This window comes from Eptesicus fuscus, chromosome 12, assembly GCF_027574615.1.
Source record: "Eptesicus fuscus isolate TK198812 chromosome 12, DD_ASM_mEF_20220401, whole genome shotgun sequence".
Classification (NCBI taxonomy): Eukaryota; Metazoa; Chordata; class Mammalia; order Chiroptera; family Vespertilionidae; genus Eptesicus; species Eptesicus fuscus.
The window spans coordinates 30,902,104-30,971,547 of NC_072484.1; the positions used below are offsets into that span (position 1 = coordinate 30,902,104).

At 54.4% G+C, this 69,444-nt stretch overlaps 2 protein-coding genes and 1 long non-coding RNA gene across 6 annotated transcripts; 1 reads left to right on the top strand and 2 right to left on the bottom strand.

Moving 5' to 3' along the window:
- Positions 1 to 8,681: 8,681 nt before the first annotated feature.
- Positions 8,682 to 23,190, bottom strand: LOC129150975 (uncharacterized). The gene is made up of 3 exons (XR_008557769.1): positions 23,056 to 23,190; positions 16,751 to 16,935; positions 8,682 to 8,698 (listed from the first exon to the last, which is right to left on the bottom strand). It is a non-coding gene; the product is annotated as an uncharacterized LOC129150975 (long non-coding RNA).
- A 1,990-nt stretch (positions 23,191 to 25,180) lies between these two features.
- Positions 25,181 to 42,291, top strand: SDCBP2 (syndecan binding protein 2). Of its 4 annotated transcripts, XM_054724220.1 has the most exons (10): positions 25,181 to 25,292; positions 28,721 to 29,174; positions 32,728 to 32,800; positions 33,432 to 33,501; positions 34,220 to 34,320; positions 38,516 to 38,674; positions 39,261 to 39,436; positions 39,512 to 39,683; positions 41,530 to 41,621; positions 41,840 to 42,291. In XM_054724220.1, exons 2-10 carry the CDS (start codon positions 29,002 to 29,004, stop codon positions 41,892 to 41,894), a joined length of 1,071 nt encoding a protein of 356 aa, XP_054580195.1. In that variant the 5' UTR covers positions 25,181 to 25,292; positions 28,721 to 29,001; the 3' UTR covers positions 41,895 to 42,291. The 4 variants fall into 4 exon arrangements, with proteins under 4 accessions (XP_054580195.1, XP_008139217.1, XP_054580196.1 ...); XM_008140995.3 differs by lacking the exon at positions 28,721 to 29,174; XM_054724221.1 differs by lacking the exons at positions 25,181 to 25,292; positions 28,721 to 29,174 and adding an exon at positions 28,263 to 28,285.
- A 4,125-nt stretch (positions 42,292 to 46,416) lies between these two features.
- On the bottom strand, positions 46,417 to 54,205 carry SNPH (syntaphilin). The gene is made up of 4 exons (XM_008140994.3): positions 54,024 to 54,205; positions 53,295 to 53,402; positions 50,354 to 50,503; positions 46,417 to 47,590 (listed from the first exon to the last, which is right to left on the bottom strand). The coding sequence occupies exons 1-4, from the start codon at positions 54,203 to 54,205 to the stop codon at positions 46,417 to 46,419; spliced, it is 1,614 nt and encodes a 537-aa protein (XP_008139216.2).
- Between the last annotated feature and the right edge of the window lie 15,239 nt (positions 54,206 to 69,444).

Sequence of the window (69,444 nt, forward strand, 5' to 3'; positions counted from 1 at the left end):
TTTCTCATTGAATTTAAAGTTCAGAGAAATCCTCTGGATCGGGACAGGGTCTATGATAGGCAGAACCATGGCCCTCAAAGATGCCCACATCCTAATTTTTATAGCCTGTGATTATGTTTCCTTGCATGGCAAAAGGGAATTTGCAGATGTGATTTCCTTAAGGACCCTGGGGTGTCGAGTTTATCATGGGTTATGTGGGTGGGTTAATTGTAATCACAGGGTCCTTAAATGAATCCGAGACATCAAGGAAGGAAAGATATCTGAAGATGAAAGCTCTGGCTTTGAAGGTGGAGGAAGGGACTATAAGCCAAGGAATGCTGGTGGCCCTAGAAGCTGCACTGATATCCAGCTCCGGTCGGGGAGAAACTGGCCTGTCTGGCAACAGGCAAAACTCTCTCAGAGGGGCGCAGCCATTGTTGCGGGACACAGAGAACAGGGCCCTCTTAGGGCGGGGCTGATGGGAAACCAAAGCTTGTCTGCACCACCCCCATCCAAGCTGAGCACAGAAGCCCTCCCAGCGGAGACACTGCTGAACCTCACAGACAATTGGCTTGGAGATCAACTCCCCCCAGTGATACCAACAACAAGCAAAGCTTAACTACAACAAGACTGCATGTACAGCCCACAAAGGGGTGCACCAAGAGGGTCCACCACAGGTAACGGGACGCTGAGCTACTGGGCCCTGCTAGGACACCTAACACACAAAGCAACTCCATCAACTCAGGGAAGCAGCTAAAATGCGGAGACAAAAGAGGCAGGCCACAATTGAAGGAAATGGAGGAAAGCAAAAGACTGGATATAGAGTTCAAAACCACGGTTATAAGGTTTTTCAAGAATTTCCTAGGAAAGGCCGATAAATTAAATGAGAACCTCAAGGATATGAAAAGGGATCAACTAGAAATTAAGCATACACTGACTGAAATAAAAAATATTATAGAGACCTAAAAGCAGACTAGAGGATCGCAAGAATCAAGTCAAAAATTTGGAATACCAAGAAGCAAAAAACACTCCTCTGGAAAAGCAAAAAGATTACAAAAAGTTGAAGATAGTGTAAGAAGCCTCTGGGACAACTTCAAGCGTACCAACATAAGAATTATGGGGGTACCAGAAGAAGAGAGCAAGATACTGAAAACCTATTTGAAGAAATAGTGACAGAAAACTTCCCCCACCTAGTGAAAGAAATAGACTTACAAGTCCAGGAAGCATACAGAACCCCAAACGAAAGGAATCCAAAGAGGACCACACCAAGACACATCATAATTAAAATTCCAAGAGCAAAAGAGAGAGAATATTAAAAGCAGCAAGAGAAAAACAGTTACCTATAAGAGAGCACCCATACAATTGTCAGCTGATTTCTCAACAGAAACTATGCAGGCCAGACGGGAATGGCAAGAAATATTCAAAGTGATGAATAGCAAGAACCTACAACCAAGATTACCCAGCAAAGCTATCATTCAGAATTGAAGGCCAGATAAAGAGCTTCACAAATAAGAAAAAGCTAAAGGAGTTCATCACCGCCAAACCAGAATTATATGGAATGCTGAAAGGTATTTTTTAAGAAGAGAAAGAAGAAGATAAAGATAAAAATTATGAACAACAAATAGGTAACTATCAACAAGTGAATCTAAAAACCAAGGGAATAAAAAGTCTGATGAACGGTATTGACTGGTGAATATAATAGAATCAGGGTCAAAGAAAGGGAATGGACTGACAATTCTCGGGGGAAAAGGGGAGTGAGGGGTGCAGGAAGAGACTGAACAAAAAGCGTACATATGGAGGAGGACACTGGGGGAGGGGGTAAGGGCAGAGGGTGAAGTAGGAACCTGGTGGAGGGAAGCTATGGGGGGGGGGGGGGGAGAAGAACAATTGTAATAATCTGAACAATAAAGATTTATTTTAAAAAAGAGTTAAATTCCTATGGCATGTTTCTGGTCACAAAAAAAATCACCAAATTTCTAAATAAAGACCCAAAACACTTGTAATATGAAACACTGAAATAAATGTGAGCTATACTTACATTTAAGAAAGATTAATAAAAACATAATTATTTCACAACCCATTCAATCCAGTTCAGGGTTGAAGGTGGCCAGAGCCTCTCCTGGCAGCTCAGGGCACAAGGTAGGCACCACCTGGACAGGACACCCTTCCATGGCAGGGCACACTCTCTTACACCCACACTCAGACTGGGACAGTGGAGAAACCAGTTCACCTAACATGCATATGGATGGGATGTGAAAGGAAAGCTGAGTCCCAGAGAAAAGGCATGCAGGCATGGGGAGAATGCATACTCCCACAGACACTAGTCTTTTTATTGTTATTTGAGGACCTGCTATATAATAAATCCCTGTAGAACACTAGGTTGAATTTGCATAATACAAAACTGGCATAGTTGGCATTAATCACTAATGTTCCATTGAATGCATTTCTTGGACAAGAATTAACGTGCATTATCAGTTTGCCTCTACATTATTTTAAAGTACTAGTAAGTAAAAGAAAGTGAGGCGGAGACACTCAGAAGGGTGAGCTGATGGAACGCCCAGTAATCAGGTATGGTCAGAACCTATTTCAAAGTCCCACAGTGCTTTCTGACACCCACTTTTTCCTCATGATCATTGTCACAATTAAATTTGAAGAGCTGACTGGTCTGGACCAACTGAGGACCCCACCCTGATATACACTAGCGATGGGGGAGGGCTCAGGCCCCCGAAGCCCTGGTCCCCTGAACCGGGTTCTTACTAATGAAGTGGGAGGACATTAGTGGGCCTGGCTAGAACTGGCTTATGTTACTACTGACTTTTTTTTTTCTCTCTTTTTTTTTTATTTCCGAGAAGCATGATGGTTAATAGTCAGTCCTGGGATCCAGGAAAACTTCCTAATTCTGCTTCTGACTTCTGCTGAGGCTTTAGACACCAAATCCTGTTTCTGAGTTTTCCCGTTTGTTCATTGGACTTGGGGTGGGGGCTGAGGTGTGGGTGGTGGGTCTAATTGTTCAGATGAACATAAGATAACGTCCAACTCAAAAATTGTAAGTATTTAAGTTTGATGATCACGTGGGAAACTTCCTGCCATGACAGCTACACACACCCTCCTCCCCTAATAACCATGATGACGATTTGGCTACAAAGAGGCTTCCCATCGACCTCCTCTTGTTCCAGGAAATGGCTGGCCACAGAAAACCTGCCACCCCTTCCTCTTTTGATATGTCCCCAAACTGCTTTTTTGCCCCTTGGCAGCTAACTGTGATGAACAAATGTACTTGAATACCATTTGGTCTCTCCTTCACTCCACAAATCCTACCTTAATAGGACTTTTCCCACTGAGACAGTGGGTCAGCATTTCCTTTTTACTTAGTAAAAAGTACTTCCTAACACCTTTGAACTCCTGCTGAAACTGGTGACGGCAGACGGGTTTTCTTGCTCCAAGTTTATGAGCAGGTTTTATTAATCTTGTCTTGAACTTAGATTTATCTTTCACATGTGGGATGTGCGTCTAAGCATTCTGCACTTAACATGCACCTGCTTCCTGGATAAATGTGGGTTTGGGTTCACTTTGGTTGACAACCTCAGACTGCACTGGCTTCTTAGGAGCCGTCGAGAAACCATAGTTTAGGGATTCTCATGAGCCCTCTAATTAAGTGTAGTGAGTTAATGAGGGACAGCTGACACCAAAAATGGATTAAAATTAAAATGTCAAGGGCAGCACTCCCTGGCTTCTGCCCAGAGTGTCTGACGCGTTCCTCTAAGTTCCCCAAGTTCCATGCATGCACAGGGCAGATTGCCTTGCTGCAGCAGCTGCCCCATAGGGCACACAGGAAACAGCTGTCAGCTTTTATTAGGAAGGTAGGAATATTTGCCAGTGGGTATGTAGGACTGACACATTATTGGATCTGTCTGCTAATTACCACTATAGTTTTTCCTATTTTGGAATTAGTTCATATATTTCTCAATGCAGTGAATACTCAAGATTTAGGGAAATAAGTTCAGTTAAACTGTAGAATATATTTATGGTATGCCATCCCTGTGGTCAGTGCTGTCTAGGTGCTAGGAGTGAATCCAGCATAGGGCAGAGAAAGACACTGCTTCCAAGGAATGTAATATTCTAGTGGAGACCCACAATAGGAAGAAAGAAATAATGTCAGCTATCCAGAGTGAAAGCAGTGAGGAGAGGGAAGTAGCCAAAAAAGGTTTGGAAGAAAACTGTTCGAGGCTATGGAACAGGTGTAAAGGCTTTCCAACCCACTTTGAGGAGTGGTGAGTTAGGTGCTTAGGAAACACCAAGACCAGTATGGGGAGAGCGAGTGTGAAGGGCAGGCTTGGGCAGGGGCCGGGCAAGGCAGGGCATCACGTTACAGATACAGTGAGCATGATGATGCTATTGGTGGGTTTCAGATGGGGTGTGGTATCTGTTTGTTTTTAAAATATGTCTGTGGGCTTGGCTGGGCAGCATGTCTGCCCACGCACTGTAAGGTCTCAGGTTTGATTCCTGGTCAAGGCCACGTACCTGGGTTGTGGGTTTGCTCCCCTCCCCAGTGGGGGTGCATGAGGGAGGCAATCAGTCAGTGTGTCTCCCTCACATCGATATCTCCCTCTCCCCCTCCCTCCTTTTCTTACCCCCTCCTTCCCTCTCCCCCTTCCTCCTTCCCTTCCCACCTCCCTCCCTCTCTCCCATTCTTTCTAAATCAATGGCAAAAATCCTAGGGTAAGGATTAAAAAAAAAATGTCTCTGGAAACTGGAAAATTGCCTGAAGGGGATCATGATAGCTAGTCTCCAAAGATGGCCCCCAATGAGCCCTACATTCCCCTTGGCTCTTGGCTTGACCATTAGCAGGCAGTGGAAGGAAAGTTCTGGGACTTCCAAGCCCAGGCCTGAAGAGGACTGCCAGCTTCCACTTCCTTCCTCTTGGAACACTAGCTCTTGGGCCCAAGCTACACAGAAAAGAATTGAGGCCCACAGCCCATCCCAGCTGAGGACCCAGCCAGCTGCCAGCACCAACTACCCACCAGGTTGAGTAAGCCATCTGGACATTCTGCCCAGTCGAGCCCACAGATGTCCACAGCCCAGCAATATCACATGGCTAGAGAACACCCCTCAGCTCAAGAAAAGCACAGAATTGTGAGATTTAATATATTGATTTTGAAGTGGTTTATTTAATAGTGATAGATAACTGAAACGGGAGCAGGACACCAGTGAGCCGGCCATTGGGGTAATTTAGGCAAGAAATGGAGGCTTTGACTGGAATGGTAGAAGTGAGGGTAGATGCAGGACACACTTTATTAACATAACTTTCGGGCTGGACAGAGGGAGTTGTAATAGAAAAGCAGCAGTTCCTTGCCTGGCCCTCCTCACTCCAGACTGCTCTGTAGAGAGAACTGTTTTAAACTCTTAACTCTCTTATAGTCACCACTATATGGCACCAATTTTTTATACTGTGTGGTTTTTTTGTTTTTTTTTTTTAAGAAAGAAAATAAGATTAAAGTAAACTTTTATGTGGGAAGAGTCTTGATCATAAGAAACAAAACCTCAAAGACCTAAAGGAAATTATTTGTAAATGTGGCCACTGCAAAATGGATAAAAAATAAAAGCTATCATAAAAGCCCTAACCGGTTTGGCTCAGTGGATAGAGTGTCGACCTGCAGAGTGAGGGATCCCGGGTTCAATTCCGGTCAAGGGCATGTACCTTGGTTGCCGGCACATCCCCGGTGGGGGGTGTGCAGGGGGCAGCTGATTGATGTTTCTCTCTCATTGATGTTTCTAGCTCTCTATCCCTTTCTCTTCCTCTCTGTAAAAAAAAAATCGATAAAATATATTTTAAAAATAAATAAAAATAAAAGCTATCATAAAAGATACATACAGTTAAAAGATGAGCCATAATGGAGAGAAAATATTTGTAAAATATAACAAAATCCTTATATCCTAAATAGATATACAATTCTAAATCAAAAGATAATCTAATGGAAAATAGCATTAAGCTGCTCTAAGAATTTTATATTATGCTTCTGCATCTTCCTGTATCACTTTTCGACATCTTTCCATGGCCTCTCATCCTCCATTAGACATGCCTAGGCTTCTTCACAGCATGGTGGTTTCACTTCCAGGTAGGTAAGAGGAGATACATCAAGGCCTCATTAAAGCCTTGGCTGTAGAACTCACAGTGTCACTTCTGCCACATGCTATTGGTCACAACAAATCACAAGGCCAGCCCAGATTCAAGGGAGTGAAGAAACAAACTACCTCCCACTGCAAGGACTAACAGAGTTACATTGAAAGGGGGCTTGGCTGCAGGGAGGAGTGATTCATTGGGGACCATTATAACACTTGAACACACATTTCTAAAACTGCCTTCTACCCTCACAAATGATTGATAGTTTGGCCTGGTGCACGAAATTCATGCTCGGGCGTGGTGGTGCGGGGGGTGTCCCTCAGCCCAGCCTGCACCCTCTCCAATCTGGGATCCCTCTCACAATCCGGGACTGCTGGCTCCCAACCACTTGCCTGCCTGCCAGCCTGATCACCCCTAGACACCCCTGCCAGCCTGATCAGTGCCTAACTGCTCCCCTGCTGGCCAGGTCGCCCCCAACTGCCCTCCCCTGCTGGCCCGGTCATCCCAACTGCCCTCCATTACTGGCCTGGTCGTCCCCAACTGCCCTCCCTTGCTGGCCTGGTCGTCCCCAACTGCCCTCCATTACTGGCCTGGTCGTCCCCAACTGCCCTCCCTTGCTGGTCCAATCGCCCCACACTGCCTTCCCCTGCCAACCCAGTCGCCCCCAACTGCCCTCCCCTGCCAGCCCGGGTGCCCCCAACTGCCCTCCCCTGCAGACCCGGTCCCCCCCAACTGCCCTCCCCTGCCAGCCCAGTCGCCTCCCAACTGCCCTCCCCTGCAGGCCAGTCCCCCCCCCCAACTGCCCTCCCCTGCAGGCCTGGTCCCCCCCCCCCAACTGCCTTCCCCTGCAGGCCCAGTCCTCCCCAACTGCCCTCCCCTGCTGGCATGGTTGCCCCCAACTGCCCTCTCCTGCGGGCCATCTTGTGGCAGCCATCTTTGACCACATGGGGGTGGCCATCTTGTGCAAGGGCGTGAGGGTCAATTTGCATATTACATCTTTATTATATAGGTTATCATTATCCTTAAGAATGAAGTCATTGATGCATTGTTTTGTAGTCTCCAGTGTTGAGAAGAGTGACAACATTTTGATTTGTGTTGCTTTATACTGTATGTGATCTCTTTTTATTCCTCCCTGAAATCTGTCAGGATCTGCTACCTATGATTTTTTTATTGTTTGTTTATTTGTTAATCTTCACCAGAAGATATTTCTCCATTGATTTTTTTAGAGAGAGTGGAAGGGAGGGCCAAGGATTGAGTCTGCAATTGAGTAGGTACCTTTGACTGGAATCGAATCTGAGACCCTTCAGTCTGCAGGTTGACACTCTAACCACTGAGCAAACTGGCTAGGGCTGCTTATCAATGGTTTGATGAAATTTCATAATATGGCTTTGTGGGGGGTCTTTTTTCTTTTAATCTCCTTTTCCTCCTGTTTTTCATTTACTCTGCTGGGTATTTGGAAAGTCATTTTAATCTGGAAACATGTGTCCTTCAGTTTGGAACGTTTTCTTATGTTATTTATCTGATAGCTGTATTTTCCACAAATACATTTTCTCACAAAATATATTAGAAGGGTGGTATTTTACATTTTTGCAAATCTCTTTAATGCTTGACTTAATAGAAGACAATTCTCACATCTACTTCTGCATTCCATCTGTTGCAATGTACTGTTTTGGTTGAAGTGTATGAAGAAATTCCAGCTAGCCACATTTACAAAAGAGCTTATGTCTGAACAGATAGTACAGAAACCAATATAATTAGAAACCTGGCAACCACCTGTTTATCTTAGGACTTGGCTAAATGGGGAATATTCAGTCCGTCATCTTTTTTAAAAGAATATATCCAACCTTATATTGGTAGAAATCAAAACTGACTTTGTCTCCCTGTATAAACACCACTTAGCACTTCATTTGGAAGTCTGAATGTATAATTTTGTGAAGAATGCTGTCAGAGAAATCATGTGTCCACTAGGTAATTATAACTAGCCAGAGAGAATCTACAAAGTCAGATAATCTCCTAGCTGGTCTGACAGTTGCCATCACAAAGTGAATCAGCTGCTCAGAGTAACAACCTTCTTCCATCAGGGATTTGAGTGCATGGTGTGGACAGAAGACAAATCTTAGAGACCCTGAGAATGTGGGTAAGACTGTTTAGTGAGGCACTCAACTCGTCACAAGCCACCAGGTGTTCAACATGAAAGGATGGTGACAGTTGCATGTGAAGAAGGTGTCGATACTCCGTAGAACACAGCAATGTAAGACCAAGGTTATAAACCCCTAAACTTTTCTAACAAGAGAATGACTGTGTGTGTGTGTGTGTGTGTGTGTGTGTGTGTGTGTGTGTGTGTGTGTGTTGGTGTTTGTTTTTTTATGTACTTTGTTCTGAGCAGGTAATTAGCAAGTAAATGATGGAGCATATCAATTCAGGCATCCAGAAGAAAACATCCTTTTACTCAGAAATCTTATCCTACCCATGACTTGAAATAAGTACCAAGTAATGCATCTAAATTTTCCTCCCTTGGATCAAAGAACAGGAACCTGGAGAGCAGAACCATAGCAAGGGTCATGGCAGGAGCAGCGGCGGCCCACTGGCTGTTGGTGTCTGTCAGGAAAGAGCAGAGGGTAGTGACAATCCAAGTGAAAACACAGACAAACATATCCTGGAATGCTGCTCAGCAATAGGAGGGACGAAACGGCCAGCACACCCGGTGATGCCAGAGTCTCACAGACATACTGAGTAAATGAAGGCAGACTTACCAAAGAGTACCTTCCATGTGATTTTTTTTTATCGGAAACTCTAGAAAATACGTCTAATTCAGCTAGAGTGATAGAAATCAAATCAGTGCTTGTCTGAGGCCTGTGATGGAGAGAATTGACTGGGAAGGGGCACAGGAGGGTTTTGGGGGTGATAGAAATGTTCTTTACCTTGGCTGTGGTTACATGGGTGTATATATTTGTCAAAACTTATGAAAATGTAACTTTTAAATTGATACATTTTGCATAAATTGCACCTTAAAAAGTTCATTTAAAAATATATATGGTTTTCAATTTTCAGACAAGATGGAGTAAATGGGTTTCACCCTATTCCTTCTACTTATTACGAGTAAACATTTGATAAAATACATAAAGCAACTATCAGGGTACTCTGATATTGGGAAAAAGAAGGTGGACTGGCGAGGCAATTTGGTTCTCAAGGGATGACCTAGTCAGGGGTCTTCAGGAGCTTTACTTTGTCCTGTATCCCAGCCTGGGCACTAAAGAAAGCCATGACCCAAAACTACCACCAGGCACAAAGTCCCAATGAAAGCCTGTAGGAAGCGGTTATAGGGTTAAGCCTTGGACTGACCTGCTGGCAAAGTCACAAACAAGTCCCAGCTTGGAGGGCACAGTCCTCTAAGCATAATTAAGCCTGGTCCTGTGACTGCTCCCTAGATCTTTCCTGGGTAGCTAGTGGGCTGTGGGAGGGGCAGCAAGTGCTACCAAAACAAGTGAAACCTACAACAACATTGTCGATTACCTTGTTTGTCCCTGATTATAAATAAAGTCTCAGCTTTGCAGTCTGGATCTGTTCTGTGGCCTCAGCAAGGCACAGAAGATCCACCTAGACCCAGCTTTTTCTCTTTGTCTATCATTTCTCCATCCTTCGTCACCCCCGCTCAGGCTCACCGAACCCTTGGCTGTGCTGGCGCAGCACAAAGCCTGCTTTCTTACATTAGAGGGCTGGGGAAGGACAGCAGTTAAGGACAAGTCTTTTTCCAATACTCGCTCCTCTCCAGGCAAACACCATGAAAGAAGGCCTTCCCTCTCCCAGCAGGCTCTGCAGAGACTATGGTGTGAAGCTTGTCAGCTATCCCTTCTGTGCACTAATGTGTGAGCAGCCACCCCCTCCCTAACAGGGATGACTGTGATATGGAACTCTATCGGCTCCACTTTGCCCTAATGTGCTCAGAGGGAGTACTCTGGAGACTGAAGGGGAGCCTTGCCACGATCCTTGCCCTGTACTAAGCAAAGGTAACAATGAGGCAGCACCCACTCCCTCACAGCTTGAGTGCATGGGGAGGGGTACAGAGAAGAGGGAGCTGCAGAAAGAGATTCTTTCCATTTGTGTATGAAGACCAGGCCACCACCCCAAGTGACCTATGTATGAAACCCACCAGATTAATATAGCAAAAGCTTTGAGAACTGAACTATGAGATGGAACACTGTGTGATTTCAGATTGGCCTCTGGGTAGCACACAAGCAGGGCAGACCAAAATAGCACTGACTTTGAAACTAAATTGATATTCAAACTCACAGAGCACAAAAGTGAGCCATGGTGTGTGCATTCTGAACTTAAACAGGTTGAATGCATGCTAAAATAGAAGATTTATAAAGGAACCAGTCTCATAACATAATACCTAAAAAGTCCAGAATAAAATTACTGCTTATACCAAAACCCAGAAAGTCTCAACTGGAATGAGAAAGGGCAATCAACAGATGCCAGCGTCAAGATGACATAGATGTTGAGATTATCTGACAAAGATTTTAAAGCAGCTATCACAATAAAAATAAAAAAGAAATTTTACAAAACTTCAACAAGCTTTAACTACAAGTGTTTAAGCTATAAACACTCTTTTTGTTGTTTGTTAATCCTTATCTAAGGATACTTTTCCATTGATTTTTAGAGAGAGTGGGAGGGAGGGGGAGAGACAGAGAGAGAAACATTAATGAGAGAGAGACACATTGATTGGTCGCCAACTGGGCCAGGGATTAGGTGGAGGATCGAGCCTGCAACCAAGGTACGTGCCCTTGACTGGAATCGAACCCAGAACCCTTGACTCCATGGGCGGGTGCTCTGTCCACCAAGCCAAACCAGCTAGGGCTACTATAAACACTCTTAAAACAGAAAATAGAAGGGTTCAGCAAAGAAATAGAAGATATAAAGAAAAAATGGAAACAAAAATAAAAGATGGAAGTTGTACAACTAAAAAGTACAACAAATAAAAAATTTATTGGATGGGCACAGAATGGACAAGGCAGAGGAAAAAAGCAAGGAACTTGAAGATAGACCAACAAAATTTATACAACCTGAACAGATAAACAATTTATACAAAGGAACAGAACTTCAGGGCCTGTAGGCAGTACCAAAATACATTTATGTCATTGGAGTACCAGAAGGAGAGGAGAAAGAGTGTAGTGTAGAAAGAGAGCCCGGCTGGTGTGGCCTCAGTTGGTTGAGGGTTCAATTTCCAGTCAGGGCACATGCCAAGGTTGTGGGCTTGATCCCCAGTAGGGGGTGTGCAGGAGGCAGCCGACTAATGTTTCTTATGGGTGCTTCTATCTTCCCTCTCCCTTCCTCTCTAAAAAAAAAATTTAAAAAAATGTATTTTTAAAAATTATAGATAGATAGATATAGATATGGAAAGAGAGCAGAGGTTCTAGGTAGATAACGATGTCACCTTTTAACCAACCTCAGCTGCAGCACAGTCCACCAGAAAGGAGAGGGCTGAGTGACAGGATTGAAAGAAGAGGTCATTTTGACCCCTGGCCAGCACTCTGGGGCCTCTGTAACAGCTGGACACTGGGAATGCTGGGAAAAGAGGTGGCCACAGTGGAAGCCAAGAGACAACTCCAATGGCAGGGTTGTTGGGAGTTGGAGATGTCCAGAGCTTCGGAGAACAGCCTCTTCATGTAAGGGGCCCCTACAGAACATTAAAGGCAGCTGAAGAGAGAGGGAGAGAGAGAGAGAAACATTGATGGGTTGCCTCCCGTACATAGCCCAATGGCGGATCGAACCCGAGATCTGAGTATGTGCCGTGACCAGGAATCAAGCCTGAAACCTTTTGGTGTATGGGACGACGCTACAACCAACTGAGCCACCCGGCCAGGGCTGGCCGTTATTGTTACTACTCATTTTACTTTGTGATTAATAAGGACAATAATGATGCTGTGTGGGGAGGGACAGAAAGCAGCTGCTGCCTGAAGGCTAACTCCGTGTCAGGTTGACTTCACATGGACCTCTGAGAGGGGCTTTTGTAGTCCATTTTTCAGGTGAGAAACCAAGGCTCAGTGAAGGGGGGAAATGAACGCAGGATCACACAATAATTGGCAGGTGGAGGATTCACGCCCAAAGTCGGCCTGACTCCAAAGTGCATGTCTGAAATGCTCGCAAGTGTTGAGATCCTGCCTGAGCAAGGCACAGGGATATGGGCCGGCTGGTCAAAGGGGGCTTGGAGGATGAGGTGCTGGGAGGGATGTCTACAGGGGAGGACAGTGAAGCTTGAGGACCATGTGAGGAGTCAGAACGGGGGCTCCAGCTTGAGCCCTGTCACTTCCCGGCTGTAGTTTTCAAAGGCCCAAGATTCCATAGATAAGACTAAGACAGTGGTCTGGGCAGTGAGCTTGGCTGGTAAGTATGACCTTTCCCAGCCCCTGGCTGGAAGTCTGATGGCTGATGGTTAAAAACATAAACCTGGACTGGCTGGTGTGGCTCAGTGGTTGAGCGTCAGCCCATGAACCAGGAGGTCATGGTTCAATTCCTAGTCAGGGCACATGCCTGGGTTGTGGGCTCAATCCCCAGTGTGGGGCATGTAGGAGGCAGCTGACCGATGATATTCTCTTATTGGCTAGAGGCACAGTGCACAAAATTCTTGCAAAGGGGGTGGAGAGGAGGAGGGTGTCCGTTAGCCCAGCCTGCACCCTCTTGCAGTCCAGGAGCCCTCGGGGGATATCTGACTGCCGTGGAGGTGGGAGAGGCTCCCACCACTACTGCTGCGCTCGCTAGCTGTGAGCCCAGCTTCTGGATGAGTGGCACTCCCCCTGGCAGCGCCCTGACCACCAGGGGGCACCTCCTGCGTTGAGCGGGATCGGGCCAAAACTGGCTCTCTGACATTCCCTGAGGGGTCCTGGATTGCAAGAGGGCGCAGGCCAGGCTGAGGGATCCCACCCGTGTACAATCGAGGCCAGGGAGGGCTCCAGGGCATGTCTGGCCCGTCTTGCTCAGTCCTGATTTGCCAGACTCCAGCAGCAAGCTAACCTACCAGTTGGAGTTTCTGCCCCCTGGTGGTCAGTGCACGTCATAGCAAGCGGTTGAGCGGCCTTAGCATATCATTAGCATGGAATGCTTTGGTTGAATGGACAACTGGACACTTAGCATATTAGGTATTTATTATATAGGATGTTTTTACCTCTCCCTCTCTCTAAAATCAATAAAAACATATTAAAAACACACACCCATAAACCTGGCTTGGAGTCCCAGATCCACAACCTCCTTCCCAGATAAGTGACCTTAGACATACCACTTCTTTTCCTTAACCTCAGTGTCCTAAACCATAAAGTAGGGTCATCATATTGACCTCAAAGGGTAGTTGTGATAATTAAATACTAATCCAGATATTTATTGAATAATTCTTATATGCCAACACTCTTCTAAAAGTTCTCATTAAAATTAAATCTTCCCAACCACACTATGAAGCTATTATTGCCATTTATAGGTATGACAATTGAGACCAGAGTCATGATGTCACTTGCCCCACCCCATACCTCTGTTCTGCTTAGCTCAATGCCTGACTCACAGGAAAAGGTAACCATGATCATAACTAGTTCTGATACACTTGCCCCACACACATCTTAACGTTTCTGGAATCAGGATGTGCCCCACCATTGATGTGGAAGGAACATGTCAGCCAGCAGGCGGAGGGTGACTTAGTCATTGTCTGCTGTCCAATTGCCTGGATGGAATTTTACCAGATCTCAAATATTGCATAAAATTACTTCTAAAATGATGCCACTTGAGAATAAAAGGTTATTGAGCGTATGGAAGGCTATCACTGGCCAGGCAATGCAATTAGAAGTGAAAATCGCCAAATTCAACCAAGGAAAGTTTAGACTCTAAATGTGAAGAATTTTGATCAAATCACCAATGGACATATGTTGTACAACTTTATAAGTACTAAAAACATAACCAATGTCAGTTATTTATTTCTTTGTTTGTTTCCTAACCTGGGGCTATTTTTTCATTGATTTTTAGGAAGAGAGAGAAATATTGATGTGAGGCAACATGGGTTCGTTGCCTCCTGCACACACCCTGACCAGGGCCTGGGCCTGGGAGGAGCCTGCAACCCAAATAAGGTGTCGAGCTCTTGACTGGAATTGGACCCAGGACCCTTGGGTCCTCAGGCCGATGCGACATCCACTGAGCCAAACCGGCTATGGTCAGTGTTAGTTTTTTATAAGGGCACCGCTGATATGCTTATTTTTTCATCCAAAAGTTGTTATTAAATAGACATATTTTCCTTTTAAAAACCATCTTATAGCCTTAGCCAGTTTGGCTTAGTGGATAGAGCGTTGGCCCAAAGACTGAAGGATGTCAGGTTCAGTTCCGGTCAAGGATACATAACTCGGTTACAGGCTCGATCCCTGGCCCTGGTTGGGGCGCATGGGAGAGGCAACCAATTGATGTGTCTCTCTCACATCAATGTTTCTTTCTTTCTTTTTCTTTTTTTTTTTAATATATTTCACTGACTTTTTACAGAGAGGAAGGGAGAGGGAGAGAGAAACATTGATCAGCTGCCTCCTGCACACCCCCCACTGGGGATGTGCCTGCAACCAAGATACATGCCCTTGACCGGAATCGAACCTGGGACCCTTGAGTCCACAGGCTGACGCTCTATCCACTGAGCCAAACCAGTTAGGGCAACATCAATGTTTATTTCTGCCTTTCACTCTCTCTAAAAATCAATGCAAAAATATCCTCGGGTGAGGATTAACCAAAAATAAATAAACAAATAATAAAAATCTTATAATTGATGATGCTATAAAGTCAAGCAAAACAGTCAAGACTCTTGGTTGTGAGCAACAGAAAACCTATTTCCAACTGGCTTAAGTGAAAAGGCATTTCATTGACCCTTTTTTTTTTTTTTCATTTCATTTCATTGACTCTTGAACTTGAAAAGCGTAATAGCTAGATGGGAGGGATAAGGCTATATCAACAGGTCCTGATCTCCCCGCCCCCAGCTCTGCCTTCTTTCCAACATCTCGGTTCCCATGGCTGCCAGCAACTCCCGCCCCCAACCCTGCCGGGTTTGATGCTTCCAGACTTATCTACAGTGTTTCCCCATCTTGTGGTTCAAAGCCAAAACCCACCAGCTGGCTGGCTGTCACTGGAAGTCCTCTGTGGGAGGAGCTTGGCTGGAGCAGTTTGATTGGTGGCGGGAGGGCTGGTCTTAAAGCTTCATTAACATAATCAGCACCTTATTTTATCTAGATGGTGCGTCTTTTTTGGGTGATGGAGAGGCTTTTGATGGAGATTTGAAGGGGTTAAGCACCCACCAGCTCACCCCTTGGTGCCATTCTCGTCATCACCAATTTAAATTAGAGGAAGCATGGCGCTGGGTTTAGGAAGCTCAGTCAGCCACTGGGGCAGCTGTGGTACTGAGCAATCCAGGCAGCACTTTGTTGACAACTATATCCAGCTCTTGCAGAATACATACACCCCATTCTCCACACACCATGTGAGGTCTCTCCAGGTACAAGGTGGGCACCATGGCTGAACAGTTTGACTGCCTCCAATGCAGAGGAAGCGGTAGGGGAGAAGGATGGCCACCACTCCTGCCCGAAGTGCTCTGGCAGGTTGTGTGTCAGCACCTGTGTGGAATGCCACCAGCCCGTCAGCGCGACTCCAAGGAGGTGCATTGTAAGAACCGCCTCGGCTTCCGTTGTGCAAGGTGCCTTCAGCCATTGGCCAGTGAGACCTCTGTGGCCAAGGACAAGATCCTGTGCTACAAATGCACCACGTTGGGAGGACTTCCCCAAGTGCAAGGGCTGCTTCAAACCAACTGTGGAACGAGTCAAGGGGACCCTCTGGCACAAAGACTGCATGCGAGTCATTGGGCCTGGAAGCTTCTTCCCTAGTGGGGAGGCCTTGTACTGCATGACTTGCCACAGGGCCAACTCTGCCAAGTGTTGCATGAAGAGCAACAAGGGTTGCTTCTGTCCTAAGCCCTTCCTTTGTTTCCCTGTGCCCGGCTTTAACAAACATGCTCCCAAAATCACAGGGACTCATATTGTGAAATCTTTCCTGCATGAAGTCAAGAATCCATGCACTACTGGCCGGCCCTAGGCAGACCTGCTCCCAGCCCGGGCCCTTTCTGGTGACACATGGACAAGATTTTCCCAGCCTGGTAGGATTTTTAGACAAGGGTGATAACTAAGGACAATATTTATGACAAAGAAATCTGTCAATGATACAAGTGAAAAAGGGAAACTGAGAAAGTATATACAGCGTGAGTGTGTGTGTGTGTGTGTGTGTGTACGCACGTGTGTAAAATTTACAGTGGTTTAGAGCATTGGATCTGGAGCTAGAGTGCTCAGATTCAAATCTTGCTTTCACCTCTTATCTGGGGCATTTTACTTAAACTCTCCATACCTCAATTTCTTCATCAGTAAATAGGGCTAAAATACGTATAAGGCAAGGATTCCATGGGATAATCCATCTAAGGTGTTTAACTCAGGTCCTGGTGTTATCGGTGGAAGTAGGGTGTCCATGGGTGGAAGTGAGGGGATCCCTTTCCCCACTGGGTGCTGGAGGTTGGGTTCTTATGATACCTTGAGAAAAAGACTTTTCTAAGACTTACACGATGGAATGAATGATTTTTATTAGCATGGAGTTACATACCTCAGTTTCAAAAGTCCCGTTTCCCTTAATCCAGCCTGGAAGAGGTGAAGCTGGGGATTCAGCAGAGCTAGAAGCAAAGCCAGTGTGCAGGGTTTCTGTTCCCTGGTGGAGCTAAGTCTGGCACAGAATCAGGCTAGTCGCAGTCCATCAAGTGCATTACGTGCGGGGGTCCACGTGGCTGTGGGCTACATGGGCAAATGCAGAGCGTGAGAGCCCTGCAAGCCAGGCGTCAGGTGAGCAGCAAGAGATAAGGGGCAAGAGGCCTGGAGAGGGAACTCGCTTTGTTTAGGAGCTTGAGAGTCTCAGATTTCACGCTCTTGCAGTGGCCACGCTTATTCTGGCCAATGACCTGCTCCCAGGTGTGACTGACAAGTAATCACCTTTCCTAGTCATTCAGACCTTACTGGGCATGCCTACACTATTCAGCCTTCCCTTTGTTCCTTTTCTGTTAATTAATAACTGGGTTCATTACAACGGTATATTGGCATGCAGTAAGTGCTCAGACAATGTTAGTGGTTAATCTTGTCAGTCTCCTGTGCAGGGGCCTCATTCCCAGTCTCCTACAGCCGGCTCCACCCTGCTCCGGAACCCAGCACCCCTCTGCCGCTGGCTGCCCATTGTTCCTGCCTTCCTGCTCTGGCTGCTCCAAGAATCCTGTGGGAGCAGCTCCAGCCCAGGCTGGAAAAGCACCGGCTCTGGCTGCCCCTCCCCCTCCTTTATGGGCCTTCAGCCAGGCCTCTCCCGCCTCCAGCACCCACCTGGGGAGGGAGGGGAGAGGGTGAGAAGCGGTGTGTGAGCACTAGACTGCGCGTCCTGGGGCCTCAGTTTCCTCTCTGGAAAAATAGAAAACCTCACAGGGCCACCTAAGGGTTCAACGAGACCACACGTGCAGGAGGCTGAGCCCCATGCCTGGCTTCCCACCGTGAACACCTCTGTTCTCAGAGGTATTGTCTCACTCAGGTCAGCTTTCAGAATGCGGCTCCCAGCCCCCAGTGTCTGGGCCTGAATGGATCAGCTGCCTCTCCCTGCAATCGCCCCTCCACCAGCACCAGGCGAAAAGTGGGTGAAAGGGTTGGGCAGCTTTCCCAGGCTGGCAGGCAGAGAGAGAGACGGGGTCTGGAGTCCTTGCATCCTGGCTCTGCTACAGAAGTGCTGTGTGACCTTGTGCAAGGCCTTCCCCCTCTGTGCCCCTGTTTCCTCCCTCTCCTGGCTTAGGGAGGCAGGTGTGGCTCCTCCGCCTGGCTGACCCACCGGCTGGTTGGGTTACTCTGGCAACGTTGACCCTTCCAGGGCTCAGTGTATCTGCAAAATGGAATGCCCAGGGAGATGAATGAGAGGACTCCTGGTCCCCCATTTCTCTGTTCAGAGGAGGAACTGTGCCACCCAACTGGGGCAGGCTAGGTGAGGCTTCCGGAGAGTAAATCTGAGCCTTAGCAGCATGTCTTCCTGTGCTGGGCGGGACCAGGCCAGGCATTGGATATGCTTTCTCCTCATCCCGATCCCCGGAAGCAGAGAGAGCAGAGCCTCTGTGTCCACAGGCTGGCTCTGGCATGCCATGGACACAGGGCAGCGTGCCCATGGTGCGAGCGAACCCCCTGTCAACAGAGGGAGTTTTACTCAAGATCTCAGGGGAAGGAACTGGGGCTTAGACCTCACATCACAGCTTCAAAGCTAACCCTGTTGTCAGAATAACTTTCCCTGGAGATTACTGTATCTACTGGCCTCTCCCCATCACGCGGCCTTCCTCCCCGTTCCCCTCTTTTTTGCTCCCTAGTCTATGGACTGCTGCAGGAACCCCCACATCTTCTGTTGCACAGAACAATTGATCTCTTAACAGTTTTGATGGAGACAGGTGTGAGGGGCTTGGATGCTCCCAGATTCTCCATCCACCCTCTCAGAGCCCTCTCAAATAAAGGCACCCCCAAAGACATCTTAGGAATGTATTGTGCCTCAGTAAGCACACACTGCCTTGGAAAAGCCCCCTCCAGCCTGTGTCCTCCAAGCCCCTCTTCGCCAAGCTCCTGCTTTCAAATGTGTCCACCCGATTTCATCAACGGGCTCAGCAGGGCAAAGGCTTTCCACCAAAAATACCGCCTTCTGTGGAAGGCTGCTTGGAGGATCAGGCACGTTTCCCCATGCTGCTCACCTGTTTCAACGAATCTTCACTGAAGTTCCTCAGGTCAGGAAACACTGTCCCGATTTGACAGCAGTGGAGCCTCGGCTCCTGGCCAGCTTGGTGGGTAGGACTGTCGGGCATCACAGCCCCAGCTCTGGAATGCCAGCTGTCCTTTCTTCTCCTCAGCACTCTCAGTCCCAGGTGGGCCCCAGCAGGCTCCACCGCTGGACACAGCTGCCCCCCCTGCCCCCTGCACAGGTGCAGGGCAGACCCTGATCAGAGGCCTGAGGTCATCATCAGTGCCATTCTCCATATTATTTCCTAAGCTCTGCCCTCAGGCATGTGGTGGGATGGCATATCTCTGCACCCTTGTGACTGGGTTGGGGTCATGTGACTAGTCCTGGCCAAAGAAGTACGAGAAGTGACATCAGTCCCCTCGGCCTGGAGCCTTTCATTGCCAGGTGAAGACCCTCTCCCACTGCGGAGGCTACTGGTAGCCTCTGAGAGAGGTGGTGGCTGCAAAGCACCCTGGGCCCTGGAGTGAGGAGCCCTGAAGAGCCCTGCCAGCCCCCCGCGGGGATGTGGTGTGTGTAGCAAATAGCTTCATGCAGCGTGACCCAGCCTACCTTGCCTAGTCCACATCTCCAGGAAGCAAAACCCAGGCGGGAGCTGAGAGGTGGCCTGGAGGACCTTCTGCCCCTGGAGACCTGTTTGTATTCTTTTAGGAGGTGGCCAGTCAGGTACAGCACCGAGGAGAGGCTCAGAACAAGTTTCTTATACTCTCAGGTCCTAGGGACAGGAGGCATGCGTGCCACTCAGGGCCACATGGTCTCTGCTGCAGGGGGCCCGGCCACCGCACTGGGAGAAATACAGGATCCGGGGGATAGAATGGAGAAGGTGATTACTTCTAGAGTAACCATCTCAGGGAGAGTCCAACCTAAACTTAAGGTCCAGAAAGGATGCAAGTAATTTCTGTATGTCTGATCTTCTACCACATGAAGGACAGTAATGGATAGTTTTCTCACTTGGATGATGCAATAATCCAATAACATGGATGGAAATATAATAGTTTAAATGTAACTAGCACGTCCCCTGAGCCAGGTATTAAGCGAGAGTACTTTATTTGTGCTAATAAATACAAAGTGAAATTTTCCCCATCTCACAGGTGAGGAAACTGAGGCCCAGAGAGCGCATTTGCCCAAGGTCACATAGCCTAACAGTAAGGATTTGAGCCTAAGCTGTGCCCCCTTCAGGATGTCACGTCAGGGTATTGTGAGGGCCTTAGAGGTCAGGGTCTCTGGCCAGTGCCTGCACTACCAGGCAAGGGGCTGAGGTGCTGGGTGGGGCTAAGTGGGGTACAAGTGTGAGGAACTGTCGGACACTAGCCCGCTGGGCGTCTGACTCGGCTACCACCTGGGACACCTGGGACTCAGCCCTCCTGGAGCCCAGGCAGCTCCGTGCGATTTACAGTCAAACTTCCCCCTCGGGCTGCATGGTCCAGACAAGGTGCTTCACTCTCTGAGTCTGGGGCTGCTGTGAACCACAGAGGAAACCGGGTTATGCCCCAGGCCCAGCAGAGCACCCAACATGGAGAAGGGCCAACCAACGACCTCTTCCTGTTACCATCATGCCGCGGTGAGGATACAGCCACGGTGACAGACCATCCAGATCCACGCAGAGGCAGGAGTGCACAGCTGGTACTTCTCTCTGCCCAGTACCCTGCTGCAGGTAAGACCATTTTCACTTGAACCAGATAACTTGTATTTCTGTAGCTTATAGCTGGACTGATTCTATGAGGAAGTCAGAAACTAACATTTATTGAGCGCCAGCTGTGTCCTAGGTACTGTGTATGACTAATTCATTTAATCCTCAAGATAAGCCTGTAAAGCAGGTCCCAACATCCCCATTTGTAGATGTGGAAACCGTAGCTCGGAGAGGTTTCGTAATGGGCAACGTCATAGATCTGGGCCTCAGATTTGATGCTGCAGCCCCGCCCAGCCCATCTTTTATCTATTTATTTAAAATATATTTTTATTGATTTCAGAGAGGAAGGGAGAGGTAGAGAGAGAGATAGAAACATCAATGATAAGAGAGAATCATTGATTGCCTGCCTCCTGCAGGCCCCACACTGGGGGTCGAATCCAAAACCCGGGCATGTGTCCTTGACCAGAATTGAACTTGGAACCCTTCAGTCCGCAGGCTGACACTCTATCCACTGAGCCAAACCTGCTAGGGCCCAGCCCATCTTTTAAATAAGGGAGCCATTAAGTTTATCACTGTGGTTGATTTTTCTAGGAGGGGTATTTCTTCATTCAGTAAGTACTTACTGAGAGCCCACTGTGTGTGAGGCCCTCGGGCAGGGGTGGGAACATCTGGCCCTTGGGCCGAATAAGACCCAGGAAATCATTTGGTCTGGCCCTGCTAAGGCATTAGGAGTGAGTTAATTAAATGTTTGACCAAATATAGCAGGCTAATTTTTAAGTTGATAATTTTGTTTGGCCTGCAAATGACGTTATAAATATCCAAATGTCCCTTGGCAGAAAAAAGGTCCCTCCCCCAGCCTTAGGACTAAGAGCCTCCCTCAGGGACAAGCCCCTGAGCACCCACCAGGTGGCACAGAGGTTTCACCTCAGGGGCGGAATCCCGGTGGAGGTAGCCGTCTTTGACTTTATCGTGAGAGGAGTCTGAGCCACCCCTGGGCTCAGCAGGGAGGACAATCCATGGCTGGTTACTTAGGTCTGACAAGGGTGCTGTTAGGGAGTTTCTGATTGTATGCTGCATATTAGATTCCCGTTTTAGACTTTTGAAGATTGTTCGTACAAATGTGTAAGAAAGCAGAAATATCTCCTGGTCAGAGCACAGTTTCCAATTTTATTTTGAATATAGTTACTGTAAACCTAATTACTAGGCTCTGCCTTCAAGGAACTTAGGGTCTAGTTGGTAGCCTACAGTACACATGAACAATAAGAGGTGATTACTATCAAAGAACAAACTGGAAGGTCTGATCCAGCCCTCAGAGGTGGGACAGGCCACATGATGGGGGTGACCGGGAAGCTTCCCGGAAGAGGAGCTCAGTGGATTTGGCTGGGTGGAGTGGGGGAGGGGGGGAGGCATTCCAGAAGCAGTAGCACAGGCAAAGGTATGGAGGTATGAGGTGGGAATTGGACTGGAGGGAATTCCCGCCTGGCTAGGTGGAGGTGCTGGGGAGACAAGGCTGGAAAGGTATAAATGAGTGTGGGGAGGTAGGCCATGTGGCCTCAATGTGAGGTCGGGGAGTTTGTCTTACCCTAACCCACCCTCGTTTGACCCTTCAGTAGTGGACCACTAAGGCCTTTGAGCAAGGTCATGCCCAATGAAAGATACTTGTTGGTGGCTGAAATAGGGATGCTAGAGATGGGAGGTGGCTAGCATGCTATGGAACATGTACGTGGGGGTTCGGGGACCTGGGTCCCAGTCCTAGATCTATACCGAGGTGCTGTGTGACCACAGGCAAGTCCTTTGCCCTTCTGGGCTGGTTTTCCTCCATCTTCTCTTAAAGGCCCTTTCAGACCATGACTAAATGAATTGAGGTGTGTGTGTGTGGGGCGGGGAGGGGGGGCAGGAGTCAGATCTCTATTGGTTTAGTCAGGATCTGTATTTCCTACTTTTCTTTGGCCTTGAAGACCTGGCCTAAGGTGGCCCATCACCCACGGCTTCCTTCATGCTTCAGGACCATGTGGCACAGCCCTGGGTGTGTCCACACTTCAGCTTCAAGCTGCATTTGTCTCACGGAAGAGAAAACGTGACCTCGGAGCCACTTTCCCGGTGTAACCAGGAAAGGGGCTTCGCTGCTCGCACCTGCTCTCAGGGATGAAAGGAGCCATGGACAGATACCTTCCAAGCACCTGGGGCAGGATCTGTAGTTCCACAGGCAGGACTGGAAGGCACTTCCAAGCCCGTATGTAGAGAATCTTTATGAGTTTATCTGAGCCAAACTGATGACAACCGCTGGGAGGCAAAATCTCAATGGATCGAGAAAATGCTCTGGAGAACGGCAGCTTATGTTATACACTGGGATAAAGGGAGAAGACGGAAGGAGGGTTCCTTGAAATCCATTAGTGGTAGATGAAGGAGGCAGGAGAAAGCAAAGTGGGGAAATCTCTGGGGTTGGATAAAAAGGCAAAACAGAGAAACGCCTATTGGTGCTCACCTTGGTGGGTACAGGATAGTTAATGAACATTTACAGCACATCGAGAGGGTACGCCGGGAGGGTACGCGGAGCAAGGTAACAAGGAGCGGTTCCGTGATCTGCTCTGGTGCAGGCAGTTGTGCCTTGATGGGTCTGGAAAAGGTTCCTCTGACATTTCAAAGGTATGCTCCCTTAGTGTGAAAAGACAATAGACAGGCTCATTAAGGTAAAGATCCACTTTTTAAAAAAAATTATTTTTATTTTTATTGATTTCAGAGAGGAAGGAAGAGGGAGAGAGAGAAATACCAATGATGAGAGAGAACCATTAATCGGCTGCCCTCCACACGCCCCCTACTGGGGATCGAGCCCGAAACCCGGGCATGTGCCCTTCACTGGAATCGAACCCGGGGTGCTCACCAGGGTTCAGTCTGCAGGCTGATGCTCTATCCACTGAGCCAAACCAGCCAGGGCTAAAGATCCACTTTTGTCCAGGAAGATACAGGCCTAGGATGTGACTCCAGCCCCGCCCCCCCCTCCCGCCCCATGACCCTCTTTCAGTTAGGAATTTCAGCATTCAGAACCTCCTCGTGGTGGTTACTTTCGGCTTCTGAGTTTGTGAAGCCACCAGGCAGGCCTCCCTGAGCTTGTCAGGGTTGGTATGTGGCCCCCTTTCCGTCCACTGCGCTCAAATTATGACAGCTGCTTTTCTTGCTGTTGTCTCTTATGTTTCCTGTGGGGCTCTCGGCTGTCAGCGCCTCAGAGGGCAGCAGCTATCTCCTCCAGGGGCCGAACCCCAACGGGGCCCCTGGTCAGGGTCTGACGCCGAGGCTAGTGCAGCTCCACCCAGGCTTGTCATGGGGATTGACCTGGACCTGCCCGGCCCGGTGAGCAGCCCTGATACTCACCCCACCCTGTGTGGGTGCCCTGCGTCATTCACATGGGACTGCCCCGCACACAGGTCCCCAGTCCCCTCCCGGGCACCAAGTGTGACAGGCACTTCGGTACAACTAAACACCAGGAACTAAACAAAACGTGTCCTCCTTTCTGTTTCATTCTATATGATTATTTTTGGGGATACGTAACGCATTGAAATGTTTCAAAATTTAAAAGGCACCAAAATACGTGCTATAGAAAAGATCCCCTCCTATCCCAGCCCACAACCAATCTAAATTCCTTTTTAAAACAAATGTAATTTGCTTCCTCTTTGAAAAACCATAAGCACTCAAAGCAAAAACTAACTTCAAAGCAAAACAAAACTCCACCACCTTAGAATATACACGAAAGTACAAACCAAAAACCCCACCCACCATCCAGATTGACAGCATTTTAGTATAGGCCCTCCCAGACCGTTTTCAATGCACATCCACTTTTCAAAACAATAAAAACAAATCACAGGAAGAGTGTCACAGTCCTGGTCCTGCCAGCATCTCAGGGACATTTCCTCCTGGCTTCTTCCTTAAACAACTCTGATAGCTGTGTCGTCGTCCGTAGGTAAGGTACTGACTTATTTAACCAGACCCAATGATGGGCATTTGGGATTTCTAGATTTGCCTATTATAAGCAAAATGGTGATGGGCCCTGAGACCTCATTGCCTACTTGTTTGTTTATTTATTTATTTTTAATATATTTTTATTGATTTCAGAGGAAGGGAGAGGGAGAGATAGAAATATCAATGATGAGAGAGAATCACAGATCAGCTGCCTCCTGCATGCCCCCCACTGGGGATTGAGCCCACAACCCTGGCATGTGCCCCTGACTGGAATAGAATCCCAGGACCCCCCCACCCCCCCAACCCCTGGTCCACAGGCTGACGCTCTATCCACTGAGCCAAACTGGCCAGGGTTATTTTTTGTAACAAATTCCTAGAAGAGGAAATGCTGGATCACAATTTTTCAAGACCCTGGATACCCCTCACACTGCCTTCACGTTCAGCAGGACTGGTGTCCAATGCAAATCTGAAGGCCAAGAAGTTTTGGCTCAAATCGCTCTTAATAGTAACAGCTGTGTGTGTCCCAAACCCACCTCCACATCGAGACAAAGGCCACAGCCCTCCCGTGGGCGTGGTGACCTTTGTTTGCCCCAGAGAACTACCTGGGCCTGCCCGGGCCCAGGCCTGGTGAGTCAGCTGACCAGGAGCGGGCACCACCCTTCCAGGAGCAGGAACGCAGCTGCGACAAGGGCCACCACCTTCCAGGGAGGGAAACAGACTCTCTGGGCAGTGACTGGAGAAGGACGTGCAGCAGCTCCAGGCCTGCAGGTAAGATCTGCCTCCCCCCTTCACCCCAGCTCCCCCTATAGCCTGGGACCCAGATCAGCGAGATTTGTTCTCACCCTGCCCTGAGCGGTTTGGGATTCCCCAGGCAGTTTCTTTCTGGGAGCGAAATGTGAACTGGGGATTCCTCTTCTGACCCCAGCCCTGGGCCAGGTGTGAGGGCTGGGAGGTCTTTATCCTGACCAGGGCCCCAGCCTCCTTCTGCCTGCCTTTGAGGGTGCTCAGGGAGACGGGACCCACACTTCACTCCTTGAAGTGGGCCTTTGGAGACCAGGCAAAAAGAAGCCGATTTCCACAAGAACTGAGTGCAGGCCTCAGTTTCTGTTACTTACTTCTCTGCTGAGGCTGTTTCTACCCACAACCTCCCTACCACAGCCAGGAACATCTTGGGCCAGTGGCCTGACCCCTCTAAAACCTGGTTTCCTCACCTGGAGACTGAAAATATCCCTGACGTCAGGAGAACTGAGTGAGGTAATGGACATGAGGGGCCAGGACGGGCCCTCCACACAGGAGCCCCGGAGCTCCTCCCCTGAACCACTGACTGTCTCACTCGTCAGATGTTCCCTAAACACAACAGGCAGTCCTACCTCCGGCCGCTGCAGTGGCTCCCTCCTCGGCCTCAATGCTCTTCCCTGCCCTTCAGGCTTTTACTCGTCACCCCCCTCCCGCCCGCCCCCCCCAAGCAGTGAGGCTCTTCTAGACCTCCTGACACTCTGTACCCTCCACCTGACTTTACCTTTCTCCCCATCGCCCCCCCACCGCCTACAGCAGAAGCACTTCTTTATCCGCAGCTAGAAAGTTAGCACTCCTCAGGGGCTGATTTCGCTGGCACCTGGAACAGTGCTGGGGTGGAGGTGCTCAGTACATGCACTGAAGGAACAACAGCTAATGATTGCTGTGTGCCCTGCATGTGCCAGGTACTGTGATAAGTGCTTCCCATGCACAGCTTATCTCTTTTTAAGAATCTTTTCATCTCCACGATAACTGTGATGCCTGCACTGCTACCTATATTACAACAGAAATGACATTCAAAGGGGACTTGTCCATGCTTGTTCTCACAAGCCCAGCAGCCATCTGACCCGTCCTGCCTGCCACCAAGGTCCTTGCTCCTGCCCTGCCTCCCCTGGGCCTGGCTTGGGGAGCATCTGCATTCTCTGGAGAAGTCCCCAGCTTTTCTCTAGCAGGCAGTACACCCTGAGCGGAGGAGGGGTCTGTGCTGGTGGCCTAGCAACAGCCTCTTCCTTTCCGACTCACCACATCCCTGGGCTAATTTGGCCTTCCAGGAGCTATTCCTCTGACGCTCTGGCCCACGCTTCCCTCCTGCACACTGTCTTCTGAGATGGATGAGTTGTCCACAGAACAGGTGGGAGTCCCCTCGCCCCAGCTCTTGGGAACACAGTGTTCCAGAGGAGTGCTCTCACCCCAAATCCAGAGATGCGGCTGAACTCTGAGGACCCGGTTGCCGATTTGTTGTGGGTGTTGTTATTGCTTATATAAAAAAATACTGAGGCTCAGGGATGGACATTCTGCAAAGTGCAGTGGGAGAAGAAAATTCCTGTCAGAGGGGCTAACTGTGGGATTCCGTCAGCACTGAACTGAGCAAATTCTCCCATTGCCAGAGTGTGGGGCCAGACCTTCAATCTGCCTCACAGGCAGACTTACCTCCCTTTCTAGGCCCAGGGTATTTGTTCAAAGGACTTTTTGGGCTTTCTCTTCCCTCTGTGTCTGCTTTTCCATTTCTTTAAGAAATGGTAACTGGACGCCTGCTGGGTGCCAGGCCCTGGGCTCAGTACTGGGGATTCAGAATGAGCAACATTCTTGACCAGAGAGGGAAGACAGGCAAACAAATAGAGCACTGGAAATCCCACCCAGAAATGCCAAAGGCCTTGATCAGAGTAGGTGATTAATCAACATTAGTGCAGTAGATGTTGAATAGGTGAATATGAAATCCTGTGGTCTAGAAAAAGGAGGCTGAGGGTGTGGGCATTTTGGGGAAAATTTAGAATTGGAGTTCACCAGATGAATAACAAATTTAATTTGTTTCCCGTCCCCGAGCATCTGCATTCTCTGAAGAAGTCCTCAGGGGGAGGGAGAAGGTGTGAATGGCATTAAAGACAAAGGGCACAGCCATGAACAAGCAGGCTGAGTGTTAGGATCAGCTGCCTGGAATGAATGAAATGCAAGATGAGTGTAGAAGAGGGTGAGATTGGAGCTGTACCAGGAGTCAGGTCATGGGAATTTGAATACGAAGTTGGAGATTTATCATAAGGAGAAGAACTGGGTCAGGATGACTTCAAGAGCAGGTGCTGAGGAAAACTCCCAGGCTTCTGGCTTAGACCTTGGGTTGGATTTGGTGGGGCTGCTGAGGAAGGGCGGCAAAGCTGGGAAAGTGAGTTCAGGCTAGTAAAGATGTGGACGGCAGCTGGACTCCTGGCCTGGGGCTCCCTATCCCTGGAAGAGCACACCCCACTCCCACCCTCCGGAACCCTCCATACTTCAGTCTTCTCAGGGTCTCCTTCCTTCCTCCAAGAGGCCTTCCTCCTTGTCCTCGCCTTTTACCCTGCACTCCATAAACCCAACCGCCTGAACCCCTTGTGCTAGTAAAATGCAGTGGGTCCAATGTTGCTGTAGGAAGTGATCTGCTCGGCCAAGCACAAGTCCCCTAACCTGGGCAGCAGGGGCTCAAATCACTCGGTCACCCGGCTGGGAACACTGGGTGAATCAGTGCGGAGTGGGGCGAGGCACCTGCAGCTCAGGGCCAGGCAGGAGTCAGCCCCCCCACCCTCAAGGAACCGGTGAGAGAGTGGGCGGGTCGGTGACGTCACAATGGGTAGGAGCTAGTCGATCAAAGATGCTTCCAAATCGTAAGGAGCGAGGGTGTGTGTGGGTTAAGATTCCTTTTCAGTTTGAGCAACAGGCAGCGGAAAACGCAGCAGTGTTGACTTTGTCCGCCTCCTCGGCACAGAACCTTGTCAGCGGTGAGCAGCTCAACTGCACCCTGTTGCTTCGGAGGCAATAAAGGGCCCTCAGGGGTCCGTGGCCATGGGGCACACGCCCCTTTAAAGCTCGATTTGACCCGTAGCCTCCAGCCCGGTCAAGAGAGAACCGCGGAGCCTGGCCGACCCCTTCCTGTCTCTTAATCCGCTGCTTCACCTGATCTCTTTTTGTGGATGCCAGCGCCAGCTTCGGGCGCCTTGGGAAAGCGAGAGGCCAACGCTGACAGCGTGGCTCAGTGGTTGAGCGAGGACCTATGAACAAGGAGGTCCTGGTTCGGTCGGGGCACATGCCCGGGTTGCGGGCTCAATCCCCAGTGCTGGGCGTGCAGGAGGCAGCCGATCAGTGGTTCTCATCATTGCTGTTTCTCTCTCTCTCTCCCCCTTCCTCTCTGAAATCAACAAAAATATATTAAAAAGGAAGAAGGAGGCCGAGTGGATTCTAGTAACCAACCACGCCAACAACCCGCTCGGTGAGGAAGCGGGCATTTCCAGCCCCGCAACTGGAAAGCATTCTGGGAGGCGCCCGCAGCCCGCGCTGGCCGGGGTGGGCCAGACGCATGCGCCCTACACGCCACCGCGCACCCTAGCGGCCTGGCGGGGCCTCTGCGCAGTCGCCGTAGCCCATAGCAACCGGGAGAGGTCGCTTCCGGCGGGAATCCGAACTGCGTGGGGATTGGAGTCCGAGTGTGTGGAGGTCGATGGACGGCCTGACAGCCTGGGAGACGGGCCTGGGGTGGAGAACAAGCCCTCGGGCCGCCGGGGCTCTCTCTGGTGCCCCGGGCTTGGAGCCTGTGCTTGGCGGCTCCCACGTGACCGCGGGAACTGAGGCTGAGGGAGGGGCCGGGTTCGTCCACCGCGGCCATTTCCTCGGGTAAGAAATGGACAGGATGCCCTCCGTGCCTGAGTACGAAGGAGAAATGAGGGCAGTGAGAGTGATTTATAATAAAAGAGTATGCACTTCGCTACGTGAAAGCTCAGATTGGGCTACCCCCGGCCATGCTCGCACCTAACAAAATGATTACGTTTGGATTATTAAAGCACAACAGTCAACTGAATTTTGCCAACAGTTGATAGTTGACATTTAACGTTTGCGTGCAGGCGTGGAAGCGCTGTGGCAGCTGTAAATGCAGACCCGTAGGGGTGTGCTCTGGTGACGGGCCTGGGGTGAGAAGGCTCGACAGTGCTTTTCCAAAATGGCGAACAAAACGAAGTATAACTTCCCTCGATTAACCTGGTATATGCGCTTCTGGGTAATCTATTGTATGTTAAAGCTGGGGAAAATTTTGTATATATATATATATTTTTTAAATATATTTTATTGATTTTTTTTACAGCGAGGAAGGGAGAGGGATAGAGAGTTAGAAACATCGATGAGAGAGAAACATCGATCAGCTGCCTCCTGCACCCCCCCACGGGGGAAGTACCCACAACCAAGGTACATGCCCTTGACCGAAATCGAACCTGGGACCCTTGAGTCCTCAGGCTGACGCTCTATCCACTGAGCTAAACCAGTTAGGGCATATATTTTGCACCTGTATATAAAACAGGTTATAAGCAGGTGTTTTGCCTCCCTGAAGGTTTGCAGGACAGAGGACAGTTTATTGTGGTGAATTATTCTGTGCATTTGGGTCCAGATCTCTGCTCCCTGCTTCCTGAAGGCTAATAGTGTCCCTTCAAAATGCCCACACAAAATTCCACACAAAATTCTGGTTTTTGGAAAACCACTGATTTATTCAGTCAAATAAGTTTTGCCAGCATTCGCGTGCTGGGCACGTTTGGTGGGGAGGCATAGAGTGGTGAATGGGGCGGGCGGCGGGCGGGGTGGGGAGGGGGGAGGCCCCGCCCTTCTGAGGTTGGGTCCAGTGTGAGAAAATGCCCAGATAGTAATCATATAATATGCTAAGCAGCTCAGGTTAGGAACAAAAGAAGACCCAGCCAACTAGCAGAGGGTACCATGACCTCAAAAACCAGAGAAGTAGCATTTGAGCTGAGCCTTGACAGGGCGCCAGGCAGAGAGGGCGGCGGGCCAAGCAGAGGGACCAGCGTGACAGAGAGGGCCAGGGTCCCGGCGCACAGCAGACGCTCACATTCTGTGAGTGACCAGGTGGACGATTGAACGAGACAGCCATGCTTGCTGGCAGGGAGCCATTCTCCACTCTACCATGAACTGCTAAACACTGCTAAAAGGCAGGGGAATGCCTGCCTCTGGACACCCCCAGAGCCCCAAACTGCGTTGGGACCCCGAGCAGGTGACCGTGGTGGAAGGGACACTGACACAGAGGAAGGGTTGCGTGGTCCTGGCCTGGGAGTGATTTCCAGGAAGTGGCTCTCTGATTCTGCTCTCCCAGAGGGCAGCTGCTAAAAATATAACCCCTCTGTTGCTTCATGGTTGGGAAAAAAATCAGGGCAGGGGTAGCCTCTTACCGCTGTTCGTGTGAGATTCTGCTGGCACGGGGTGTTTTTGGCAGATGGTACCTGCTGAGGACTGTCCTAAGATAAAAACCTCCCAGAGTATGTGCACAGGGGGAGGCCACAGGCAGAGGGCGGCCCCCCCCCCCCCGCCACCCCCTGGCTGGTCTAACGGAGGTCAGAGTCAGTCTCCCTCTCGCCCCTAAGAAAATCCCTGACCTCATGAGGTGATCATTTCTTCCCCGAAGGCTGGGCGAGGGCAGGGATCTGGAGCTAAACCGGCTGGATGGGTACTGGGGCAAATAGGAAAGCGTGCACAGTCCCCTCTAGGGGGTAGGCTGAGTGTTGCTACGCACGACCCCTGCTCTGGCATTGCCAAATATTTTTATGGTTTTCCCTACAATTAGAAGTGAAGAATTTTATATTTCCATATTTTACAATGTTGGCACTAATTCAAATAAAAACACCGAAGCCTGTGAGAGGTGAACCAAACAGGGCTGGGACTGCGGGGCCTTGTTTCCATCTTCGGAAGGCGGGTGTCCTTAGGACATCCAAGCTTTAAAGCGAAAAGTGAGAGCCCAGGCAGAGTGCAGTGCTTCGGGCAGCATCATCGAGTTAGTGTCCGCGCTAGGGGCGAGGGCTCCATGACAAGGGACAAGGCCCAGTCCTGCCAATTTGGAGCTCCCAGTCGAACAGGTAGAGGGGCACTGAAAGGGGCAACTACAGGAAATGTGAGAGATCAGCAAGGGTAAGGACGTGGGTGGGGGTGGGGGGAGAGCACAAGTGAAGGCAGGCTTCCCGAGAGAAGAGTGCTCTGGTCTGGGAAAATGATGAGCGGTTAGCCAGGCAGGAAGTGGAAGGGGTGAGGAGTGTTCAGAGAGAGGGACTAGCATATGCAAAGGCCTGGAGACAGGAAAAAACTCGATTTGTTCAAGAATCTGAAAGGAGCTCCTTCCTCACATTTCACCTTGGAAGGAAATAAAGCATCACGTGTAATTCCTTGCTCCAAGGTCTTCCTGATTCTCCTCCGGGACTCTTAGAAGGTACTTGGGAAATGTTCATGGTGCTCCCCCAAGTCCCCTTTCCTTCCTCCCTTAGGAGCAATTCTCTGTTGAGGTTTTAACCCTTTGCACTCGCTAGCTTTTTTCTCGATTCCTTTATTCTACTCGGGATTTAATTTTTTAAATACCCCAGATTTTACAAAGTGCGGCAGTAGAATAAAAAACTGGAGTTTCTTTTCATACAAACTTATTTATTTGGATTTTTTTATATTTCAAATTATTGATACATTCAAAGAGTATAAAAAGAGCTGCTACCGATGCTAACCGTGTCGAGTCACACTCGACATCCGAGTGCAAAAGGTTAAATTCTGCTACAGTTTGTATGTCTGTTTTTAAGAATTTCCATTGGTCTCACTTCACCATGGCCAAGATCAAGGCTAGAAATGGGTTATACAGTAGGAACTCAAATGTCCAGAAGTGAAAAGGGGTGTGAGGGTGGGTGGGGTGGGGAAGGAATTCTAAAGGGCCTGCTGCCTTTCTGTTGTATACGAAGTCCCTACCCCGTGACACTGGACTGGATTCTGTGTAGTTGTGGGGCAGTGCTTTGCAAACCCCTAACATAGGCCGGTATGCAGCAGGTACTCACTACTGCACCTGTTGGATTGAATTTCGGTCTCATAAACATGTCTGATCTTTGAAACGGGAGGGAAGGATGTGGCCCCCAGTCCTGCTTTTCCTGGCCAGCATGTCCTGGGTGGTTCCCTGAGCCCAGGTTCTGTAGCCCAGAACCAACTGAATGTGGTGCGATGGAATTTTGCAAGGGTGAAGACCATGAGCTTGGGAACCAGACAGACTTGGGTACAAACCCCAGCTCCCCCATTTCCAAAGTGGGGGATAATTGTGCCTTCCTGCTATCCTTTTCATCCTGAGAGTGCTACATGGCTCATGTGGACAGAAGGTGGACATCGTGCCTCCTCTCAGCCCTTACTCCTCCTTACCTTCTGTGCCCCGCAGGGTGCTTCCAGGGGCAGCCATGGCCACCCTGTACCCCTCTCTGGAGGACCTGAAGGTGGACCAAGCCATTCAGGTACGTCACCGGCCCCTGTTAGCCTGGGCCCCCAATGGAGCCTTCAGGATCACCCCAGGGCAGCTAAGGGAGGCTTGGCTTGGACGTTGGTGGGTGCTTGGGGCCCCAGGCATGCAGGTCACCACGGAAGGGCCTGCTGAGTGGGGCAGGTGCCCAGAGGCCAAGGCAGTGGAGTCACAGCAGGAATGGAAACGGCCAGGCACCTGCGGCCAGGCCTCTGTCGTGCCTGCTTTGTCCCAGCCTTTCCTCCACCAGGTTCAGTCCACCCCACACTGTGGGGCAGGCTCTTGGCCTTCTCAGCCCCACAAGCCCCTCTTCCCTCCACCCCATCTGTGGTCTCAGGGAGTGTTGAGAGTTTGGGACTTTTTGACTGAGAACTTGGGCCCCCATGTTCTGGCTGCCTCAGGGAGAAAACGGGTCATTTGGTGGCTCGTAGAGAATGGCCACGAACCTCCCCCTAAACATGGACGTCTCAGAGACCACCTTTACACAGGACCTCAAAGGGCCATGGATGTCCTCCACCCCTCAGGCCCGCCAGCATACGTAATGCCTCGCCCCCAGGGTCCAAGGGTTCTGGGGTGGGGGTGGGGGTCCCAGACACAGCTGACCAGCACCCCTCACCTCTCCCCAGGCCCAGGCCAGAGACACCCCCAAGATGCCCATCCTGCCTGCGCAGGAGACAGCTGTCCCCCAGCCTCCAGGTGAGTGAGTGGGGTGGGGGTGCTCCTGACCGAGAGTGACCTCTTCTGGCATCTCCGAGTGCTGGTCTCTTGTCTGCTACTGTGCTGTGTGCTCTAGACACGTTCCACCTTCACCAGCACCCTTTGAGGGGCGCAGAGAAAACCGGCTGAGTGAGGCCCTCATTCCCTGCTGTGGGCCATCCTCCGTGGTGCTGCATGAGGGCCAGATGTTGTGGTGGCCCCTGGAGTGGTTCGTGGCAGTCTTGATTCAGGTTTTGTCGGCAAACGTGAACTTAGGCTCAATTCTCCCCTCCTCCCCGGGCACACTGTCCCCGGAGCTGAGCTGCCCCTGGGGCAGACGCCTGCTTCTGTGGATTTCTTAAGAGCAGGGCCTCATGGCCCCAGTGCCAGCCCTGTATTTTGTGTTGGCTGTCTGGCCGGTGCCAAGTAAAGTGGTACATGAGGCACTCGGTGTCCCAGGCTGCTCCTGGAGGGAGTAGGACCCCTGCCCCTCAGACCTCCCGGGGAGAGGACCACCTCACCAGCGCGTGTTCCTGCTTCCTCTCCCACACACCACATCCCTGGGATGCACTGTGTTCTCAGGGGTAAGCTGCATTCTTGGGAACTGACAGCATTCCCAGGCCGTTTCTTAGAAACGAGCCACCACATTGGAGCCAGGCAGTTGTGGCTAAGCTCACCTTGATAACACCTTTCTTCCTCCTTCTTCCTTTCCCATCAGTTTTGTACCCAAACCTGGCAGAACTGGAAAATTATATGGGTCTTTCCCTCTCCAGCCAAGAAGTCCAACAGAACCTGCCTCAGATTCCAGACGGTACCAGTGTAGGTATCTGTCTCTTGCCTGATGTGGGCACAGATCTTCCAACTCTCCCTCCTTCCTGGTCTTGCCATTGAAACATTCTTGCAGCCCCGTTTCTTGATGGTACTTTTCATTTTGAGCCCTCATTGTAAGTGTTGTGGGATTTCATGGGGTCCTGCGGGCCTTGGGGTTGGAGGGTCACGCCTGCCCTCTGACCCCTGGCTTCAGGCTGCTGAAGGAGAAGGGAGGACATTAAACTCAGCCTGCGTCTGGGAGCTTCTCATGAAGGGCTGCCTGTCGCTTGAGAGCAGCCGCATGGACAGGCAGAGGCAAGGTGGGAGGAGCTTGCCACCCAGCCCTGGTCCCCAAATTAAACCATATGGCTTGATTCCCGATCTCCATGGCTCAGGGGGCAAAAGAAATCCTGACAGAAACATTCACTCTTGAAAATGTGTCCACATACAGACTCAGTCCCCACGCAGACCCCTCCCAGGTATGTCCAGCACCCCTGCGGCCACTGTCAGTGTCCTTGTCTGCCAGTCTCAGCCTGAGCCCGTGAAAATCAATGGCAAAGTGCAGCGGGGACTCTTGCTGGGCCTGGAGGATTTCACGAGGGTGGTGGAAGTGATAATGAGAAATGCCACAGCCACATACAAAGCTTCTGACGGAGGATCTCACAGGAGAACACCAAAAGGATGAGGGCATGTGGGACCCTGAGGAAAACTAGAGACACCTGGGGTGTTTCTCTAAAATGACCCCTTGATAGTCATGCTGGGAAGTACACACAAAGTAAAGAAGGTCATGTTTATATAGTTCAATTTTAATCCATTGATTTAATCCCTCTGTTCCAATCATTAGGACATAAATGCATTTAACCTAAGTTTTGATAAAAATATGACAGATGAATGCATTTTATAGTATTTTAAAGTTTTGTTTTTATTTTAACTTTTTATTTTTAAATAATTATAGATCCACAGGAAGTGGCAAAGGACAGAGACAGGCACCGAAGATTGTACCCTTCACTCAGTTTTCCCAATGACTACGTCTTACATAATGATAGTATCATGTCAGAGCAGGCCTTTCATTGGTACAGTGTGTGTCTAGAGTTCTGTGTTGTCTTATAGACACCTGCATAGATTCCTGCAACCACCAGCACAATCGGGATATTTCATCCCCCGGCAAGGTCTCCTATGAGCTGCCCTATCATAATCCTGCCTGCCCTCCCCGCTCACTATTCTTCACCCCGGCAATCACTCTTCTCTCTCCTGTCCCTATAACGTCGTCATTTCAGAACGTCACGTCAGTGGAATCCTACAGTGCGTGACCTTTTTACTCAGCATAAGGCCCTGGAGATGCTTCCAGCTTGTCAGGTGTATCGGTAGTTCACCCCTTTTTATTGCTGCACAGAGTCCATGGTGTGGATGTGCCGCAGTTTGCTTAACCTGTTGAGGGGCATTTCAGTTGTTTCCAGTTTCTGTTTACAAAGGAAGCTGTTGTGATGTTTGTAGACAGGTTTTGTATGAACCTAAGTTTTTATTTATCTGGGGTAAATGCCCAGGAGGGAAATTGCTAGGTTGTATGATAAATGAATGTTTACATGTTTAAAGAAATCGCTAAACTACTTCTAGAGTGGTTTGACCGTTTTATTTTCCTGTTAGGAACACACGGCAGCCCCAGTTTCTTCGCATCCTCACTACATTTGGTTTTATCGCCATTTTTAGTATTAGCTGTTATGATGGGTGTTTATTGGAATCTTATAATTTGCATCTCCCTAATGGCTAGTGATGTTGAACATCTTTCCATGATCTTATTTACTATCTATACTCTTTCCAGCAAAATGTTTCCTCATATCTTTTGCTTATTTTCTAAATGGATTGTTTGCTTTTTTTAAGTCAAGTTTTTTTTTTAAAATATATTTTATTGATTTTTTACAGAGAGGAAGAGAGAGGGATAGAGAGTTAGAAACATCGATGAGAGAGAAACATCGATCAGCTGCCTCTTGCACACCCCCTACTGGGGATGTGCCCACAACCAAGGTACATGCCCTTGACCGGAATCGAACCTGGGACCTTTCAGTCCGCAGGCCGAAGCTCTATCCACTGAGCCAAACCGGTTTTGGCCAAGTTTTGTTTTTTTTGGGTAATCCTCAAATAAAAAAAATTCGGATATTTTTTCCTTTGCTTTTCAGAGAGAGTAGAAGGAAGGGAGGGAGGGAGTGAGAGAAACATTGATGTGAGAGAGACACATGGACTGGTTGCCTCCCAAACTTGCCCTGACTGGAGGTGGGAAGTTTACCCGACACCGAGGTATGTGCCCTCGACCGTGCCCTTGACTGGGAATTGAACCCGCCACCCTTCAGTGCACAGGCCAATGCTCTAACCACTTAGCACACTGGCCAGGGCTAAGTCAAGTTTTGAGAGTTCTTTGTTCTAGAGTCCTTCATTAGATATGTGGTTTGTAAATATTTTCTCCCAGTGTGTAGCTTCTGTTTTCATCCTATTAAAAGGGTCTCTTGCAGAGCAAAAGTTTTAATTTTGATGGGTTCCATTTATTGATTTCTTTTCTTTTGTGGGTCATACTTTGCTGTCCTAAAGAATTTTCACTAAGCCCTAGGTCCTGAAGAATTTTTCCTGTTTTTCTTCTAAAACCATTATAGTTTTATGTTTTACATTTAAATTTATGATTGAATTTGAGTTAATTTTTATATAAGGTGTGGGGTAAAGATCAAAGTTCACATTTTTGCTATGGATGTTCAATTGCTCTTGTACCATTTGTGGAAAAAACTATTCCTTCTTCATTGAACTACTGCTCTTGCATCTCTGTGAAAACAGCTGGCCCTACTTATGTGAGGCTGTTTCTGGATTCTCTGTTCTGTTTCATAAGTGTCCATCCCTCCACTAACACCACACTGTCCTGATTACTTAGCTCTGTAATGAGTCGTGAAATTTGGTTGAGTGTGTCTTCTCACTTTATTCTTTTTGTCAGGATAGTTTTAGCTATTCTAGTTCCTTTGTCTTTTCATATGAAGTTCAGATTAACCTTGCCTAAATCTAGAAAACATCTTACAGGGATTTTGATAGAAATTACATCTGTATTATCAACTGGGGACATTTGACAGTTTTTCTATGTTCTTCAAATCGATTAATCTCTATGTTTATTTAGACCTTCTTTGATATCTTTTATCAGTGTTCTGTAATTTTCAACATACAATTCCTATACATGTTTTGTTAGATTTACAGCTTATAAGCTTTTTTTTTTTTAAATCCTCACCTGAGGATATATTTTCCATTCATTTTTTTTAGAGAGAGTGGAGGGGAGGGTGGAGGGGCACAGAGAGGGAGGAGAGAGAAACATCGATGTGAGAGAAACATACACATTGATGTGTTGCCTCCTGCACACACTCTGACCAGGGGTCAGGGATTGAGCCTGCAACCGAGGTACATGCCCTTGACCCAAAATCTAACCCACAACCCTTCCGTCTGACACACTAACCACTGAGCAAACCGGTCAGAGCTTATAAGCTTTTTGGAGTGGTCATAAGTGGTATTGTATTTTTAATTTAGGTTTCCACAGGTTCATTGCTAGTATATTGAAGTACACTTGATTTTTGTATGTTGATCTTGTGTCCTGTGACCTTGCTGAACTCATTTATTAGTTTAAGGAGTTTACTCATAGATTCCTTGGAATTTTCTAGTAGGCCATAATGTCATCTGCAAATAGGGACCATTTAATTTTTCTTTTCTGATCTGTATATCTTTTATTTCCTTTTCTTGCCTTATTGCTCTGGCTAGTTCTTTCAGTACTATATTTAATAGTAGTGGTGGGCTTGGACATGTTACCTGTTCTGGATCTTCGGGGGAAAACATTCATTTTTATTTTTAGACAAAAATCAAACTGAGCCCACTTTTTCCCGTTGGTCACTATTGCTGTTTTGTAATTTTACTTACTTTTATTTTAAAGTGAAATTTACCTGATATCAATTAGCCTTGGAAAATGAGGGCCTCTTTTCTGTATAGCCTGCTCTTTCCTCATTTTCCTGGCTGTTTTTCAAGGCCGTGGACTTGGATGCCCCCTAGTGGCTTCATGGAGTCATGTCCTCTCTGGGCTCCAGCCGATAAGTGTGTGATCTGCTGGTGGGAGAGGCCCCAGGGACCATTCCATCCTCCTTTCCCCATCACTTCGAGGCCCGCTGACCCCCTGCTCCCCTGGTGTCTGCAGACAGTGGTCTCTGGCCCCTTGCCGGGCCAGGTGGTGGCGCCGGTGTCCGGGAACAGCCTGGGTGTGCGGCGTGCGGAGATCAAGCCCGGGGTGCGTGAGATCCACCTCTGCAAGGACGAGCGTGGCAAGACGGGGCTGCGGCTGCGGGCCATCAACAAGGTGGGGCTGGCGGGCTGGCGGGAGCGGGGGTGGTGGACAGCACCCGTAAGCAGCCTGAGCCGCCAGAGCCCCGCACCTTCGGGGCTTTGGCTGCACAGCCCAGCAGCTGGGGAGGGCATTGCGGGGTGGGGGTGGGGAAGATGCAGAGGGTGCTGGGAGCAAGGCTCACCTAACTCCCCATCCTCTTAGCCCCTCCCCCAAGGCCCGAGGCCTGGCACTGGATTGCGGCCTGGACCCACCAGCTGCCTCTCAGGCTCCTGTTGCTCAGAGCCGCCTTCCCCATGTCCCCCAATTCACAGGGATCTGGCTGCCAGGCGGCTGTCCGTAGGGCCTTGATGCCATTGGGAGAGGCCTGCGGGCCAGTGCTTGCGGGTGCAGCCTCCAGCCAGGGTTGAAACTCTGCCTCAGCTGCTCCCGGGCTGTGTGGCCTGGGAGTTTCCTCACCAGGAAAATGGGGAACCAGTGTACCTGCTGGCAGAGCTGTAGTCTCCGCACCCTGTAGGCCCCAGAGCATCAGGAGGAGACAACTCCTAGGAGGAGAGACTGGGCTCCGGTGGGCGAGCTGACTGGGCCCTGCCTCTCCCAGGGCCTCTTCGTGCAGCTGGTACAGGTCAACACCCCTGCTTCCCTTGTGGGGCTGCGCTTTGGGGACCAGATCCTGCAGATTGATGGGCGCGACTGTGCCGGCTGGAGCACAGACAAAGCCCACCGGGCCGTGAAGAGGGCTTCGGCAGAGAAGATCGTCATGGTTGTTCGGGACAGGTGAGCGCCAGAGGCAGGAGCTTCTCGGTCCGCCTGCAGCCACGACCCAAGCCCAGCTCACGTCCCTCTCCGCAGGCCTTTCCAGCGGACTGTCACCCTGCACAGGGACAGCACCGGCCACGTGGGCTTCGTCATCAAGAAGGGGAAGGTGGTCTCCGTAGCCAAAGGGAGTTCTGCGGCTCGCAACGGGCTCCTCACCGACCACTACGTGTGTGAAGTGAACGGGCAGAATGTCATCGGGCTGAAGGTAGGCTGCAGGGCGGGAGACTGCTGGGCGGGGGAGGGCCCTGTCTGTGGGCGCCACCCGGGCTCGTTTCTCCGTCCTAAGGTTGCTGCGAGGGGTCGGTTAGACAGTACACAGACCTTTGGGCACATGGTCAGTGCTCAGTGAACATTAGCTATTGACCTAACACGTGGAGGTCAAAGGTGTGACAGAAAGAGGGGTGATGGCATGTGAAAGGCCTCAGGTGCCCAGGTGGCTACGGGCTGCATGAACGCCTCTGCTTTGTGTGGTACTTCTGGTTGCATCCTAGATCACGTGGCAGGAAGGTCTTTGAAAACCGTTCTTCAGAAATCCATTTCTGACCTCTGTTCATTTTTTGAGGGGATGTGTGTAGCGACTTTTATTTTTGAAAAATAGAGTGGTCTCGAGTCAGTGCTATGGGCATGGACTGCAGGTGGGTGCCTTCAGGGAGTGGGCCACAGAGGATGCCGAGTCACGTGACTTTTGGTCCCTGAACAAGTGAAAGTAATTTTGTCCTAACGTGATGCTGCTCCCTGGATAAGAGTGGTTCTCATCCCAGGTGTGACTTGATGAGGCCCTTCCCCTCCTGCAGCCAGGGCTCTGGGCTCACAAGGCAGGTCCCCCTGCAGAAGGGGCCGGGGTGGTGGCATTCATTCCGCAGCTTTTAGGCCAGGTCTCCACCCCTCACAAGGGCCATCACCAAGCCATTCCTGTCACATCTGCTTCCCTGTGCCTGGCAGTCTCCCCCGCCTTCCCCGGAGGCAGGTTCAGCTCATTGTGATCAGGAAGTGCTTCCTAATGTCTGTCCTAGGTCCTTCCTGCTGCATCTCTCCCCTCAGGGATCAGGCGGGACAATAGACCGGAAAAGCTGATACACTGGTACCAATTCAGAGCAGCCGGCTCTCGCATGTTAATGCATTCGTCCTGTGAGAGCTTTGGCGCTCATGGGCCCGGACCTGAGAGCAGTCATTGTACAGGTGCCGCCCACCTCTCCTTGCGGATGGCTCAGGCTGCGTTACGGGCTCACCGTTACCCTGCCAAACCAAGCGTGTGAGGCTCTCAGGACTGGGCTTGTCCCTTTGTCAGTGGCCACAGATAGCTCTGCTACCTGAGATGATCTCTTCAGAGTCCCTCTGCTTTCCCTCTGTGGCCTCACTGGTCCTCTCCAGCACGCCTTCTCCCCCTGATCCTGGGACAACCAGACAACAGAAACCAAGCTGGAGACGGGAGAGTCAAGGCCTCTGGTCTCGGGTCTCGGGACGGGCCAGGGCTCTTCGGCGGCCATCGCTCTCGCGGTTGGGCTGCTTGGCTCGCTGCATGGAGACTTTGTGCTCCCAGCATCTCATCGGCTTCTGGGGCCTTTCCTCTTCACGGAGTGAGATGTAAGAGGAAGCGGCCGTGTGCGCAGCTCAGGCTGGCCGGCCAACGGGCTGGCGGGGGTGGTGCACCCAGTGTCCCCCACTGCATGGCTGTCTTCTTCCTGCGTTGGGGCCGGAACCCGAGTGTGGCCGGGTCCAGGGAGGTGGGATGGAAGATGTGGCTGGTGGATTCCGGGGCCTCTGTGGGTGAGGGGAGGAGAGTAGTTCCGTTTGTAAGGCCCACGTGACTGGCCCTCGAGGCGAGGGTGGGCAGTGGCCCATTTCACAGAGGGGAGCCTCAGGGGAGGTCCACGTTCTTGCTCAAGCAGGGCCTCACCCAGGCGTCTGCCTGGGACTCTCCCGAGGGCAGCCCTACCCCTGAAGCCAGGTGCCAGTGGCTCCCTAGCAGAGGCCACACTGACCCCATCCATAGCGTTGCCTGCGGAGTTACCCCTGGCCCCAGGGTGACCGCTCGCTCGCCTCCTCTCCAGGACAAAGAGGTCACGGAGATTCTGGCCATGGCCGGGAACATCGTCACCCTGACCATCATCCCGACCGTGATCTACGAGCACATGGTCAAAAAGTAAGGCTCTCCCTCGCTTCTTCCCCTCACCTCCCCGCTTCCTCAAAGCTCACGCAGTGCACAGCCTGCTCCCCCCACCCCCTCCCTTCAGCGTGGCGGGTGGCTTCTGGTGATTGGGGAATCTTAGGAATAAAAGTGGAGGCCACAGGGAGGCACAGGCCGCGGGGAGGGGGGAAGGTACTGCCCGTTGTGGCCACTGTCGCCGTTGCTGTATCTAGGTTGTCCCCGACCCTGCTCCGCCACACCATGGACCACTCCATCCCAGACGTCTGACGTCACGGGCAGCTCCGCCCCCCACCTCCCGCAGGAACGGAGGCCTGCGGCCTGGGGCCGGCGTGTCCAAGGGGGTGCGCTCCGGCGGGGTGAGGCAGAGCACGTCCTCATGTGTGGCACAGGCCTCCTTGGAGCCTGACTCTTGCCTGGACTAGGGCCGCGCCAGGGCCACAGGCAGCGGCTCTCCGTGTGGGTCTCACTGCTGGCCGCGCCCGGCTCCGTGCCTCTGGAAGGTGCGGCTGGGTCCCTTCCGAGACGTCCCCTCCACCAAAAGGACAGCCCACATGAGGACAGAGCACATTCCTGGTGAGAATTTCCCTGTACTTGATCTTCGACACACACTGCACATGGTGTAACTCCTCACTTCTTTTGAATAAAGCTTTGATTTTAAATAAAATTCCTTCCTCAAAAGTCATTGAGAAGTTCAGCATTTCAGCCCCAGGACATGCCAGGCTGGTTTCTTCCAAGCAATCGTGAGACCAAGGCCTTGCCTACGCGTTGCCTCTGAGAGCCGTTAGTGCTCTGACCCGTCATGGCTGCCTGCCCGTCTGGGGAGGGACGTCTAGAGCGAGGGACCGGCATGGGCACTGGAAGAGGGACCAGCTTTGGACACCCCTGCTCACCGGCCAGACTGCTTGTCACGTGCAGAACGGGCGTGAGAACTAGTGAGGGGAGGAGGGATGGGATGCACGACAGGGTCTGACACCCAGGGCCACCGAGGGAGGTGCTTCTAGATCCTTGTCCCCCCCGGAGGGGCGTGGGCCCCAGCTGCCACGCAGCTGCACGGCAGAGCGGAACCACCCGCAGCTCGTCTCCCCTGACCCGGAGGAGAGCTCTGCCAGGTGCACGTTCTGCCTCCCACACGGGGGGGGGGGGGGGGGGAGGCGGGGGGGGGGAGACGACAGCTTGAGCCCCCCTCAACCCCCACCTCAGAAAAAAGACGACATCAAGGAACAGGCCGAGGGTCGTGTGTGTTTTCATGCTTTAATTCAGAGCCGTCTGCTGCAGGTACAACTCTGAACGAAAGTTCAAAGGAGACAAAAGTGAATGCCCCTCCCCACCTCCCCCCTTCCCGGGCCCCCTGAATTCTGTCAAGGGGATGGCCGAATATGAGTGTGCACTGTGACTGGGTGCACTGTGCCCCTGGTCAGAGAGGGGATCATGAGGTCCCTGGGCAAAGGCCCCTCCCAGACCTTTGCCCAGAACCTTGTCCTTTGCCCACCCCTCCCCCAGGCGCTGTCCGCTACCCGTGCTGCTGTCAGCCGGCTGTGCGAGTGGTGCCTGGGAGGGTGTTCAGTGAAAAGCTAAGTTATCCCCTTGGGAGATAGGCAGCACTCTCCGCCCGAGCCAGCTGTGTGTGCAGAGTCCTGGCCCGACTGGTTCCTGCCTGAGCCTGGACCAGAGGAGCAGCAGGGCCGCTCCGGCCTGGACCCTACAATGAAGAAGCCACTTTCCCCGCTGGGCTCCAAGGGGCCGGCGTTTCCAGAAAGCGACTCCCGGGAACACTGTGCCGCAGGACCTGGCCATCAGCTCTGGCAGAGGCTGGCGAGGGCCCATGGATTTCTGCTCCAGAGGCAGAGGGCGGCGGGAAAGGTCACAGCCCAGCGGGAGGAGGTATTAAGCAGACATTTGCAGAACGAGCCCTCAACAGCCCGGGCCCCTGGCCTTGCCCCCCGCCCCACATTCCGCCCTGCACAGTCGGGGGGACAGGCCCCCCTCCACCGCCTGGAGCCGCACAGGTAGCGCTGCACCTTTTGCATAGATGCGGACACTGAGCACACACACGCATACACGCCGGAGCCCTGCGGGGCCACTGACCAACAGGGTCCCCGGGTCTGTCTCGGGGCTGCCGGTAAGCTGCCTCCTCCACTAACACGAAGGAGAAACGCCCGTCGAAGGCCCCACCAGACCCCTCCCTCCCGAGAGAGAGGACCCTCAGTGCTGAGAGCAGGGCCCCTGGGACCCTGACAGGCACGTCTCCGGCCAGAGGAGGCACAGAGGGTGGCGGCTGGACCCACTCACCTCACCCAGAGGCCTTGGGTCCGAGCCCGGCCAGCCCTTCAGCAGAGGCTTCTCTGGCAGCAGACAGCGTGGAGTGTGGCCCCAGCCCTGACCACATCCACCAAAACGTAAGACACGACAGGAAGGCCACAGACAGCAAGACACGGACAAGAGCAGAGGGGCTCTGCAGCGCCACTCAATTCCAGGGGTGAGAAACAGACAGACTTTACGTTGTCCAACAGTCATATGCTGATTTCCTCAGCACAGCTTTGCCTGTTTCTAAGGAGACACTAGGCGGCCCGTGAGCACACGGCGCAGGAGGCTGGGTCCCGGCCAGTCCGGCTTGGCTTTGGATTGGGCTTGTCCTCCCTCCATGCCACGGCCCCGGCGTCCCTGGGCAGCCCGGGCCAGGCCCCAGGAGTTCGGGTTCGTTCGGCTGGGGTGGGAGGTGCCCCACAAAGGAAGGCTGGCCTGAGGCCTGACCGAGGAGGGGGAGCTTTGGAGGCACAAAGCGCGTGGCAGAGGGGGCTGCTGCCCCAATGGCTGGGCCGGCTGCCCACTCCCAGTGCATGCAGGTGCTGCCCCCGTAAGGGGAGGGCGCAGAAAGGAGGGGCAGAGCCCGTGAGTCAGGCAACGGCTGCTGGAGCAGGAGGGGTGGGCAAGCAACCTTGGCAGAGAACCAGAGTGGCCAGAGGGGTGAGTAGGACACAGGGTCCCACCAACCCCCCCAGGTGTGGGGCTTAACTCTGAAGAGTGGGTGGGACAACCAGAGGGGGTAAGCCTGAAGGGAAAAAGGATCGGGTTTACTTTGTAAAATAATCTATATATATATAAAAGGCTAAGTGACTGTCTGACCGGCAGTTATGATGCGCACTGACCACCAGGGGGCAGGTGCTCAATGCAGGAGCTGCCAAGCTGTGGTGACTTGGCAGCAGTGGTTCTTGGGTGATGCCCCCCGGAACCAGAGAGGAGGGAGCCCGATTCTGGGGTGCATCACCCGAGAACCGCCCTCTCGCAATCCGGGACCCCTCGGGGAATGTCAGAGAGCCGGTTTCAGCCTGATCCCCATAGGCCAGGCCAAGGGACCCCACCTGCCAGAGGGTCCCTGCTCACTCCACAGATGCCCTTCGAGCCACGGCACTGCCCGAGGTGCGGCCAGCCGGGGAGGGACCACGGGAGGTTGGCTCCAGGGCGTGTCTGGCCTGTCTCACCCAGTCCCGCCCCACTGGCCACCTTCTAATTAATTTCCTTTCAATGTGCACAAATCTGTGCACTGGGGCACTAGTAATGGTAATAAAATGTTAGCAGCTTTTCTGGGGGCCCTGATGTGATCCTGGGGAAGGAGGGAGGACAGTGAGCCTTCCCAGGCTGGGCTCGGGCTGGGAGTAGGGAGGCTGCAGCCCCGCCCGCCCCCCCCCCCCCCCCCCCCCCCCCCCCGCCCCAGGAAACACCCAGGCACCTGCTTTGGCCTGGATGACAGCATGGCTTCAGTTCCGTTTTGCCATTCATCCTGCAGTAATTCCCCCTGAGGCAGATGAGTCTAAGATCCAGGAATCCTCACCCTAGACAGTAAGCAGCCCCTTTCAGGAGGTCCGGATACATGAGAACCAAGCCCCCAAGTGAACACAGTGCAAAGCAGAAGTTGGGCCCGAGGCCCCAGAGAAAGTCGGTGTGAGCTCCAGGGCCGTCATGGCCTTGGCTGTCCACACCAGCTGAGGACTGCTGAGCGCAGCCCGGCCTCCCAGACCACAGGGCCTCAGCTCAGGCCGGAGGCCCCGAGCCGCCAGCCCGCCTCCTGCCCTCGTGCTGGCACTCTGAAGGGGAGCATTCCGACCCCAGCACAGCCTGTCTGGCTTAGCTCTCACAGGAAGAATCATCTGACGCCCAGACGTGTCAGGAGGAAAGTGGACCGTAGGAAAGGTCTGGGACCGACAGAGGCAGAGCCCACACTGCCCTCTGCCACTCCTGCCCATCTCCGCCTTTCACCCAAGTGCGGGGCAGGCTGAGGGGCTGGGGCTCCCGCCCAGGCCGGCAGTTCCAGGCTCTGCTCGGAGTCCTGGGTCAGGAGTCTGCACTTTGGGTCGCAGCTGCCTGCACCTGAGGAGGTAATACTGGTCCGGACGCCGGGCTGAGGGCGGGGTGGTGTGGAGTGATCAGGGAACTGAACAGGACGTGGGGGTGGAGGATGGGGAGACTAAAGTGGGCAACTGAGGCCCAGCCTCTCCAGCTCGGTACACCAGAGACTTCCTGAGCAGGGGCCGCCCTGGGGAGGGCCGGGCGGAGGGGCTGGGCTGGGGACTCCCCTGCACTTGGCCTACAGCGTGCCTCCCTGCCTGTGGTCTCTCTTCCCTTCTCTCCTGTCCAAGCTCCGACTCCCAGCCCCCGCACTGTTAACATCCAGAAAACACCACTCCCAAACCCCAAACTAAATAAGATGATGCCCCACGGGAATGTGCGAGAGGGAGGACGGCACCCCTACAATCAGTGGTCAGGCCGCCCGAGCCCCTGGCCGGGAAGGGCCTCAGAGCTGGGAGCCGCTGGCGGTGCTGGGGCCCTGCTGGCTCAGCGAGCGGCAGCTGATCCTGCGGATGGAGTGCAAGGCCACGGTGCAGCAGCCCCGCAGCAGGGAGCTGATGTTGTAAATGGGCTGGCCCTGGCGCCGCTGGGAGCGGCAGAGCCAGGCCACCGTGGGCACAGCGGGCACCACCACGGCCAGCAGATCCACAATGTAGTGGCGGCTCCAGTAGCTCTTGGGCTCGGCTGCCTCCTCCTCCTCTTCCACGGGGCACGCCACGCTCACCGACAGGCTGGGGCCGGGGTTGGCACCGGGCCGGTGTGGGGTCGGCCCGCGGGTGATGGGCTCCGGGGCCTCGAGCTCATCACCCACCTCATCACCCACCGTCACCACCACCGCTGAGTTGGGGTCTCTGGGCCCTGAGGGGTGGGGATCCGGCTCCGGGCACCTGCCCCCCGACTCGGGACCTGTCCCGCAGACCTGGGCCTGGGTCACCTTCTCCAGGATGGTGTCTAGGTCGGGCTGGTACTGCAGGAAGTCTGTCTGGATGGCACGCTCCTGCATGCAGCTGGCCTGCACGCCAGCCTCCATGCCACACAGCAGCTTCTCGTAGGTGTTGCTGGCAGGGAAGCGGGGCCCCAGGCTGAAGGAGCCGTGCAGCGAGGCCTCCTCGGGGCCACAGTCCACCCCCGATGACAGCAGGCTGCTGGCCTCCAGCGCATCCGTCCGGCTCATGGTGTCATCGTTTGCCACGAAGCCACTGTCAGCCCCGTCCTCAGTGGAGGAGCCAGGGTGGTCCCCGGGGGGCTGGTCCCCGCAGACAGCGGGGTCGCTCAGCTTGGTGTAGGTGGAGCTGCGGGTGAGGGAGCGGGCGGGGGAGCCGCCTGCCGACTCCCCGGCGCCGTCCTCCTTGGCCGTGCCGTTCTGGGCCACCTCCATGCTGTGCAGCAGCGTCTCCAGCTTCTTGTTCTGGATGTTGATGTCCATGAAGTACTTCTGCAGCCCCTTGTCCTTGTCAATCAGGTTGTTCTTGACGGTGTCGATGACCTGCTTGAGCTGCTTGATCTCCTTGCGGGCCTCCTTCAAGGCCAGCTGGGCTTCCACGCGGTGGCACTCCTCCTCGATCCAGTCCTCCTGCATGCGCGACAGCTGTGTCTTCAGGTCATCGATCTCGGTGTCCCTGTGGCGGACGAGACACATGCTCACTGCTGGCCTGGCACCGCCACCAGGGGGACAGGTCGGGTGTGTGTGGGGGGGCTGTCACCACGGACAGACGGCCCGTGCTGCCGCCTCACAGCTAAAAACAGGATCTACTCAACGCTCCTTCCTTCTCTTTACTGCCCAGGGCGAGTGGGGGTGGGAGAGGGCCAAGCGGTAAAGACAGGAGAGGCCTCCTCCTGGGCGGGGGGAGAAGAAATGGGGCTGAGAGACAGCGTGGCATCCCACCCCCGCCGGGCCGTAATGCAGAGGACTGTCCACGTTTAAATCCATCACCTACAGAGCAGGGTAGACGGTAAAGAGTCTCAATTTCAAGGTGCTACTGCTATGAACCTAAGACATCCTTAAAAATCTTAACGTATAACCACAGAAGGAAACCAATTGTATACTCTGTGGGAAGGGATGTGGCCTCCTGTTTAGCCGGCTTTAAATGACCACCTCAACATGGGGGCCGGGAGGAGGAGGGGCGGGTGAGAGGGAAGCTGGTAATTCTACATCTTCCCTCAAGTGGAGAGAGGAGTGGGCAGTCAGGGGGGAACGATGAAACAGGGTGGCATTCTTTCATCTGGGGGGACGTTTCCTTTTTTTATCTGTTAGAAAGAGGCAAGTGCCAGGTGGACCCGACAGTGGGCAGACTCTTGTCCAGAAACTCTCAGGCCGTTTAAGTCCCTGAGCTGACGATGACGTGGGGGGCGTGGGGGAGGGAGGCGAGTTCGACAAAGATGCCATCAAGTCCAGAGCTAACACCAGGACAGACCAGAGCAGTGAGAAAGCTGTGAGCCTGGGAACCGGCCGGGGGTCCCTCCTTCAGCACACCCCTCGGTGACACACGCAGCCCCCGACCCGGCATTCGTGCAAATACAGCCCACAAGTGGCACAAGGTCGCTTTGGGGGTTTTGATCCCATTAGGATGACGGTCCCAGATCAAGCATCGTTTATTTTCAAAGTGAGATCGGAGATGCAGTTCAGGAAGTGGGCCCAGGGATCGCAGCCACAGGGTGCTGAGGGGCCTGGGCCGCGGGCGTCACCACGGGTCACCTGGAAGGGGACAGACCGCTCACGGGACACAGTGACCAGCTCAGAGTGGCAGCAACAGCGATGCCAGCAGGCATGGGGGTACGTGCCCTTCACTCCTCCCGTCTCAGGGTGGGGGGCTCCTCCCACGGGGACCCTCCTCACTGACATGGAGCCCAGGGAGGAAGAGTGAGTTTGGAAGAAGGAACTGGGCATGCTCAGCTCTGCGGGCACCTTGGAGCCAGCAGGATCCCCGGGACTATGGCTTCCCAGTCTCGCCTGGGACTGTTTTTGAACTGGGTCCTGAAGGATAGTTTGCCAAGAACAGCAATGGGGAAAGGCCACCCCAGGAAGTGGGGACACAGAGTGAGAAAGATTACTGCGAAGGGAGGCGACTGCTGGAGGGGCAGGTCCCAAACCGGACACACAGAGTGTGGAGTGAAGCCGGTGAGGAACGGCCACAGGTTCCTGCACAGGCAGCAGGCAGGGAGCGGCTGGGGCTTAAGGTGAAGGCCCTCACGGCGGGGGGCATGTTGCCTGCTCGGAGCGCAGGCCAGCCCTCGAAGCTGTGAGGGCCGTCTCCTTCCTGAGACCTCAGTGCAGACAGCCCTGCAGACCCAGGGCAGCGCTGAGGAGAAAGAAAACCAGAAACCCCAGCCCTGCAGACAGGAGGCCCACAGAGTGCCGCCTGCAGCTCCCACACTTCGAGGAAGGGGTGGCCGTGCGAACTGTGTGTGAACTGTGATCTGCAGAGCCCAGAACAGACAAGTCTGCAGAGAGAGACAGAGACTCGCGGTTCCCAGGGGCTGGGGATGCAGGGAAGTGGCATGCCTGCTGCTGGGGTGGGTTTCTCTCTGGGTGAGGAAATGTTCTGGAATGCGATACTGTGACGGTTGCAGAGTTCTGTGAATATAACAGAAATAACAGAATTGTGTGGTATGTGATTTACAACTCAATGAAATTGTCATATGTGAAAAGACAGACGAAGGAAGATGTGATCGTGGGGGCTGGCCCTGCCCTCCCGTGCCCCGGAGCGCCCCTCCAGCTCCCGGTCGGCTGCACATCAAAATCAACACCGTCGGAGAAGATGGTGGAGGCGAGGAAGAGATCGGAGGGCGGACCTGAAGATGAGGCCACCGGCCTGGACAGGGGGAGGCCAAGCATTGGACCTCAGGCCTGGAGAACGCACTCGGGGGGCCCGAGGGGGTCCTGGGAGACCTCTGGGCTGGGGAGGAGCTCAGTCAAAGATTTCTCCTGACTGAACACCATCTGTAACAGACGAGGAGGAAGGCTCTGGGCCTGAACGGGTGGGTAAGAGTCCCCTGGGGACGAGCAGGGCCAATGGGCTGCTTCCTCCTCACAGAGAAGGAAGGCCCTGTGCTCCCACTGCCCAGGAGGGACGGAGCCAGGGAGAGGTGGCCAAAGGGGCTGCCAGCTAAACCCGGGGAGCCCTGCCCTGGGGGGCAAGTCCGACAAGCCCTCCTGGGAGACACTGCTCCCGGCCCGGCCCCAAGCAGCTTCCTGAGGTCAAAGACCGCTACTCAGGGGGGACAGGGACCCGCAGGTGCTCTGGAAATGGGCTCCGACCGGCTTTGCTGGGAAAGCAGCATCCAAGCCACTCCCCCCTCCCAGAGATGCCCAGGGCCTGGTTCCTCGGAGTATGGAGCGTGCCCCCAGGGCTGCCACGGGCCGACCCTGGCCACCTGCTCACCGGTCCTGGAGCCGGTCCTGCGTGTCCTTCAGCCTGGCCTTCAGGTGCCGGATGCACACCTCCTTCTGCTGCAGCGGCGTCAGGTACTGCTCCGGGGTGGGCGGCTTGATGCCGTGGTTGTCGCTGCACAGCATGTACTTCATGGAGCGCCTGCAAGGGGGCGCTCGTCAGCCAGGAGGGACGGAGAGCAGGGCCAGGGGCAGGCCCGGGCCTCCAGGGAGCAAGAGGCGGCCAGCCCCACCACCCAGGTCCACGGCCACCAGGGCTCCAGGCCACCCCCCTTTTCTGGGAGGTGGGTTTACCAGAGCTCCTCTGAGGGAGAACCACAGTCAGGGTGGGGAGCCCCGGCTCCTCTAGGTGGGGGTGGGGAGACATGCTACAGGACGTACTGACACCACCTCCATCCATCCGGTCCCAGAGCGCTCAGGCGCCCAGTCTCCCAACCCGACGAGGCCGGGCGCCTCTCCTCCTCGTAATCTGCACACACACTCACTGGGCGTGCACATCGGAGCACACGGACTCCCGGCCCGTTTGCGCCTGCATGTCCACATACATGAGCACACACCCATGCCCACGCATCCCCACCCTCTCTCTACGGGCACAGGCACAGGTGAGGACACCATGCATGTGTTCATACAAATGCACCCCCCCTTTACTCTGGGGCACATGTGAACACACATGTAGACACTGCTGGCCCTGGACCCGATGTACCCCCAGGTGGCAGCGGCTGGCTGTGCACTGCTCCGGGGGCCACGTGCTCCCCAGCACGAGGTGGCACAGGCGTGTGTGTGGTGAGTGCACCCTGGTCCCACCAGTGCAGAGGAGGGAGGGCCAAGGCTTTCACCCCGAGAAGGAGGGCACCCCAATTCCACCAACAGAGCACGGCCTGGCCGCCTCGGCTCCCAGCTTCCTGCCTGCTGGCTGTTCTGTTCATGAACCCCCCGTGATCTTGGCTGAAAACCCTGGGCAGGTTTTTCACACAACTTGGCAGGGGACTGGCTGCCACCCAACTCGGCTCCTTGGGGGCAGGGGCTCCAGGTCTAGGGAGGGACAGTGGCACGGGGAGGGCCACAGCTGCAGCGGCCAAGTGCGTGGGCTCCTGGTTCCTGTGACGAGGGGCAGAGGAGGCGGGGGTGGAGCTCAGGGGCGCCTCGCTGGGGGGCGCTAAGAAATCTCTTTTCAAAAGACAAGCAAGCCAGCAAGAGCCCCTCAGCCCCACGCGCGGGCCCTGTGGACTTCCTGGGCCCTGCAAGGCCTGCTGGGAACACGGCTCCGTGCCTGGGGGCGGGGAACCAGGGTTAGTTACGCTAGTAAGTGGAGGCTTAGCGAGGAAGTAACTTCCCATTTGATTTCACGAGTGTTTTCCCCAAGATAACATTTAACACTCACACGTTTCAGTCACTAGCTCTGTCTTGGTGGGAAAACATTTATCCGTGGGGAGAGAAATGCACTGTAACTCAAGCCTCTCCGCTGTTCCCTCGGAGAGCCCAGCCACCTGCAGGGAGGCCCCGCGGCCCCTGCTCGCCCACAGCAGCCTCCCCGCGGGTGAGAGGACCCCTCCCCGCAGAGGGCAGCCTCCGGGCTGGGACCGCCCCGGGCCTGCAGTTATGACATGCATACAAAAATCTGCTACTGAAAGAAAAACAGTAGAGATGTCAATTATGAACCTTTAAAAATGTAAGTGGCCCAGTGGTTGAGCATCAGCCCATGAACTAGGAGGTCAGGGTTTGATTCCCGGTCAGGGCACAAGCCCGGGTTGTGGACTCGATCCTGAATAAGGGGTGTGCAGGAGGCAGCTGATCAATGATTCTCATCACTGATGTTTCTCTCTTTCCCTCTCCCTTCCTCTCTCTGAAAATGCATGCGTACACTTTAAAATATACTAGTAAGTGTACGCATCCGTCTTCCTCATGCCCTGGTTCTGCAGTCGGGTTACCAATGGAATGCTGGGGCATGGGTCCTGCACACGTGTGTCACCCATCACTCGTGTCACCCATCACTCGTGTGTCATGGTGGACAACTCTGCGAACTGCTGCCTCAGCACAACCCGAACATCACTTCACACAAATGACACCCTCTCCACTGGGACGGGCAGACGAGTCCTCCCGGGGGTCCTCTGGCCACGGGCTGCAGGCCGTCTTCCCGCCGGGACTCCCACGGGGGACCGGAGTCCCACTGACGGCAGTTACCATTCGGATGGAGACTTGGGGATGGGAGGTGACCGAATCCCCAGCCCCCAGTCTTCTGCCTTCCCCTGCATTTCAACGCTGGCGACAGGCTTGTGCCGTCGTCACAGCTCTACCTCCCTGGTCTCCGAGGACCCACGGCTCCCCTTGCCCTGCCTCCCAGCCCGATCCCGCTTCTCAGGTCTCTGTTGGCCTTTCCTGAGGGCACACCCCAGCCTTTGTCCCCCACTTTGCTTTCCAAACCCGCTCCCCTCTGCCCCCTCAGGGTGTCCCCCCAGGAAAGCAAGCGGCAGAAGCTGCGAGGTGCCCTCCAACGCTGTGCCCGGGAGCACCTGGGCCTGCACGTCACCCAGCTCCACAGCGAGGGGTACACAGGGGGAGGGGTCCCTGTCAGGAAACAGGAGCCGGGGCCGGCGGGCGGGGGCTTTGGGCTTTTACCGTTTTCCTTCCTGGGCACCAACCCGCTGCCTGGAGGTGTGGGAGCCACATGTGACGAGGACAAGAGCCACACACCAAGGACGGTGAGCAGGAGGAGCGCATCCCTCCCCGTGGCCCAGGACACTGTCTGTGGAGACTCACAGCGGGACAGCATCACACCCATCTCACAGACACAGGGCTGAGGCTCAGAGAGGAAGTGACCTGCTTGGGGCCGCACAACCAGTGCGTGTGGGGGTGGTGAGGACGCCCACTCCCGCCCCCAGGGCACCCAGGCTCCCAGGCAGCCGGGCCGGCCAGGCTGGAGGGGCGGCGGTTACCTGGGCGTGGGGCTGCCGTCGCTGCCCTTGCAGGAGCCCGAGGTGCTGCTGCCGCTGAGAGAGGAGGTGCCGTAGGCGTCCCGCATGCTCACGGGGGGAGAGGTGCGCCTGGAGGCGGGGAGAGGGGGCAGGTGCTCGTCCTGGCTGGTGGGCAGCTGCGGACACGGGGCGAGCACTGCCAGGCCGCTGCGGCCCAAAGCGCCCCCACTTCGGGGTCACCGCCGGGAGAGAAGCAGCGGGGAACCGGGGATGCACAGACAGGGGTGACAGAACAGACAGTGCAAATCAAGATGGAAAACCAGAAGGAGGCCGGTCCTCCTGACTCCCCAGGGCAGGAATGGAGGCTGGACAGGCTGCAGGCCAATGGGGGGGGGGGATCTGCCCTTAAAGGGTCCCCCGAGCCCAGAGGAGGAGGTCCTGCATGGACCGAGTCACAGGTGGAGAAGATGGGGCAGCGGGAGGAGAGGCAGGAGGGCGCTGCGTGGAGGACGGCGTGGCATCCCTCTGACTGTGAAGGTCGAACAGCACTGATGTGGGCGGGACCCAGTGGTGTGTGCCTTCAGAGAACACCCACCGTGCCAGTCGAGCCCCGAACAGTCCCAGGAGGGGCCGAGAGTCAGCAAGCCCATTTTAAAGATGGGAAGACTAGGGAAACGCCTCGCAAGGTGGCGGCAGAGTGGGGACTCCCTCCCATCCTCCGGGGCCGGGTCTGGGCCCGGGGAGACTCACCTGCGGGATCCAGCAGAGGCCCGTCTACTGCCCGGCAGGGACATGGCCATGAGGCTGCGGGTCCGGGTGAGGGGTGGGATGGGCGGTGTCCCCGGGGCTGAGGAGAGAGGGCGCGTTGGCGGGGCCGCGGCGAGGGCCGGGCCGGGCCACGTCATCCTCTCGCTGGGGCCGCTGCCCGGCATGGCTTCTCCTTGCACCCTTCAGCAGGGCACCCGGCACTGAGCGAGGGCCTGGCAGGCCACAGCTGGCTCCGGGCACCCGGCTTAAAATGACTGGCAGGGCCTCAGGGCAGCCAGAGATCATCAGTCCCAGCCCGAGCTCTCCAGGCGGGCGGCCGTGCGCACGGAGCAGAGGCCTCGGCCAAGGTCACACGGGCATCGGCAGCGCCTGCTGACCCCGGCAGCACCGAGTCCTCTCTGCTACCGGCCAGCCCCCGGGTCCCTGACACTCAGACCCCGGTCCTCCCCCCTCGGCGGGGGCTGCAGGCCGGAGGGCTCCCGGAGCAGGACCAGGACCCCCAAATTACGCTGGGCTAGTCTCGACGTCACCTTCCCAGAGTGCCCGCTGGCGTGCGGCTCGGGGCTTCCCGTCTACAGGGGAGACAAGACAGACCAACAGACCAGCACACGTGTAGAGAGACATATGGATACACACGGTCGTGAAAAGGCACCATGCCCCTGACATTCCACGTGAACATGCTCAGGGGACCTGCGCGCGGTGCAGGACATGCAGCGGCCCTCCCGCACACGTGCTGCACACACATGCCCGCACCCATGCAGGGGCGCGTGCTGATCCTGCCATGCACAGGAGCTCAGGGCGCAGGCTCGGAGCAGGTGAGCACTGGGGCGGGGGGAGCAGAAGCCCCCCCTCGGGATGGCTCGGGGGCTGGGCCCGGGAGGAGGTGACCGTGCCTGCAGAGGCCCCTCCTCGGTCCTCCTGACAGAGGGCAGGGGGACGCAGGCCCTCTGGCGCCAGCCTAGGAGTCGCTAGGCCCCTCTCCTGGGACCCTAGAGGGGTTTAAGGAGGGGAGGCCCCAGGCCGGGCGGGGTGTGAGCTGCTGGGGGAAGTGGCTTCCGGGGCACCAGCCCAGGGCTCCTGGAGTCCCAGGTGGAGGGCCTGGGCCCTTGCAGCCAACATGCCAGTCCTGTGCCGGCTCCAGAGACCCGCCCCCTTCTCCCACGCTCAGGGCAGGGAGTCAGGACAGGAGCCTGGGTTACAGGAGACTCGCTGAGGACGCTGGACCCCACACCTGCCCCCATGCCGGGAAGCAAGCATTCACCAAGCCCCGCTCGCCCGTCTCAGACCCCAGGCCGAGCACGTTACGTACATTCCGCCATCGACTCCTCCCAACAACCCTATGAGGAAGTGCTGTGATTAGTCCCTTTACAGATGAGGGATCCCAGAGGGAAGGGACTGGCCCACGTCACACCCAGGGGCGGCTGGGCCAGCACCAGATGCTCAGAGGCTGGACCTCAAACCCTGGAGTCCCCGGGCCGGGCACCACCCCTTCCCACGTCAGGGCCCCCGGGGGGGCCCCGGCCATCCCGGCCAGCCGCGGGGCTGCCTCCTGAGCAGACAAAGGCGCTCCTCAGCGGCCGGTTTCCTGGCCGTGACACAGATGCGGCCTGTCCCCCGGAGGGCCGGACACAGCCAGCATTGTCTGCACCGAGGTGTCGGGTGCCGGCGCAGGAGCCTCCGACACCCTGCCTGTCACCTGAGCTGCTCGCCCGTGCCTGGTGACGCGGCCCACCCATCACGGCCCGTCACCCAGCCAGGGCCTTCTGGGACTGTAGGGCCGGCACCCGGAGGAGGAACCACGGGACAGGGGAGGGGGCAACAATGGTGCCCCCTCACAGGCCGCCTGGCTCCCGAGCACAGGAGGACTGGGCCAGGATGGCGGGGCGGGGCTGGGGCTGCTGGCCCTCCCTCGTGGATGGGCCACGGCCTCCAGGATCCCCTGCCCTGGCCTGAACCCGGTGTGGCCCGGTGACCATGCTGAGTGCTTTTGGGTGCCCCGCCCATTTCTTCAGACATCAACCTTCAAGGCAAGCGGGGTTTGGGATCACATTTTGGCCAAGGTCACGCGGCTGCAGGTCTGACAGACCCTGGTTGCTAGGCCCCGCCAGCCCGGCCTCACTGGCATCGTCCCGCATCCCCGGCTCCCTCTGCTTTTGGGAGGAGGCAAAGCGGAGGCTGTGCCTCCAGGAGGAGACCTCTCAGCAGGGGCCGGACTCAGACCCGAGCTCGGGCCTCGCTCTCCCGGGCCGGCTGGGGTGCGTGCTGCTAAGGAGCTTGGGTGGGAAAGGCCAAGTGGAATTCTAGTCCCAGGTCCTGGGAGGAGGCGAGATGCCTGGCCCGCCTGGGAGCGGCGTGTGGCCTCGGTACAATGAGGGCCTTGTCCCAGCTGTCCCTCCCCTACCTTGCTTGGTAACCCCACTCCTCCCCCTCCTGGGCTCCTTCTTCCTTTCCTTCCTTTCTGGCGGGGGTGGGGGTGGGGGTGGGAAGGGGACTGCGTTTGTACCTGGATGAAGCCCACAGTCTCCTGGGAGGCCAGGGCCAGTCATTCACCCAGGACGGCGGTGGAAGAGGCGTTTCCCCTGCTGGGACGGGACCTTGCCGGCAGGGTCCTCAGGGGAGGGCGGAAGGCACCCAGGCCCAAAGGCAGCCACCTTCCTAGGATCCTGCTCAGAAGTCCCGGTGTGGGGCCTGTGCGCTCTCAGCTCCTCCCTCCCCTCCAGGCCCGAGCGAAGGCCGGTTGCCATGGCATTTGTCACCACGCTGCCTGCTGGCCCAGAGTCCCCGCAGGCCTGTCCCCAGGCGGCCAGAGGCTGCCACTGGAACGGAGGGCGGAAAGGAAACCCTTAGCCAAGGGTCGTAGTCTCATCATCTCAACCCCAAGGAGCTCCAGCCCCTTCTCCCTCCTGCCTCCCTCCAGTTCCCCACCTGCCGGACCCACCCCTGTGGTCAGTCCCTCACACGCCCAGCATTTCCTGAGGACCCACAAGCGGGGGGGCGGGTCTGGGGGGTACAGGAGGATCTCGGGAACAGCAGAGGGAAGATGCAGGAATAGAGTCGAAGAGGTCTGGGCTCAAATCCCAGCTCTGTCACCCTGCAGCCGCAGGCCCCCTCCTCTGTCAGTGGGGCTATGCTAGAACGCGCCTCCTGTGGTCACTGTGAGAACGACACGGGATGATGCATGACGGGGCTGAGCCCAGTGCCCATCACCCGACACACTCCCAAAGGGGAATGCCCGTCATTGAGAGGTGCGCCCCTGCAGTGCATGTGACCTTCAGAACAGGAACGCATCCACGGCATGACGGTGGCCTCGGGACGGCCCGGGGAAGCTGCTCCAAAAAGGAATGTGCACGGGCCCTGGAGGATGACCAGGAGCTCACCAGGCAGGGCCAGTGAGCAGGAAGCAAGAGGCCGGCACAGGCACAGCTGCTCAGGACGCGAGGGGCCTGGTGAGGGCCCAGTCCCGGGGGGGGGGGGTGTGAGGCTGCAGGAGAGGGCGGGGCCCAGCCACACGGAGCTGCATCAGCCGGGGTCTCGCCCTCTGGGCCACAGGAGGCCACGGAGGGACACCACCGGACTGGCACTGTAGGAGCCCCGCGGGCAGGGGGCCTTGGTGGAGTGTGGCTGGGAAGGGACAAGAGTAGAGGCAGGGAGATGAGGTAGGAGGTTACCAAACACTCCCAGGTAAGAAATGGGAAGGCCCGGGCCAGGGCGGCCGCGGGAGCAATGGACAAGAGGCCCGAAACTCCCTCAGAACTCACTGGAGGCGCCCGATTAGGTAAAGATCAGGGCAAAACTCTTAACCCCGAGTCCAGGGCCCTCTCATGTGTACCCTTCCACCTGCTCTCAGCTGCCTGCTATTCCCCCACACCCCCCAGGAAAGCTATTCTCTGCTCCCACAGCTCTGCCTGGGCTGTCCGACCATCCTGTAGCCCTCCCCGCCCCCCCGCCCCAACCCTGTCCCCACGCACACCCACGCTGGGCCGTCTCCCATCACTTACTGTCATGACCACTTGGCATGCCAGGCCTGGGGTTGAAACACCACCCTCTGGGAGTTTCACACAAATGAACACAACCCACACACAACTGTACATAACACAACGGCGTAAACAGGCACGTTTGATGAGCCCAGGGGTTGGGTTAGATGGTCTGAGATGCTGCTAGAGCCAACCTTCTCTGACTCTGTAATTCCAGGGCTGTTCCGGAAGCGAGGGCCTCTCGTCATGCTTCCTCCCCCTTCGAGCACGAGGACCCCAGGTTTCAGTCCCCACAGCTGTAGAATCGGGACGCTGCATCCTCTAAGACACTATGGCATTTCACTCCACCAGCAAGTCACGGGGGAGAAACCAGGCGCGTGGGTTAATCTAATAGTCTAGCTAAGTGAAAGTCCCTGCACATCCTATAAATTATCCTTTTTCAAAGAATTAGCCATCAATACCCGAAGAGAGCTTCCTAAAACCCAGCCAAGGGAACAGCACGATCTGCGTCTGATGACTCACGCCTCCGACAGCCGCGCCAAGCAGAGCCTCGCAACCAGCAGAATGGAACTTGGGGAGGGGTCCCCTCTGCCAAGGCAACGCGGGAACGCAGAGCATCCCCCCACCCGACAGCAGAGCAGAGGCCGGTGCTCCTAGAGGGCGGACGCGGAGAGAAGGGGGAGGAGAAGGGCCGGCCTGGGAGCCTGCCACGCGGCCCCAGGGATGGCAGCGGGTTGTGCTCTGAGGGGCACTCACGGCCGAGCTCAGTGACCCGTCCACTGGCTTCACAACCTGGCCAGCCACCCGCTCCTCGGCGCTACCAGCCAAACCCGGGGCCTTCCTTCCTGGACCTGGGGAGGAGGCAGGGGTGGCATTTCTCCAGCTGGCTTCCTGGTCCTGCCCACGCTGCCCTCCGAGCTGGAACCATGGGTGCGAGCCACTGGACGCCTCCTTCTCACCATGGCAACCCCGGCTCAATGGCAGGGCAGGCCCACCGCTGGGCCAAATGCCGTCTGGCTTCCTACGGCAACCAGGACGGAACCAGGACGGAACCGAGGGCTGAGGTGGCTGCGACACAGGACTCTCTGGGGGTCAGACCCCCGTGTCTGGGAACCTCCCAGAGAGCCTGCCCCTGGGGCTGCTGAGGGGTGAGCTCGGGCCTCTGCCCGCTGCCCCCGACGAGGCTCCTCTTGGGTGTGTCCTACATGTGGACGATCCGAAGGAAGACGACCCTTTATTTTTATTTATTTATTTTACTTTTTAAAAAACTATTTTTAAAAAGATATATTTTTATTGATTTTAGAGAGGAAGGGAGAGGAAGAGAAAGATCGAAACATCAAGGATGAGAATCATTGATCGGCTGCCTCCTGCACGCCCCTGGGCACATAACCTCCTGGTTCATAGGTGGACGCTCAACCACGGAGCCGTGCTGGTTGGGCAGGAACTGACTTTTAAAGAGGGATTTGCAGATTAAAATCCTATGTAATAATACACAGTTCCCACAAGGGGATACTATCTCACATCCGCTAGGATGGCTACAATGTAAAAGATGGGCAAGTCGAGGTGAGAATGTGAAGAAACGGGAAACTTCGTGCATCGCTAGTGGGCGTGTGAAACGGCGCAGCTGCTGTGGAAAACCGTCTGGCGGCTCCTCCAAAGCGAAACACAGAATCACATGACGCGGCAGTTCCCCCTGAGGGCACGTGCCCGCGCAGCGGGAGGAGGTGTTCACACAGACACCTGAACGGGATGTCCACAGAGCACTAGGCACGGGAGCCAAAAGCAGGAAGCAGCCCCGTGCCCGTCGATGGAGGAGCGGGCGCACACGCGCCGTCTACCCACGGAACGGAACACCAGCTCGTCGCAGAAAGGACGGGCTGCTGACACTGCCCCACAGGCCGGCCGGGCCACACGATGCCAAAGGGAAGAGCCGAGCACGAAGACCACATATTGTCGGGTTCCGTTTACAGGAAATGCCCAGAGTTGGTAAATCCACAGACAGAAGGCAGATTAGTGGGTGCCAAGGGTTGGGGGAAGGAGGAATAGCAAGTGACTTAATTGGCATGCAGTTTCTTTTGGGGCTGATAAAAAGGTTTTGAAATTAGGTAGTGGTGATGAATACACAACTCTGGGACTATACTAAAAACCCTTGAATTGTGTACCTTCTAAAAGGGGGAAAGTTATGGTATGTGGATTATCCTATCTAATAAAGAGGGGATATGCTAATTGACCATCACTCCGTCACAAAGATGGCTGCAACCACAGCTGAGGCCAAGTTCCCTTAAGAAGCCTTAACAAGCAATCAGCAGGGATCTGAGGCTACACCCTCCCCTGCCCCCGTGGGGCTTGACAGGGGACCTCAGGCTGTGTCCCCCGCCCTGTCATCAGGCTGGGGGACCTCAGGCCGTGCTTCCTGCCCTGGCACCAGGCTGGGGGACCTGAGGCCACGCCCCCCCCAGGGCTTGACGGGGGACCTCAAGGTGCACATCCCATCCTGGTGCTGGGCTAGGGGACCTCAGGCTGCACCCCCTGCCCCAGTGCCAGGCCCGGGGACCTGAGGCTGCACCCCCCTGCCTGGTAGGGCTTGACAGGGACTTCAGGCTGTGCTCCCCACCCAGAGGGGCTTGACGGGGGACCTCAAGGTGCACCCCCAGTGCTGGATTGGGGGAACTCAGGCGGCGCCCCCGCCCAGCAGGGCTTGACGGGGGACCTGAGGCTGCGCCCCCCCCACCTGGTGGGGCATGACAGGGGACCTCAGGCCATGCCCCCCACCCAGTGGGGCTTGACGGGGGATCTCAGGCCACGACCCCCACCTGGCAGGACTTAACAGGGGACCTCAAGGCACGCCCCCCACCCCATCTGGGGGACCTCAGGCCTCGCCCCCCATCCTGGTGCCAGGCCAGGGGACCTGAGGCTACGCCCCCTGCCTGGTGGGGCTTGACAAGGGTGGGACTGGCCGGGTCTGGATCTAGCCCAATGGAGGGGGTGGGCGGCTGGGTCTGGGTCTCACGCGATTTTGAGGTGCATGTGGGTGGGCGGGGACTTGACTCTGGGTCCCCCTTTTAATGTGCATGAATTTCGTGCACCGGGCCACTAGTATCTCAATAAAAAGCAAATGTGAAAGTCTGTGTAACACATGTGTAAAATGAACATCTGCAGAAGGACAGGCCTGGTCCAGGAAGGGAAGGAAGCTGCCCGGGGTGGCTCAGCAAGGAGCTCCAGGACGGGCTCGGACCGGCCCCCTCCATCCCCCTGACTTCAGGGGCTTCCCCGGTGCTCCCGCCTCTGGTCGGCCTGGGGAGACAGGCGCTCAGGCTGCCCCTTTGGAAGCCTTTGCAAACCCACTCACTCATCTGGTCCTCACACGCTCCCTGTGGAGGGAGGCCAGGTAGAGACGGTTCCATCTGACCCATGGGAAAACTGAAGCTGCAGAGGTTGCACGATCACTCAAGGTCAGACCTCGGACGTCCAGGTCATGAGCACCTGCATTTCTACTGCATCATGAAGGTCTGGAAACGAGAGATCTGGGACACATACCATTTTGCTGCATAAAAGAGAAAAAATCTACTTGCCCAGGAGACTCTCAGACCACGGTGAGATGAGGGGGTTATATGCCTACATCCTGGCCTCCTCAAGCTTCCATAAAACCAGACATCACAGAAACAGGAGGTAAGCAGGGCAAGGAGGCCGTGACAAAGAGAATCTTCACGTCGTCTCCCGAACCAGGGCAAGTCTCTTCTGCTCCTCCAAGAACCAGCCACGCGGGCCAGGGAGAAGCCCTCATGTGAGGACCACCGTCCCCCATTCTTCCATCGGCTGCAGCCCAGTCTTCAGCACAGGCCCTGGGCGAGGCCACCACCGCGGGGCCCTCAGCTCCCCTGCGCCACACCACACGGTCCCCCGTGGTCCCCCTGGGCCTTAACCTCTTTCGGTCTCAGCTGCCTCACGTATTCAGTGGGAATCACCTCCCGACCCTGCCCGCCTCTTCAGGATGCAGCCAAGGCAGGGAATGGAGGGTCGGGGGAAGTTCTCGGACAACTGGAAGACCGGACACTTCTTGCTATTACTCCTACCACCTCTTTTAAAAATAATTTTATTTTTATTGATTTCAGAGAGGAAGGCAGAGGGAGAGAGAGAGAGAGAGAGAGAAACATCAATGATGAGAATCACTGATCGCCTGCCTCCTGCACACCCCCTAATGGAGATCGAGCCCACAACCCGGACATGTGCCTCAACCGGGAATAGAACCATGACCTCCTGGTTCATAGGTCAACACCTAACCACTGAGCCACACCGGCCGGCTTACTACTACCACCTCTTGAAGGGGATCTCTCCTTCCTTCAGAGATAGTACTGGCTCTGCCCCTCAGGGTAAGTCAGAGCAGGCCCAGGGGTGGCTCTGAAATTCCTGGCACCTTCTGCCAGGCCAAGTGCGGAGGGCGGCTCTCCAGGGCAGTGACTGGCAGGCCTCCGGTATGGGGAGAAGCAGCAGGTGGGACACTGGTCTCCATCCTTCCACCACCCAGCTCCACGCTAGGGCTGCCTCCCTGCAGACAGCCGTGGGGAGGGGTGGGGAACAGAGGGGCTGTGGGGCTGGCCCCGCTGGGCAGCTGCCTGGCCAGTGGCTCCTGGCAGATGGAGGCCCTTCAGTGATCTTGGCCGCAGCATATGCTTCCCTGGGCTTCCTGGCTGATAGAGCTGTCAAGCCTCAGCCGGGCTCCTCCACCTGCTCCCGAGGTTCCAGCTCTAAAGCATCATGGGAAGGGGAGAACACGGGGCTTCCATGTCGATGGATTCCCCCTTTTCCCCAGATCTCTGTCCTGGTTCTTAGGATCCTTGAGTCGGTGCCCTCCCTGCTTTCATCCCAGGTACCAACAAGGGCTAACACACTCTCAGAATTCTAGAATGGAAAGCATCTTGGGTGGACGTCGTCACAGTCCCTCATTTCAGGAGGGAAAGGGAAACCTAGAGAGAGCATGTGGTTTGTCTGGGGTCGCACAGCAAGTGGGGTCAGAGCCTCGCTGGCTGGCGGCTTCTGCACCACAGCCCCGCCCCCGACTTGCATCTGAATCCAGGCAAAAGCTCCATAAAATAAGAACAAAGGGCAGCTTTCTGGGTAAAGAAGTCACGGAGGGAAAGCCTAGAGCTAAGACGGGAGAAGTCTCACCAACTTTAAGGCAGCTCACAAATGACCAGTAATAAAATATACAGGGAATCCGGGCCCCGGAAGAAGGGGATCCGCAGCCTGACCACAGACACAAACCTGGCACAACGACAAGGCTCAGATTTGACGCCGAGCTTCCTGGCCACCGACGCAAAAAGAGAGATTATGCCCAATCTCTTGCTTTCTTGGTTAAGGGAGAATGGAAAGTGGGCCGGTGTTTTAGGAGAAATAAAGCCCTCCCTCAAGTTAATGCTGAAAGAAATATTTTTGCAAGGGATTTGCTGTAGGGGAAGGGGGCTGCCTATTGGGAACCTGCAAGGAGGGTCCTAAAATAGAGGCGAGACGACGCCCTCAGAGTTCATCCAGGGGCCCCGTGTGTGCTGTGGCCCCGTGTGTGCCGTGGCCCCGTGTGTGCTGTGGCCCCCGTGTGTGCTGTGGCCCCCGTGTGTGCTGTGGCCCCGTGTGTGCTGTGGCCCCGTGTGTGCTGTGGCCCCGTGTGTGCCGTGGCCCCGTGTGTGCTGTGGCCCCGTGTGTGCCGTGGCCCCGTGTGTGCCGTGGCCCCGTGTGTGTGCTGTGGCCCCGTGTGTGCCGTGGCCCCGTGTGTGTGCTGTGGCCCCCGTGTGTGCTGTGGCCCCGTGTGTGTGCTGTGACCCCGTGTGTGCCGTGGCCCCGTGTGTGCTGTGGCCCCGTGTGTGCTGTGGCCCCGTGTGTGTGCTGTGGCCCCCGTGTGTGCTGTGACCCCGTGTGTGCTGTGGCCCCGTGTGTGTGCCGTGGCCCCGTGTGTGTGCTGTGGCCCCGTGTGTGCTGTGACCCCGTGTGTGCTGTGACCCCGTGTGTGCTGTGGCCCCGTGTGTGTGCTGTGGCCCCGTGTGTGTGCTGTGGCCCCGTGTGTGCTGTGGCCCCGTGTGTGTGCCGTGGCCCCGTGTGTGCCGTGGCCCCGTGTGTGTGCTGTGGCCCCGTGTGTGTGCTGTGGCCCCGTGTGTGCTGTGGCCCCGTGTGTGCTGTGGCCCCGTGTGTGTGCTGTGGCCCCGTGTGTGCTGTGACCCCGTGTGTGCTGTGCTTTGCTGACGTGAGGGTGAGGACTCGTGGAACACAAGGGCACATGAGGCGATGTATCTGATCTGCCCGGGACGGCTGCCCCTTCCATGGAGAACGTTCCTGGCTCAGCCTGAAACCAGAGAGCTTCTGTGTTCCTGGGAATCCAAAACAGGGAACCACATAAACTCACTCCTTCGTGTTCTGTCATTCGTCTCCTCTCTCTCATCATATTCATTTCCTCCTCGCCGCTCCTCTCCCTCTCCTGGCATTTCATGACAATCTAGTCCAACTGCCACCTTTTCTAAGCAGAACACAGAGGACTTGCCAAAGGCCACGGCGAGCTACAGGATCAGGGACATCAGGCTGAGAGCCAGCTGACTCCGGTCCCACCAACCTCTCCGGGGCGCTGCTCCTGATGGGAGCCACGGCTCCTCTGTCTCCTTGAAGTTCCCGGGGCTCTGCACGGAGATACGAGCCCAGCTCATCCGACCGTTTCCGCTCTAGCCCAGGAGCCATGCAGACCCCGTGTCCGCGCCTTCTTCTCCCTCCCAGACCCTCTTTCTTCCTCCAGCTGCCAGCGCCTCTGCCATCCTGAGCAGCCGGTTCCTGTCCGGCGGATTGCCAACGGCACTTCCCAGGTCAAGCTGAATCCGTTTGCCTTCGCTAAGATCCAGGGCCTCCCACAGGTCCCACACGGCTCATGCTTGCTGCGAGAGGGTGGGTCACTATAAACCCCTCTCCTGAGAAGCCTTCTCTCAGGCTGCCCCACACCTTAATTTGGCTAAAGTGAACATTTCAAAATGTTTGAAAAGGGAGATTCTGTAAATATCGATGTCCTATTTATTAATTTATTTTTAATCCTCACCTGAGGATACTTTTCCATTGATTTTTAGAGAGAGTGGAAGAGAGAGGAAAGACAGAGAAATATTGATTGGTTGCCTCCTGCAGGAACCCCCGACCAGGGCCTGGGTTGGGGAGAAGCCTGCAACTGAGGTACGTGCCCTTGACTGGGATCGAACCCAGGACCCTTTGGTCTGCAGGCGGACACTCTATCCACTGAGCCAAACCGGCTAGGGCCATGTCCTACTTAAAAAGCCCCTTTTCACAGAGAGGACGGCGACCCTAATAGGAAGAAATCATGGCTTTGGGCTCAAATATGCCTGGATTTGAATTCCAAACTCCATGCCCACTACCTGGTGACAGTGGGACGCCCCTTCACTTCTTCAAGCCTCAGGGTCCTCTGTGAGATGGGGCCAATCACAGCCGTGCGTGATCCCGGTCATGATTCGCGACGGCACATGCTAAATGCCCAGCAATGACCTGGCACGCGGAAAGCACTCTGTGAGCCGTGGTGACTGTTTATTCACCTGAACACAGCCTTATTCTTAATGTCTTCATATATACTACATCCTTATCCCACTCCAAATTCTCAATCTGAAGGATTCTAATAGTTGGTATCTCAGGGGTCCTTTGACTCCAGAACCATTCATACCTACCGAGGTCTGTTGGCACCCACAAAAATCACAACCCCATCATTGCCTACTCACCAGCAGAACTTCCGGGCATTGCCACTCCGATCAAACAGAGCGTCTTGAGATGACTATGTCCAAAACAGGAACTCCTGATGTGAATGTGACGCCACGCGCACCTGACTGCCCCCTCCCTGGCCCACGCCACCACCTCTCTCCTGGATGATGCCACAGCCTCACCCCTACGGCCTCTGTGCATTAGGCAGGGATCCTTCGGAATGCGAGTCAGGTGATGTCACTCCTCCGCTCAAAACCTTTCCCAAGGGTCACATCTTGTTCTCACGGTTAAGGGAGAGGGAAAGCTCTTGGATTGGAATAGAAGCCAAAGTGATGAGAGCCCTTCTCTCTCTGACCTCGCCTACCACTCCCCGCATTCACGCTGCTCCAGCCACTCTGCCTCCGTGCACACCCCACTCAGGGCCTTTGCACATGCTGTTCCCTCTGCCCAGTGCAGTCTCTCTCCCTTCTGGCCTTTGCTCCAATGCCACCTTCTCAGTGAACCTCCCTTGACCACTTTATCTAATTTGCAACCCTAATTCCTGCTCTTTCTTCCCATGCTTCATTTCCCCCACAGACCTTAGCAACAGCTAATGTCTTTATGCACTTACTTTGCTTATTGTCTCTTAACATATAAGCTCCAGAAGGGTAAGGACATCTTCCCATTTTGTTCTTTATTCCAGTGGCCACACCACTGCCTAATACACCATAGGCCTTCAATAGGTATTTGCTGAATAAACACACAGGCCTACACTCACCGACGGCACCACCCAAACAAGGGCGAGCGTCTTAGTAAATAAAAAAAGGGACAAGAAAGCTTTGTAGCACTTTGTTAATCCTATATAATAAAAGGCCAGTGACCATAATGGCATAACGACCAGAACAACCGATCGACCAGTCGCTATGAGGTGCACTGACCACCTCTTGGTCCCTCCCCTCAGCCCGCTGGCTCTGGTCGCTGGATGGCCAATGGGGAACCACGGGGAACTGGGGCGGGTGTCGGCGGTGGGGCGGGACTGGGGACTGGTGAACGAGGGGAAGATGGCCCTGATAGCAGGCTAGGCCTCGGGACCCTGCCCATGCACGATTTCGTGTGCTGGGCCTCTAGTATTATTATAGTCTCTTCTTTTTTTAAAAAAAATCCTCACCCAGGGACATGTTACTGATTTTAAAAAGAGAGGAAGGGGGAGAGCACGCACGTGAGAGAAACATCAATGAGAGAGAAACATCAATCGGGGATCGGTTGCCTTCCATACGCACCCTGGCCCAGGGATCAAACCTGTAACCTTTTGGTGTACAGGATGAGCTCCAACCAACTGAGCCATCCGGCCAGGGCTTATGGTAGTCTTTTTAAATTATTATTATTATTATTATTTAAAAAATATTTTTATTGATTTCAGAGAGGAAGGGAGAGGGAGAGAGAGACAGAAACATCCATGATGAGAGAGAATCATTGATCGGCTGCCTCCTGCACAACCCCTTCTGGGGATCGAGCCCACAACCCGGGCCTGTGCCCTTGACCGGAATAAAACCCGGGACCCTTCAGTCCGCAAGCTGACACTCTACCCACTGAGCAACCTGGCCAGGGCTTATTATAGTCTTTTTCACACAGTATCCTATTTAGGTGGCCTGTCTCTCCTACTAGATTAGGAGCCGGAGGGTTTCAGTCATCTCTGAACCCGTCAGCCTCTCGCAGGTCTTGAGTGCTAAGCTCTCAGTAACTGCATTTTAAGGGAAAGCACCATGGCTTCGATCTGCCAGCTGATCAGCGTATGGCCCCGCACTGTCCTGTGTGCGCCACCTCTATTCTCCCAATTCCCCCTAAGGTCGCCCCCACAGGCCAGAGTGTGTCCTCTCTATTTTATCCCCGAGGAAGCTCAGGCTACAGAGCCCGTGAACTTGAACGAGGGCACATGGCACGTAGGAGAGCGGAGCTCGGAACGGATGCCAGCTGCCCCTCGAAATGACACCCGCACTCAGAAAAGGCAGTTAGTTCCGCCCCCAGCCCCAGATCCTGACAGCAGCCCCGGGAAGGATGAGAGACACACAGCTGAAACTCATGCCTCGCGGGTTCTGTATCTGTGAGTTCACCTACTCCCTGAAATCCGTCTGTGACCCCCCCCCCCCGTCCGTGCTCACAGCCCCTGCACAGCCCTTCTCGGACGCGTGCTGAGCAGTGGGAACATCTGAGGTGGGACCAGGCGACCTTCCTGTTCCACCTCCAACCCTTCAGCAAGCTTCCTTCCGGCAGCCTGCTAATGCCGTGTCTGTCACACGCCGGTGCTCTGGGTTGATTTTGCTGATTAAAACGGCCCAAGCCGACGTGGTGCTGAAATGCTGTCCGGTGTTCCTACCCACAGAGGAAGCCTGTGCCCGACGGGGAAAACCTGTGCCCGATAAGCTCCACTCAGGTAGGAATTATAGTGCTGCTGGCTCGAGTTCAATGTGAATGAATCAACAATCTATTAGGAAGGTGTCTTTAAACAGAAACACACACTAAACAAGGTTATGGATCGATGGGCTGATGAACTGTTGTGACCAAAGGCTCAGAGGAACCCAGCCCTGTACCCTCCCTCAGGGGCACTGGCTCGATACTCACTAGTTCAGGGTTCGCAGCGGCTTTAGAGAACATAACGATTCCCGAAGATGGGAATCGACGGTGCTGAGCACACCCATCCAGTACACAGATGTGCGGAGGGATGAGGACTGCGCGCGCGCCCAGGGGCAGACTCTCCTGGATGCGGCCGGGAGTCCTGGGCCTCAGGCCAGTCACGCTCGGGGCCCATTTCCTCACGTGCCCACGAGGCTAGTCACTGACAGACCATAAAGGGAGGTCAAGCTGCTGAGCACAGCGTCGAGCGCACCCTGACCTACGGCCACGGCTGGGCGAGCGGTCCTGGCAGGCGGCAGGACGGGCCTTCCCAAGGCCTGCGTATTTGCCTAGGGCGGGGCGGGGTCCAGGAGAGCCCGTCGAGGGCCTCCTCCTCCTTGGCTGCCTGACCTTCCTGCTCTCGCAGGCCTGGGCCTCATTCTGCCCAGCGACACCTCCCGCAGGGTCTGTGCCAGGGAGTCCAGGAGGCAGAGAGGCCAAGCCGGATGGGCTCAGAGGCGGGCGCCTCCAGAGGTCAGGCTGGCAGCCCACAGCCCTCTCGTGGCTGTAGACCTGCGTGTGCGTATATTTTACCTTTAGTTCTCATTCCTACATGGAGAGAGTTCGTATTTGAACGAGTCCAGGTTTCTAGCTTGTCTTAACAACCCAGAGACCCTGCAGCTCGGGTGTCAGTCCAGCTTGGCAAAGCCGGCTGAGGCCCAGCAGGGCCTCCTGTGCCAACACCTCTCGCGCTTCCCCCGGGGCTGTTTGGGGAGCTGCCTAGCACTGGAGTTCGGAATCGCTTGTCTAGTCAACCCCTCTGAGAGGGAGAGGGTCTGAGGGCGGGGAGGGGGGCACCAGGAAAGTCAGAGGTAGAACTGGGACTCACGCCCTAGGCTCGCAGCGCTGAATTCGGGGTGCTGGGATGCATAAGAAGGTGGGGACACAGAACAGGGGACTTGGGCTGAGGGGGACTTCCTGTTCAGGAAAAGCCTTCCGGGTTGGAGAGGTTCAGCAGAGAGCACGGCCGGGCTGTGTCAGCCAAAGGGCTCCTCTTCCCGCTGTGGGCAACCCCCCCCCCCCCCCCCCCCCCCGCCTGTAAGGTAAGCGCC

Bases quoted from the DNA above. Each gene is read 5' to 3' on its own strand.
- SDCBP2 (XM_054724220.1), top strand. From the start codon at position 29,002: ATGGACGGCCTGACAGCCTGGGAGACGGGCCTGGGGTGGAGAACAAGC. The intron at 39,684-41,529 runs GTAGGCTGCAGG...CCTCCTCTCCAG, and splicing joins AGAATGTCATCGGGCTGAAG to GACAAAGAGGTCACGGAGAT. The intron at 41,622-41,839 runs GTAAGGCTCTCC...TGCTGTATCTAG, and splicing joins TACGAGCACATGGTCAAAAA to GTTGTCCCCGACCCTGCTCC.
- SNPH (XM_008140994.3), bottom strand. From the start codon at position 54,205: ATGCCGGGCAGCGGCCCCAGCGAGAGGATGACGTGGCCCGGCCCGGCC. The intron at 53,403-54,023 runs GTGAGTCTCCCC...CCCCGCCTCCAG, and splicing joins GCCTCTGCTGGATCCCGCAG to GCGCACCTCTCCCCCCGTGA. The intron at 47,591-50,353 runs GTGAGCAGGTGG...CGTCCGCCACAG, and splicing joins CAGGACCGGCTCCAGGACCG to GGACACCGAGATCGATGACC.